This window comes from Pleurodeles waltl, chromosome 8 (genome assembly GCF_031143425.1).
Source record: "Pleurodeles waltl isolate 20211129_DDA chromosome 8, aPleWal1.hap1.20221129, whole genome shotgun sequence".
Lineage (NCBI taxonomy): Eukaryota > Metazoa > Chordata > Amphibia > Caudata > Salamandridae > Pleurodeles > Pleurodeles waltl.
The window spans coordinates 1,533,249,861-1,533,321,949 of record NC_090447.1 but is presented as its reverse complement, the minus strand read 5'-3'; the positions used below and the strand labels follow the sequence as shown (position 1 = coordinate 1,533,321,949).

At 50.4% G+C, this 72,089-nt stretch overlaps 1 long non-coding RNA gene across 1 annotated transcript; it reads right to left on the bottom strand.

Annotated features, from left to right (window-relative positions):
* Positions 1–32,422: 32,422 nt before the first annotated feature.
* On the bottom strand, positions 32,423–58,867 carry LOC138249281 (uncharacterized). The gene is made up of 2 exons (XR_011194826.1): positions 58,741–58,867; positions 32,423–32,889 (listed from the first exon to the last, which is right to left on the bottom strand). It is a non-coding gene; the product is annotated as an uncharacterized lncRNA (long non-coding RNA).
* Positions 58,868–72,089: the final 13,222 nt, after the last annotated feature.

The following is a 72,089-nucleotide window of genomic DNA, read 5'->3' as shown; positions in this document are numbered from 1 at the left end:
CCAATCTGGCCCATCCAGACAGATCAGTCAGGATTTATGCCTGGGAGGTCCACTTGTCATAATATTCAATGAGTATCAAATGCCCTGGCCTTCGTCAATCGCCTGGATCGACCAGCAGCAATTTTGCTGGCAGATGTATATAAGGCGTTTGACTCTGTAATCTGGGACTATTTATTCACATTGCTAACATGACTGAACTTTGGCCCTACATTCCTTCAATATATTCATTTGCTGTATGCGGACCTGACAGCCTCAGTCAGGATTGCTGGCCAGGTGTCCAGTCTGTTCCGATTCAGCGGGGGGGAAGCGGTAGGGGTGCCCCCTCTCCCCACTACTGTTCACCCTAATCATAGAACCCTTGGTGATTTGGATCTGAATGGGAGCAAAGCTACGAGGTTTTGAGTGGGACCTCGAATGCTCTGATAGAATTGCCCTATCTGTGGACCATCTATTATTTTTTTTTACCGATCCTGAGGAGACGGAACTGCGGCTCCTCCAGATGTGTATTTTTGGCGAGACGACAGGTCTGTATATCAACACATCCAAATCAGTAATGTTCCCTGTCAACAGCTATACCGGGCCGATGACGTGGGCCCCAGATCTACGGATAGAGAGCGAAGGCTTCAAATATCAAGGTATATACATCACACCAAGGTCAATGTCTCCCATGCACGCAATCTGGAGATGGGCTTAACGCTAGTGAGGGAGGAGACGCAAACCTGGCCACTTTTACCATTGTCTCTTACCAGTCGCTCAGCAATCTTCAAAATGGTGTCCTGACCCCGACTTCTCTACCAGTTACAGAACCATCCCCTCCCACTCCCCAGAACATGATTTGGCCATGTTGATGCCATCCTTGTTGGATTCCTATGGGGCGGCCGCACCCCACGCATTGTCCTCACCATATGTTTTCAAGCGACATATAATGGAGTCATATCAGCGGCTGATGTTACCTCCTATTACCTCGCCTTCCATTTACTCATCATTAATGAACGGTGGTGCGACCACCAAGGGGACCTGGCATATGCAGTGGAAAAGCGGGCAATGGGTTCTACCCCATTATTAAACTACATTTATGGGGGGATCGACTTGGTTACCTCCCCCCAGCCACGCGAGTGCTGATCACCATATGGAGGTCTACATTGCGCCTAATGGTATGGTGGGGGAAACTCACAACTCAGACACCATTATAGCATTGCACCATACTAAAACAGATGGTGCAGCTGAAAGGTTTTGCGAAGGGAGATCTCATTGGTAGATCCTCCCTGGGGGGTATGATGTCAGACATAGTTCTGAAATACTTTCAAGAACTCCAACAGGGATTTGACCTCTACTGCAATCAAATTCACCGGCATGCACTCACTCCTTATCTAAATGGCCTGGATTCCCTCCCGGAGTACAAACCCCTGGAGGGTAAACTCCTGGCTGAGGATGTGAGCAATCACAAGCTAGCTAAATTGCATCACACCCTACTCTTACATAGACCTCATACATTCTCAGCCCTTCCGTGCAGCTTGTAAAGCTGACCTCAGTGCCGTTGATGATGACGACTGAGGTGATACACTATGATCGCCTCGAGAGGACACCATTTTGGTGCACCTACGACTCATACAACTTAAATACCTTCATAGGTCCTACTACACCAGATACCGACTGTGACACATGGAAGTAATGGAGTCCTTGAGGTCTCTGCCCTGCTGGGCCGGGCGGACTCCTTCCTCCACACTGTATGAGAGTGCTTGGCCCTGTGTCACTTCTGGGATGGTGTGATCTCCTGCTTAGGGGAGATGCTCTCCTGGGTGATATCTAAGGCCCCCAGGACTGGCCCTTTTGCACATCATGGAAGATATTGGGGGCAATAGATACAAAAAGATACTCCTGTCCCTGGGACTTACCCTGGCGAAAAGGGATATAGCGAGTGAGGTGGGGGGTGTTGGCCCCCCCTCCCTGGCAGTGTGGTGGAGGGGTCTGGATCACTGCGTAGGCTTAGAAGTGGCAGTGGCTGCCCTCAAAAGCATAATAAGATCTGGCAAAGCTGGACTGATTACTGAGGGATCTCTCTACATGTGCCCCCACAGAACGCTCATTACTATAAGATGTGGTCAGAGGATATGGACAGGCGGATGGGAAGTAAGTCGTATGACCACAGCATGACATCTGTTCCACGTTTCAATACAGATGGTTGGGTGGTGGGTTGGGAGGGCCAAAGTCAATTCTCCTTCACACATACTTGTTTGCCAGCCTGGACTAACTGTTACCATAAAACCTAATAAAATCTGTCAAGACAAATTTGGAACAAATTATCTGTTCAAAAGTTGATCAAAAAAGGGTTCCAAAATTGACATTTCATGAATTGGTACATTTAAATTTGGAAGCAGGAAAATGTACTTGTCCTGCACATGAGAGACTTGAAAGAGTGGCGAATGCGATGTGTGTGGATGAAAAAAAAATAGGAATAGATATATACTTGAACAAACAGAAAATGAGAAGCAAAAAGGGAAATAGAGTTGGGAGCGAAGTTAAGAACAATTGAGAACAATGATTAGAGATTGGGAGAACGTGGAAATGTTCAGGTGTGAATGGATTTCAAAGCCATTGAAGAATGAAGGAATGAAAGTTATGAGTGACTTCGAGAGCGATATTGTGGAAGGAGAATTTTCCTTGAGAGAAGTGCCAGGAGGAGCATAAGTTGATATAGTATGGAGTACGGAGGATTCAACAACTTTTATGGAAACATTTCGGAAGAACCTGAGAAATAGTATACTGAATGAATTGTAACTGTGTCGATGGTGGTGTGGGAAGACTTGAGTGCATTGTTTTTAGTCGTAGTACTGAAGGATTTGTAGAAGAAATGCGAGGTGGTAATGAAGTGGCCAGATGAGGAACCGCGTCGGAGTCCACCTACTCATAAGCCATCACTTCATCAGTGACGATGGAAAAATATGCTGATGTTTTGGGGTATTTGAAGGAAAAGGTTCCAGCGAAAGAGGGTTAATTGGTGAAAAATCATGAGAGCGATACAAAATGCAGATGAGTCACTTTGTGTAAGGAAAGTGGTTTATTATATGGTGTGGTTGTGCGACCTCACCTTGCAGTAAAGGCAGAGCTCTATATGAAGTCCAGTTAGGTTTGTACATAAAGCCTTAACTCAGTCTTGAGTAGCTGGTGCTCAAAGTAGTGAGGATTTAGCAAAGGAAGAAGTTTTAAGCACAAGAAAGTACTAAAACAGCTGAATAAAAAGAAAACACAACACAATAAAACTCTGACACCAAATTATAAAAATAGGTTGAATTTTTATCTTTAAATAAACACCTCAACATCAACATCCACCATAGGGTTTTGAGATATGAATTTTTAAAGTAATGATAAATTACAGCTTTTCACTTAGCGCATAATCATAATTCAGCACAGCTTCTGGTTTAGAGTTAGCTACGACAAGTGACTTGAAACTGCTATAAGGTAATTCTTGTAGAAACAAACTCTGAGAGGGAGCCAGTCACAGGGACCAATAGGGTCCAGTTGTTCAGTTACCTTGCAGTTAAAGCAGTCTCCAGTGCACTTGTGTTATGTCATATCATGGCTCTGAGCAGGTGTGACCCTAGCCCAAACTTAGAGCCTAGCAAGACTTAATAAAGCTAATAAAACACATGCCATCTATTGAAGATCAGGTGCCCTGCTTTTAGAATCAGTAGGCCTGCCATATGGGTGCCTTAGAAATGCGAAAAAGGAGATCTTGGCTGTGCCATAATGGAATGGACTATCCAGCGAAGGAAGGCAAATTGGGGTTTGTTTCTGCTTTTTTGTTGGGTTGGCAGCCAGAGTTGAGCTCAAAACTTCAGCAGAGTGTTATGTGTTGGCAAGCAAATTCACTCGACAAAATCTTAACCTATGAAAAATATTGCAGTGATTAATGTGAGTCTAAAATGAAATTGCTGAAGGAGACATTAATGGTGGAGCAGACTTAATTCCTTCAGCAAAGAGATCAAGCTTTGGTACCTTGTAAGGAAATGCCTCCTTGGCCTGGTTACCCCCTGACTTTTTGCCTTTGGTGATGCTAAGTTATGATTTAAAAGTGTGCTGGGACCCTGCTAACCAGGCCCCAGCACCAATGTTCTTCACTAAACTGTACTTTAGTCTCCACAATTGGCATAACCCTGGCACTCTGATACGTCCCTTGTAACTGGTACCCCTGGTACCAAGGGCCCTGATGCAAGGGAAGGTCTCTAAGGGCTGCAGCATGTCTTATGCTACCCTGGGGACCCCTCACTCAGCACAGACTCACTGCTTCACAGCTTGTGTGTGCTGGTGGGGAGAAAATGTCTAACATGACACTATGCCCCTACAGTGTCTAAGCAAAACCTTAGACATTGTAAGTGCAGGGTAGCCATAAGAGTATATGGTCTTGGAGTTTGTCAAACACAAACTCCACAGTTCCATAATGGCTACACTGAAAACTGGGAAGTTTGGTATCAAACTTCTCAGGGCAATAAATGCAAACTGATGCCAGTGTACAATTTATTGTAAAATACACTCAGAGGATGCCCCCTGAAAAAATACCCGACTTCCAGTGTAGGCTGACCAGTTTCTGCCAGCCTGCCACACACCAGACATGGGGAGAGTGCCTTTGTCACTCTGTGGCCAGGAACAAAGCCTGTACTGGGTGGAGGTGCTTCTCACCTCCCCCTGCAGGAACTGTAACACCTAGCGGTGAGCCTCAAAGGCTCACCCCTTTTGTTACAGCGCCGCATCCCAGCTAGTGGAGATGCCCGCCACTCCGGCCACTGCCCCCACTTTTGGCAGCAAGGCTGGAGGAGATAATGAGAAAATCAAGAAGGAGTCACCCCCCAGTCAGGACAGCCCCTAAGGTGTCCTGAGCTGAGGTGACCCTTGCCTTGAGAAATCCTCCATCTTGAGGTTGGAGGATTCCTCCAATAGGATTAGGGATGTGCTCCCATCCCCACAGGGAGGAGGCACAAAGAGGGTGGAGTCACCCTCAAGGACAGTAGCCAGTGGCTACTGCCCTCCCAGACCTAAACACACCCCTAAATTCAGTATTTAGGGGCACCCCAGAACCTAGGAAACCAGATTCCGGCAACCTTAACAAGAAGAAGGAGTGCTGACCTGAAGCCCTGCAGAGAAAACGGAGATGACAACTGCTTTGGCCCCTGCGCCCAAGAACCAAGAAACTCGCCATGTTCAAAAACCCTCAACTTCTTTGCAACAAAGAAGCAACTTTAAAGACTTCACGTTTCCTGCCGGAAGCGTGAAACTTCCCACTCTGCACCCAAAGTCCCCGGCTCGACTTGCAGAAAACAAACACCTCAGGGAGGACTCCCCGGTGACTGCGAGCCCGTGAGTAACCAGAGACGACCCTTCTGAGCCCCCACAGCGACGCCTGCAGAGAGAATCCAGAGGCTCCCCCTGACCGCGGCTGCCTGTAACAAGGGACCAGACGCCTGGAACCAACACTTCACCTGCACCCCCCAGGACCTGAAGGAACCAAACTCCAGTGCAGGAGTGACCCCCAGGCGACCCTCTGCCTAGCCCAGGTGGTGGCTGCCCCAAGGAGCCCCCCGTGCCTGCCTGCATTGTTGAAGTGACCCCCGGGTCCCTCCTTTACTTTCTATCTAAAACCTGATGCCTGTTTGCACCCTGCACCCGGCTGCCCCTGTGCCGCTGAAGGTGTACTTTCTGTGCCTTCTTGTGTCCCCCCCGGTGCCCTACAAAACCCCCCTGGTTTGCCCCCCGAGGACGCGGGTACTTACCTGCTGGCAGACTGGAACCGGGGCACCCCTGTTTTCCATTGAAGCCTATGTGTTTTGGGCATCTCTTTGACCTCTGCACCTGACTGGCCCTGAGCTGCTGGTGTGGTAACTTTCGGGTTGCCTTGAACCCCTAACGGTGGGCTACCTATGCCCCAACATTGAGACTTGTAAGTGTTTTACTTACCTGCAAACGTAACCTTTACTTACCTCCCCCAGGAACTGTTGATTTTTGCAGTGTCCACTTTGAAACTAGCCTATTGCCATTTTTACAAAGACTGTATATGATATTGCTTTTATTCAAAGTTCCTAAAGTATCTAAGTGAAGAACCTTACATTTAAAGTATTACTTGTAAATCTTGAACCTGTGGTTCTTAAAATAAACTAAGAAAATATAATTTTCAATGTAAAAACCTATTGGCCTGGAGTAAGTCTTTGAGTGTGTGTTCCTCATTTATTGCCTGTGTGTGTACAACAAATGCTTAACACTACCCTCTGATAAGCCTACTGCTCGACCACACTACCACAAAATAGAGCATTAGAATTATCTCTTTTTGCCACTATCTTACCTCTAAGGGGAACCCTAGGACTCTGTGCACACTATTTCTTACTTTGAAATAGTATATACAGAGCCAACTTCCTACATACCTCAAAGAGGTGGTGTGCAATTTCAGGTCCTCCAACAGGTGGAGTAGGTTATCGAGGTAGAGGTTTCAATAATAATGTCAACAATTGTGTAGTGAAATCTGGAGCTTATCACTTTTGTAGTAAAGAAGGTAATTGGAAAAACAAATTACAGATTTAGGGCCTGATTTAGATCTTAGCGGGCTTACTGCCATCCTGCTGTGGCGGTGGACCCAAGTACTCTATCAAGCCTACAGAGTTACGACTGCCATATTTAGATGTATTGCGGCTGTGCTGCCGCAGTGGAGTGCTCTTCCCACCCGTCAGTCTGGCAGGATCCCGCCGACCATATTTGGATGTTACAGTCCTACAGGCGTTGAACTGGCGGTGGATTTCTGATCGAAGGGGACCATCACGGTAGCCAATGTACAGCGTACAATGGCAGTAGCAATGCACACACACCATGTGCATTGGCTTTAGATGTCCACCAGTATGACACAGCACACAACACACTATATTTACACTATTATCCTTTGCCATTCCACCACAACACGTACATGCAGAATCCATGAAATGTAATACATCCCTAAAGACAACATACACATACTATTGACACAACACTCACATACAACACAACCACAATGAATAACACAATTACACACCCATCTACACAAAAGGACCCACTGACATGCACAGCTACACACATCACAACAACATCCTCGTCAAAACAACTACACTCACCTGATTGTTGCATACAGCAACACAACACACAACCAAACGTACAAACCAACAGCAGACTCACATGCAAGTAGCACACTTTCAGACACAACCACATCGGTGGTTTCATGAAGAGGAAGACCTGTGGAAGGAGGGGACCAAGTCCAGAAGTCACAGAAGCGTCCGGTGGGGGCAGGAGCCACTACTCACCTGGTTGTGGTTGCAGGAGTTGGTCAACGGTAGGACGAAGACGGTCAGCAATGCAGCCCTGGAGTTGATGAAGAGTTCCTGGAGGATGCAGTCAACGTCCCATGCCGAATGGAAGATTGCAGTCAGTCAGTGGATTGGAAAAGCCACCAACAAGCCTTGGCAAAGGCAGACGTTGCGGTGAAGCAAATGTGGAGCTGCCGGGAACCAGCAAGGTCCAGTAGGACTCAACCCATGGGGGGAGTCCTGGGAGAACCCTCAACAAGCAGAGAGTTCACAGAAAAAAGGCAGCCCCCACAGGGGACCCACTGGAAAAGGAACCAGGAGTTACAGAGGAGTCCATACAGCACAACTGGAGAAGGGTCCCACAACGCAAGAGATGTATGTAAAGGGCTGTGCTACACGGGGCCTGATGATCCCTTGGAGGAGATGCCATCAAGCCTTAGTGGCTGCAAGAGGTGCAGTGCAAGGGTGTTCTGTCCTGCCTGGGAAGGCAAGAGCTTACCTCCACCAAAGTTGGAAAGCTGACAGAGAGGACCAAGAGAACTACTCCAGACCACCACCTGTGATGCAGGATCCACGCAGCTCAGGATAAGAGGAGATCCACGCATCCAGTCATCATTGCAGCTGGTGCCTGCTGATGAGTGACTCCTTCACTCCAAGTGAGATTCCTTTTTCCTTCTCGTGCAGGCTAGAGACTTCCCGCCCTCTGAGGATGCACTGCCGGGGAAATGTTGCAGAAGCTGGAAGGGGCTGTGGAAACAATGCTGCAAGCAAAGTCTTTGCTGTGGATGCGGATTGTCGGTTCTTGGAGGGTCCAGTCGCAGTTCCAGTGGCCAGAAGTCAAAGTAGAGGTTGCAGAGAAGTCCTGCTAGAATCTTGCAAGCCGAATCAGAGGACCCACCCAAGAAGGAGACCCTACATAGCCCTGAAAGGGGGACTGGTCACCTAGCCAGGTGACCACCTATCAGGAGGGGGTTCTGACATCACCTTCCTGACCTGGGCACTCAGATGCTCCCAGAGGCCCTTGTCCACCTTGGATTCAAGATGGCAGAATCAAGGGACCCTCTGGAGGAGCTCTGGGCACCACCCCTGGGCTGGTGATGGGCAGGGGAGTGGTCACTCCCCTTTCCATTATCCAGTTTCGTGCCAGAGCAGGGACTGGAGGTCCCTGAACTGGTGCAGACTGGTTTATGCAAGGAGGGCACCAAATGCGCCCTTCAAAGCATACTAGTGGTTTGGGGAGGCTACCCATCCCAAGCCATGCAACACCTATTTCCAAAGGGAGAGGGTGTTACCACACTCTCCCAAAGGAAATCCTTTGTTCTGACTTCCTGGGCTTGAGCTGTTCAAGCAGCAGGAGGGCAGAAACATGTCTGAGAGGTGGCAGCAGCTTGGGCTTGCCATTAAAAAAAACAGAAGGCTGGTAGGAGCAATGCTGGGGACCCTCTAAGGAGCCCCAAGAGATCATGGAATCATATGTCCAATGCTGACAACAGTATTGGGGTATGATTCCGACAAGTTTGATACCAAACATGCTAGGTTCTGGACATAGGTAGTGACCTATGTCCAGTGAATTCACAAAGTCCATGAAAATGGAACTGAGTTCGTGGGGGCACCTCTGCCCACGCACCCTGCCCTCTGCGCTAGGAGGGCCTGCCATAGGGGTGACTTACAGTGACCTGGTGCACTGCCCTGTAGTGAAAAGGGTGCATGCACCCTTTCACGCAGGCTGCAATGGCAGGCCTGCAGATACACTTTCCATGGGCTTCCCATGGGTGGCATAATACATGCTGCAGCCCATGGGGAACCCCTGGCACCCCAATGCCCTGGGTACCATATACTAGGGACTTACATGGAAGCACCAGTATGCCAAATGTGGGGTGTTTGTGGTTCAAGTAACCAAGTTAAAAGGGAGAGAGCATAGTCACTGTGATCCTGGCTAGCAGGATCCCAGTGAACACAGTCACAACATACTGACAACAGGCACAAAGTGGGGGTAACCCTGCCAGGAAAGGGTGCTTTCCTACACATGTTGTCAGCAAATGTTCTAGTAAAAGTAGGTTCAGCCATAAATGGACATGAATTCTTGATTAGCTTAATCAGTTCTGTAAATCTCTTGGGTCATGACCTGTTGTGTAAATAGAATTGTGTAATTTATTGTACACCAGACTGGGTCTATATTGAAACAAAAGATCTTAATTTTCACTTCAGGATGAAATCACAAGAAGTGATAAACGTTATATTCCCTGTTATCAAAGATGAGGATTTACTTCCACATTTAAGACACACAGTGAAAAGAGAGGCTTGGAATTTAATGGAAACACAGAAGCTGTGTTTTTATTATATGCTAATATATACTTTCTTATCAAGGAAGGGATTGAATCTGTGATTGAAAAGATGGTAGAACAAGTCATTGTAAAAGACACTTTGAGTAGTCCATGTAATTTACCTAACATGAGTTTGAAAAAGCCTAAAGGGAAACAGAGAATAGTTTTAGGTTTGGCCAAAAGTAATGAGATAGGAGTTCCGTGGTGTCCTGTGGTACCAAATCCAGCAGTGATTTTGTTGCCAGTGGATGCAGACCGGTCCACAATGATGATTTGTGTCCTGCGTGTTTCTCAATTCCTCTTCATGGGGGTAGCCAACATCTTCTCTCTTTCAAATTTATTTGGGCTGGAATCTCCCAGGGGTCTACAGAATCTCCTTAGATTTTCTCCCAAATACTTAAAAGAGATTTGGATTCCTTAATGTTAACTTGTGAGTCCGTTTTGACCTAATGCGGTGATGACTTGATGATTGCTGAAAAAACAAGAGGCCTGTAAGATGGACAGTATCGCATTGTTGAATTATTTGGCTACTTATGGACATAATGCTTCTCTCACAAGGTTATGTTATGTTAAGCTACAAATTCATGATCTGGGATATTAAATTCAGAAATGAGTGAGGTGTCCTCTCTCGTGTCAAAGGCAAAGGCCTTTAATTTAGTAGATTGGGATACACAAGGGAGAGCTACTTGCAGGCAGCTGGAGACTGTGGAGTGGCTCACAAGCTACTCGTTGGAGAAGCCTGCTCTGAGCTCATGCTTAACAACTATCATTTCTAGTACTTCTCAGCTCAGTGCTTTGAAGTGATGTATGAATGTCAAAGATTCTGCAGGTTAAAGAAATACTCTTTTTTAATTACGAAGAGACTTTATCATATTTTATGTGATGTTTTTCGTAAGATTTACATGCAAACATTTTCAAGGCTCAGATCGTGCATGGGTTCTAAGTGCCAAGCAGGGCTCTCGACTCCACTCTGACTTGGTTTGCCCCATGAATTTTGGTGGCTCCCCCACTTCTAGGCATAGCTACCATCCCTGCAGCCTGTGCAGTGCTCCAGGACCTGAGGCGAAAGCACTTCAAGTGCTGAATGTGTGGCAGACTGGTAGGAAGGCATTTCCTTTCAGTGCAACCTTTGTTTCTGTGAAGTTTTTATTTCACCTTTTACAGTTAATGGCGAATGAAGAACAGAAACGCCTAAAATAAGATGACCAGCGTGCACTAATCTCACAATCTTCCAGTGCCACACTGTAATCTACCAGACAAATCATTTGTGCTGGAACCTAGGATGGATTTCTCCCTCATTCTTTGAAAAGTAGCTTTTTCTTGATTTTCTGTCTGTGTGCAACCCTAGCCAAAAGGCAGCAGAGCACTGTACAAGGTCCAAAACAAAATGTATATCAGGACACGCATGCTAAATCATCGAGGGGCATATTTATTAACATTTCACACAGTTGTGTTGATGTTGCGCTGCATTGCATGAAAGGGGATGAACAGTACCATATTTTCAAAGATATGACACATTGAAACTGGGATTGAAAGCTCTGCCATGCAAGTTACAAACTGAACCCTCACATCATCTCTGTTCACTACATATTCACCTCTTCCTCTCTCAGATCCCTTTTCTCTCTCTGTTCTCTTCACTCACCTCCCTTGCCATTCGTCTCTGCCTCTCCCCGCTCCTCCACGTTCTTTCTCGCGGTTTCCAGTACCTCAGCCTTGAAATGCCCCTTCTAGCTTCTGTTTCTACTTTCAACCTTCTCTCTGTCACCTTCAGCATCTTTCTCTCTTCCACAAATTCAACATACATCAGGAAACGCTATATGAGCATAATGAGTTACCGAGAATTCAATAGATGAGATGTTCGTCTTATATGTATTTCTTTTATTTTCAATCCTTCATGAAACGGAGCCTTAATTGTAGGAAGGCCCCTCTTTCTTGGCATGATTATCCCCACATCTTTCCTGCTAATAGTGTGCTTAGACTGTTTTCACTGGTATCCTTCTAACCAGGAACCCAGTGATGGTGCTCTCTCCTCTAAATGTGGTTGTCTTGGTGCCCTTTACACCCCACAATTGGCATACTGGTGTACCCCTGTAAGTCCCTATTATATGATACTTAGCTACCCAGGGCAGTGGTAAACCAGGGGTCCTCCATGGGCTGCAGCATGTATTATGCCATCCATGGGAGCCCATGTAAACTGTGTCTGCAGGCCTCCCATTGCAGCCTGCGTAAAAGGGTGCATGCACCATTTCATCACAGGTCACTGCACCAGATCACTATAAGTCAACTCGATGGTAGGCTCTCTCAGCCCAGAGGGCTGGGTGCAGGTACCTGTGTATGAGGGCACCACTGCAGGAGCAGAGGTGTCCCTATGAACTCAAATTCCTTGGATTTAGAAAGTGCAAGGAAGCTATTTTTAGTTTGTATTGGCCATAGGTCATTACCTATCGGTGGCGACCCATCCTTTAGGGCGGAGGGGCCACGCCCCCCCACCTTTTGCCCCTCATGAAGAGTGTCTGTTAGGCTGAACGAAGGTCAGCCTGACAGACACTCTTCATTTTTAGCTCAGACAGCCAGGAGTGAGCCATGCATGATTTGCGCAGACTCCTGGCTGCCTGAGATGAACTTTGCTGGGCTGAGGAGGTCACAGCTCCTATGGGCGTGACCTCCTCGGCTCAGCAAAGGTGCCTCGAGGCCCTCCACTGGGTGATGAGGAAAGCGTCACCCATTGACACTCGCCCTGGGCGCTTCAGGTTTAAGCCCTGAAGCGCCCAGGGCGAGTGTCAATCAGTGACACTTCGTCACAGAGTGGGGTGGGGTCAGCTGTCTCACTGACCCCATCCCACTCTGTGACGAGGCTGGGACTGCTGCCTTCCCTCATTGGCTGACCTCAGGTCAGCCAATGAGGGAAGGCAGCAGTCCCAATCCTCCTGGGACCTGGAGGCTGAAGGTAAGTGTGTGTGTGGGTGTGTGTATGTGTGTGATGTTTTAAATTGAATGTTTGGTGTGTGCGTGCATGTTTGAGTGTAATGAGTGTTGTTAATGGATGTGCGTGCGTGCGTGAAAGAATGAGTGTGTGCGATCTTTTAAAATGAATGTTTGGTGCATGCGTGCATGTTTGAATGGTATGAATGTTGTTAATGGATGTGCGAGCGTGTGTGTGTGAAAGAATGAGTGTGTGTGATGTTTTAAAATAAATGTTTGGTGCGTGCATGCATGTTTGAATGGTATGAGTGTTGTTAATGGATGTGCGTGCATGCGTGCGTGTCTGTGTGTGAAAGAATAAGTGTGTGTGTGCCCCGCCCGCCCACCTCCCTCCTAAAGCTGCCGGCCGCCACTGCTACCTATGTCCAGCTACATAATGGTAACTCCTAAGATGGGCATGTTTGGTATCAAACATGTTGGAATCATATCCCAATACTGTTGCCAGTATGATCCCATGCACTCGGCGGGCTCCTTAAATGACCTCCCCAGGATTGCTCCTACCAATGTGTCAGGGTCTCCGAGCAGCCAACACAGACATGATTCTGCCCTCCTGCTGCTTGACCAGCTCAAGCAGGGGAAGGCTGAACAAAGGATTTCCTTTGGCAGAGGGGAGGCAACACCCTCTACCTTGGAAGTAGATGTTACAAGGCTTGGGAGGGGTAGGCTCCCCACGCCGCCAGTTTGCTTTGAAGGGCAGATTTGGTGCCCTCCTGGCATAATCCGGTTTGCACCAGTCCAGGGACCCCTGGTCCCTACTCTGGCCGAAACTGCACAAAGGAAAGGTGAGTGACCACTTCCCTGTCCATCACCACCCCAGGGGTGGTGCCCAGAGCTTCTCCAGGTGTCCACTTGATTCTGCCATCTTGAAAACAAGATGGCCAGAGGCCCCTGGGAGCATCTGACTGGTCAGGATAGGCAGATGACGTCAGTGACCCCCTCTGATAGGTGGCCACCTTGCAAAGTGACCAAGCCCGTTTCGGGCTATTTAGGGACTCCCTTGTGGGCGAGTCCCCGGATTTGGCATGCAAGACTCCACCAGGACTCCTCTGCAATGCCCTCTTCTGCTCCTAGCCACCAGAACCACTGCTCGACTCCACAGGAACTAAACAAGACTGCAACACAGAGGTGACCTTTCCTTGCAACATTGTTTCTGTGACAGCTGTCAGCAACTTGCAACATTTCCCTGGCTGTGCATCCTCTGTGGTTGGCAAAACGTCAGCTGCACCAAAGAAGCAAGAAGGAATCTCCCTTGAAGTGAAGGAGTGCAGCTGCAAGCACCTAAGGCAACAATGTCTGGCTGCTGGGATCTGCTGTCCTCTAGACGTGCGAAGATTCTCCAATGCAGGTTGTGGTTCTGTGGGGTCCTCTGGGCTGTCTCAGCCTTCTTTCCAACTTGGGAGATGGAGAGCCCTTGCCTCTTCCTCAAAGACAGAACCCCTGTGTAGGAGGCTGGCCTGGCTTATAGTGGGTGCCTGATGGTACTTACACCTTGTGCCAGGTCCAGTTATCCCTTATTAGTAGATTAGTAGTGTTCTAGCAGCTTAGGCTGATAGAGGTAGCTATAGCAGAGCAGCTTAGGCTGAACTAGGAGACACACAAAGCTCCTACTATACCACTTATATAGCACTATATCATAAGAATCACAATACTCAGAGTTACTAAAAATAAAGGTACTTTATTTTAGTGACAATGTGCCAAAAATATCTCAGAGGATAAACTCCCTTAGGAGGGAAGTAAAATACACAAAATATATACACAAACCAAAATCTGGTAAGTAAACAGTTAGAAAAGAAGGGCAAACACTGTAGAACACAATAGAAGCAATAGGCCTAGGGGCAACACAAACCATATTCTAAGAAAGTGGAATGCGAACCACTTAGGGACCCCAGGCCTATTGTAGTGTGTAGAGAGAGGGTCGTTGGGACTGTAAGAAAACACTAAGGGTGTCCAAGATACCCCACCCCAAGACCCTGAAAAGCAGGAGTAAAGTGACCCTACTTCCCCAGAAACATACTCAAGTTGTGATAGGAGATTCTGCAAAGACCACAACTGACTGCAAAGCACTGAAGACGGATTCCTGGACCAGAGCATCTGTAAAGGAAGGGGACCAAGTCCAAGAGTCACGAAAATGTCCGGGGGGGGGTGGAAGGAGCACACTAAACCCCGGATGAAGGTGCAAAATGGCTGCCTCTGGGTGGAAGAAGCTGAAGATTCTGCAACAACAGAAGATGCCAAGAACTTATCCTTTGCACAGAAGATGTCCCACAGCGTGCTGGAAGATGCAGAGTTGTTTCCACGCAAAAAGACCACAAACAAGCATTGCTAGCTGCAAAGGTTGTGATAGAAGAACAAGGGTGCTGCCTGGGCCCAGGAAGGACCAGGAGGGCACCACTTGGACGAGGAGACAGAGGAGGCACTCAGCAACACAGCGAGCCCACACAGAAGCAGGCAGCACCCGCAGAAGCACTTGAACACGGGTTCAAGAAAACTGAGCACGGTGGTCGTCTCAACACTACAAAGGAGAGTCCCACGAAGCCGGTGGTCAACTCAGCGAGTTGAGCAATGCAGGACGGAGTGCTGGGGACCTGGGCTATGCTGTGCACGAAGGATTACTTGCAAAAGTGCACAGAAGCCCTAGCAGCTGCAGTTCATGCAGTACACAGGATTACTGTCTGGCGTGGGGAGGCAAGGACTTTAAAAAAATATATAGATATTTATTGATTATTGCATAAGTACAAAACAAAGAGCAACAAGAATTGCCCCTCATTTATAGAAACAAGTTATATCAGAATACAGCCCTCCTCTGCCTTCGAAGTAGATACCGTTCAACAGGGCACAAAGTTCCACCGCAGTGTGCGTCAAGTTCTATATTATCAGCACCTGCCCAGATCATCAGCCGTCAAGATCAGTACAGTCTCCGTGTAAAGTCCTGGAGGAATGTCATAGCCAAATATCGAGGCCTAGAGTAACAACAGAAAGAGTGTAACAAAGGAAAATAGGCAAAAGGAAGGCAGAGCGCGCAAACAGAAGTGCACCAGCCAGCATCAGCTATGCACAGACCACCGCACAATCAGGGGGAAAGAGAAAGGACATCAAAACGCGAGCAAACGCACATCATTCTTCCTGCCCGTTCAAGGTCGCAAGGTAAGCACGCAAAGTAGTTCAAATATCCTTCGGTCGAGAGCCTTAAGGCAGGAGCTCCCAAAAAATCATCGGCTGATCCTGCCAAAAGGCAGAGTCCCGTAACCATTCAGACCCACGAGGAGCTCACCCCCTGCCCCAGCACATAGCAACTCTGCACTTAGCCAGCAACAGAAGCAGACCCACCAACCTTCTGTGAGGCCCACTGATCTCATTCACGCACCCAAGCAGTGCGGCCTCGGGGGAAATAGGTATCTCCGATCCAGTCACCTCTGCAATTATATGCAAAACCTCCACCCAGAAGGCATGAACCTCACCGCATTCCCATGCAAGATTCAGAAAACCAGCGTCCGGGGCACGACACCGCTCACAGCACGCATCCGCACGCAGACCCATGGAATAAAGCCCATTAGGTGTGTAATATATGCGATGCAGAAACTTAAAATGCAGCAGCCTATAATTCGGGGACAGCGCTCTCATATGCACACAGCAACTCCGCCACGTTTCCTCCGTAATAGGTTCTCCCACATCCCTCTCCCATCGGGCCCTAGAGGACGCACCAAGGTCACCCCGCTATTCCTGAATGCAATTGTATAATTTGGTAACCAGTTTGCGTGGCAACTGTGCGCGGCACAGCACCTCCAAAGCACAGCACTCCAATGGAACCTCCGGTAGGCCAGGGAACCGAGCTTGCAGCATAGCACAGACCCTGAGTACATACATCTGCTGCAATGCAGTGGTGCTCCCATCGCCGAGCACCTCCCCAGGAGGGATCAAACGACCATCCGCAAACTAATCACCCAGCTCCGTTAAGCTGGCATCCCGAAGAAATTCATGCATTCCTCCATCCCGGAACATCTGGGCATCAGCAACCGCCATAACAGGCAGCAAAGGAGCAAAAGGCATGCCAGCACCAGTATATTGCATCAACGCCTTCCACGCTCTCGCCGTACATGCCACCATGTCGACACTCCTAGGTCGAGGCCGAGACAGGCTCCCGAGCACGCGCACCAAGCCATCCAGCCACACTGCATCACTTTCAGGCGCCAAATGCGGCAGATATCGAATCGGGTGCAACCAGTAATGTGCAAAGTGCGCCTGCGCACAATTATAATATAGCTCCAAATCAGGGGCAGCAAGCCCACCCAGCTCAAACGGCTGCGTCGAATTCTCCCAGGAAATGCGAGGTTGGCTGCCCGCCCACACCAAACGGATCAGAATAGAGTGAAGACGCCGCAGGAAACTCATCGTGAGCGGAAGCGGGAGGTTGACAAACAGATACAAAAATTTTGGGAGAACCACCATCTTCACAATAGCAATACGCCCAATCAGCGAGAGCGGTAAGGCGCGGCAAGCCTCAATCTTCTCCTCCAACCACGAAATTGCTGCACCATAATTGGCCAACCAGAGAGTTTCAACATCGCAACTCAACTGGATCCCCAGATAACAGACCGGGCCTTCCGCCCATGCTATAGGATACCAAGAGGAGAACGTCGCCACCCCCGGAGATAGAGGCAGGACCACCGACCTGGACCAGTTGATCGTGATAGCCGAAAAAGTACCAAAGTGCACAATCTCATCCAAAAAAATATCTAAATTCCGACAAGGGTCCCGCACATATAGCGCAATGTTGTACGCATACATAGATACCAAAATGGGTCTCTTCCGGAACTGCAGACCTCTGTCGTTATGTCTCTGCCGTAACCCCACCGCAAGAGGCTCCATTGCCACCGCGAAAAGTAACGTGGATCTCCCAGGCACAAAACCCGACTGGTCTGGCAACACCAGTCCAGGAAGCAGCGGCTGCAGACGCACCGCGATCATTTTGGCCAGGATTTTGTTGTCAATATTAATCACAGAGAGTGGGCGATACGAGTCACAGCAAGCCGGATCCTTCCCGGGTTTAAGGATTGTCAATCAATCAATCAATCATCGTATTTATAGAGCGCGCTATGTACCCGTTAGGGTTTCGAGGCGCTGAGGTGGGGGGGGGGGTGGAGAGGCTGTTTAGCGGTCGAAGAGCCAGGTCTTGAGGAGCCTTCTGAATGTGAGGAGGTCCTGGGTCTGGCGTAGCGGAGCGGGGAGAGAGTTCCAGGTTTTGGCGGCGAGGAAAGAGAAGGATCTGCCGCCGGAGGTCTTGCGCTGGATTCGGGGTACTATGGCGAGGGCGAGGTTGGCGGATCGGAGTTGGCGTGTTGGGGTGTAGAAGTTGAGTCTGGTGTTGAGGTAGGAGGGTCCGGTGTTGTGAAGCGCCTTGTGAGCGTGGGTAAGGAGTTTAAAAGTGATCCTCTTGTCTACCGGGAGCCAGTGGAGTTCCCTCAGGTGTGGGGAGATGTGGCATCGGCGGGGTATGTCGAGGATCAGTCGGGCGGAGGCATTTTGGATCCGTTGGAGTCGTTTGATGTCTTTGGTAGGGATGCCTGTGTAGAGTGCGTTGCCGTAGTCAAGTCTGCTGCTGACGAGGGCCTGGGTCACCGTCTTTCTGGTTTCTGTTGGAATCCACTTGAAGATTCTGCGGAGCATACGAAGGGTGTTGAAGCAGGAGGAGGAGACGGCGCTGACCTGTTTGGACATGGTGAGGGCGGAGTCCAAGATGAAGCCGAGGTTTCTTGCGTGGCTGGCAGGGGTGGGCGGATTGTGACTATCAGTGCCTCCCGGAGAGAGGCAGGGAGAATCCCAGCCTCCAAAGACTCTGCATATACCTCCAAGAGGTGTGGGGCAAGAATTTCCGCATATTCCTTGTAAAATGCGGGGGTCAGACCATCAGTACCAGGAGATTTGTCGCCAGGCAAACCGCAAATCGCCGCAGTCACCTCCTCCACAAAGAATGGAACATCCAAATACGACCGGTGAGCCTCGTTGAACCACACCAGCGCAATATCAGAAAAGTAAGCCTGCGCCGCCGCCGTGTTCAGTCCAACCGGATCAGCATATAGCTGTGCAAAATATTGAGTGAAAACTTGCATGACGCCACTCGTCCCAGTCACACACTCATCCTCAGTGCCCACAATCTCAGTGACGTAGTTGCTCGCCCACGGCCTACGCAGCATATCAGCAAGCGTGCACCCGGCCCTCTCCCCCTCACCATAGCGACGGGCCCGGGCATTCCTCCCCATAAAGCAGACTTCTCTAAGGGAGGCCTCCTCATATGAAGACACCTCTCTTCGCAGCGCCGCAACCACCTTACCCGACCAACTCTCCACCAAACGCCGCTCCAGCTCCACAATCCTCCCCTCCAGATCAGCCAGTTCCCGCCGCAGGGTTCTCAACATTACATGCTGTTTCGAGAGGCATATGCCCCGAATGACCACCTTGAATGCCTCCCACAAGGTGCCACCTGCCCTCACAGAGCCACCATTTTCAGCAAAGAACAGCACAATAGCCTTGCGCACCTCCGCACGAAAGGCCGCATCCTGAAGCGCCCCGCAAGGTAACCTCCACATGAACGAATGTCCCAGCTCGCAGGGTATCTCCAGCACTAACCAAACCGTCGAGTGGTCAGACAACGTGCGGGGCAAATGATCCACAGAACTCATCCAAACCTCCATGTCTCTAGTGCCCAACCTTCGATCAATACGGGACCAGCTGCAGTGGGCGTAATTCACGCATGTGCCCTCTCTATCATCACCGTGCCGCTGCCTACACAGATCCACTAAAGCACCCCCCTGCATCACCGCCACCAATGCCTTTGCTGCTTCAACATGCTGCACCCTAGCCGCACTCTTGCGGTCCATCCTCGAATCCAGGACCACATTAAAGTTGTCACCCCAGATTACTGCCCCAGCTCCCAACGACTCCACCAAACGCCACAACTCTCGGAAGAACTCCGGGTTGTCCACATTAGGACCGTAAACAGCGAGGAGCAAGCAGGCTCTGTCCGACAACTTGCCACTCAACAAAACATACCTGCCGTTCGGGTCAGCAACCACCCTGCGATTGCACCACTGTAAACCTTTGCGCAGCAAAATCGCCACTCCACGAGCATAACTCGAATAAACGGAACAGTGAGACTCGCCGACCCAGCCGGCCTTCAACCTGTCCAGCGTTGACACCACCAAGTGGGTTTCCTGCAACATACAAATGCCTATTTCATGTCGCTTAATATACGCTGCCACCAGGCGCGCCTTCCGTTTATCATTTAGCCCACGCACATGCCAGGTCAAACAACGAACCGTTGTCACACTTTTCGATCCCATCTCTCCTCCCACATTCATACTGTACACCACCGTGAAGCACAGCCCCGCCTGCCAGGCACTTGAAAGAGGACAGCAAAGATAGCATAGAAGACAGAGAACATGCAACACAACTGATCCCACCCCACCCCCCTCCCACACAGACCCCCCAATCGGGTCATAGCAGAAACCCACCCTCCCAAGCCCCAAAACCACCCCATTAGAGCATAAACACAATAATCAGGACTCATCCCAGGGGCGATAGCCGGCCTACCAACTCCCCACCCAGCAAGAACAAGGGGAGAGGGGCACAGGGGCCTAACAGCAGATTAAACAACAGAGCGATCCTAAGGATGGAAGCGAACCATCATAGTTCGACAGCTTCAGCAAGCGCCTCCAGCTCCGGCAACGCGTTGACTAGTCATTGTCACTCAAGGCAGCTCTCTCAGATCTGGAGCCGTCCGGGCCCGCAGCCTCTGGCCGCTTAGGCAGACGTCTAGCAAACTTGGCAGCTTGTTTTGGGTCCGTAAAGTACAGTACCTTTCCTTCATGCCACACCCTCAGCTTAGCAGGGTACAGCAGAGCGAATCTGACGCCCGCCTGGTTCAACAAGCACTTAATCGGCAAGAAGGCACGTCGCGGGCCCGCACGCCTGGAGTATAATCAGGAAAGAAGTTGAGTTAAGAGTTTTTAAACATCACCGGCTTCCTCTCCCTTGCCAAGCTTAAAACGGTGTCCCGATCTCGATAGTTCAGTAGGCGTGCTATTATTGGTCGCGGAGGAGTACCTGGCGGGGGCCGAGGTCCCAGGGACCTGTGGGCCCTTTCGACCACCAGCATTCAGGAGAGCTCGCCTGTTAACAGGTCACACAGCATGCTCTCCACAAAATCCTCCATGCGGCCCATATCGGTGGCCTCCGGCAACCCAACAATGCGAATATTGTTACGTTGCGACCGCGCCTCTAAGTCCTCGTTCTTATTCTGGATCACCTCCAGGATACGCTCCATTTGCGCAATCTGATCCCTATACCCCCGGCGGGCGTCCTCCATCTCCGTTGTCGGCTTCTCCAGGACCTCAAATCTGGAATCGTGATCGTTAACCCGAGCTTTAATACGGTCCAGCCGTTCAGTCACATGGTCCAGCTTCGCGTCAATACCAGCCAGGCTGTTCTTGAGCTCTAAGAACATGGACCTCACTGACGCCTCCGGGGAGGAAAGGACTTACATCAGCCAAATTTCAACAGATGGACCACTGGACTATCGGGGTCACTTGGATCCAGCTCCAGTGTTCCAGGGATCATGCTCGTCGTGATGAGAGGGGACCCAGAGGACCAGTGAAGCAGACGTTTGGTGCCTGCGGAAGCAGGGGGAAGATTTCGTCGACCCACGGGAGATTTCTTCCTGGCTTCCAGTGCAGGGTGAAGGCAGACAGCCTCCAGAGCATGCACCACCAGGAAAGAGTCGAGAAAGCCGGCCGGATGAGGCGCTACAATGACGCTGGTAATCTTCTTGCTACTTTGTTGCAGTTTTGCAGGCGTCCTGGAGCAGTCAGCAGTCAATCCTTGGCAGAAGTCGAAGAGGGAGGTGCAGAGGAACTCTGGTGAGCTCTTGCATTCATTATCTGAGGAAAAGCCCAGAGTAGAGACCCTAAATAGCCCTCAGAGAAGGATTGGCCACCTAGTTAGGTAAGCACATATCAGGAGGGGTCTCTGACGTCACCTGCTGGCACTGGCCAACCAGAGGTCTCCACTGTGCCCTCACACCTCTGGATTCAAGATGGCAGAGGTCTGGGACACACTGGAGGAGCTCTGGGTACCACCCCAGGGGTGGTGATGGACAGGGGAGTGGTCACTCCCCTTTTCTTTGTCCAGTTTCGTGCCAGAGCAGGGCTGGGGGGTTCCTGAACTGGTGTAGACTGGTTTATGCAAGGAGGGCACCATCTGTGCCCTTCAAAGCATTCCAGAGGCCAGGAGAGGCTACTCCTCTCAGGCCCTTATCACCTATTTCCAAAGGGAGAGGGTGTAGTCCTGCCTTCCTGGAACTGGGCTGTCCAGACCCCAGGATGGCAGAAGCCTGTCTGTGGGTTGGCAGCAGCGGTAGCTGAAGTGACAATCCCAGAGAGCTGGTTTGGCAGTACCCGGGGTCCATGCTGGAGCCCCGTGGATGCATGGGATTGGCACCCCAATACCAGATTTGGCATGGGGGGACAATTCCATGATCTTAGACAAGTTACATGGCCATATTCGGAGTTACCATTGTGAATCTACATATAGGTATTGACCAATATGTAGTGCACGTGTGTAATGGTGTCCCCGCACTCACAAAATCCAGGGAAATCGCCATGAACTATGTGGGGGCACCTTGGCTAGTGCCAGGGTGCCCTCACACTTAGTAACTTTGCACCTAACCTTCACTAAATGAAGGTTAGACATATAGGTGACTTATAAGTTACTTAAGTGCAGTGTAAAATGGCTGTGAAATAACATGGACGTTATTTCACTCAGGCTGCAGTCACAGTCCTGTGTAAGAATTGTCTGAGCTCCCTATGGGTGGCAAAAGAAATGCTGCAGACCATAGGGATCTCCTGGAACCCCAATACCCGGGTACCTAGGTACCATATACTAGGGAATTATAAGGGTGTTCCAGTGTGCCAATTAGAATTGGTAAAAATAGTCACTAGCCTGCAGTGACTATTTTAAAGGCAGAGAGAGCATAAGCACTGAGGTTCTGATTAGCAGTGACACAGTTAGGCACTACACAGGGAACACACATTCAGGCCACAACTATGAACACTGGGGTCCTGGCTAGCAGGATCCCAGGGAGAAAGGCAAAAACAAACTGACTCACAAGTAAAAATGGGGGTAACATGCCAGGCAAGATGGTACTTTCCTACATCCTGTGCACTGTGACTCTTGCACCAGCCAAGGCTTGCCGACTCCTGCTCAGAGGGATCTTCAAGGTCCAAGTAGCCCAGGCTCCCAGCACTCTATCTCTGCAAGGACAGTCTCCTCTCTGCTGCTCCAGCGACAAAGGACTCCTCTTCCGGTGTGCTGCCTGGGCCAATGGGGGCTCCTATTGCTCCTCCTGACTCTCCTATCTTCTGAGGGTCAGCCCAGACTCCCCTCCAAGGGTCGAGTGACCAGGACCTTGCTGGTCCTCTTCAGCTCTGCAAATCACCAACAGCTCCAGTTGCATTTGCTTGTGCTTGTTAGTGGTCCTTCTGATCATTGGCCCATCTGCAATCTGGCAACCATGGAGGGACAACTCCTAGGTGACTTCAGAGACTCCTCTGCAGCTCCTGGACTCCGCAGCTGGACTTCATCCACCACCGTCACCCGGATCTTGAGCCACAAAACAGTGGGCATTTCCGCAAGTCCAGCCTCGACACTCCTGCATGAACTGGTCTCTGTCTCTTTCTTTGCAGGTCCTCTTCTTCCAGAATCCATCATTGGGTTCCACCGGCCTGGTCCTGCTTTTGCAATATTCCATTTCCGAATCCCCATGTTAGCCAACGGGACAACCAGGTAACTTACTTCAGCTCTCCTTGTCGGTGGGGGTCTTCTAGATACTTACATTTTGGGGTTCTACTCTCTCCCAGCCCTTGGCTAGCTACTCCATATCCTCTGGTGGGGGACCTATTCTCACATTCCACTTTTTTAGTATATGGTTTTACCCCTCTATAGGGCCCTTGCTATTTTGTGCTCTTTCCTAAAACTTACCTATGTATATTTTGTGTGTACTAACCTTCAGAATGGGGTCTGCCTGTAGTAATCTAGTCTGGTGTTCCTGTAATAAAGTACCTTTATTTTTGCATCACTGTATGGTCCCTGTATGGTCCCTTTCATGTGTGATAAGTTACTGTGTGACTACTGTGGCATTGAAGTGCTTCACACTCCTCCTAGATAAGTCTTGGCTGCTCACCACAGCTACCACTAGAGAGCCCTGGCTAACTAGACACTATCTAATAGGGTTGCCTGGACCCAGTATGAGGTGTAGCACCATAGGTGTCCACCACACACTGGGCCAGTCTCCTACAATAATGTAGAATCCAAAATGTTTTATTGCCCTTCAGACATCTTAGCCAAGCCCAGCCAACGCATTTCATCCTGAGAAAGACTTCATCAGGGTTCATTAAGAACTTCCTTAGCCATGCTGTGCCATACTGTGGCAGCTATACTTTGCAGAATCCATTTGGGAGGGATAATGTCCAGGACTATTGTGATGTTCTAGTCCACTACAAATGCTGGAAAACTACACAAGAACTTGATAAGTTTCATGATGGAGAAAGGAACATATTTTTAAATACATATAGGATGAACATTTGATCTATTGAGCCCTCAGTAAACTCCTTATGTTCACAAAGCGTTCCCTGTTGTGTGTTGTATTTATCTAAGTTTGGTGAGTCTCGGGCAGTGGAATCATAAAGAGGTTGAGCGTTCGTTTTTGTAGAGAAGCACTAACATCAGTGCGACCACCTGGGGCCAACACTGCTCTCTTCTTTTGGGAATCTTTCTGTAGCTGTTCTTCACTCCTTTCTCTGCCCCATCTTCCTCTGAGATCCTCTTTTCTCTCTCAGCTGGCAGCTCCTTGCTTGCTTTCCTCTTCTCTCACTGTTTTTTCTTATTGTTCTAACTTCTGTCTCTCCCTATCCATTTATAGCTCTCTCTCTTTGTTTCACCATCCTTTCTCTCTTTGTTTCACACTTTCTAGTAGTGCTCCTACCTGTGACCTAAAAGTCTATGTTCAGCAACACACAGCCCTGCTTCTGGCACAATCGTTCACAGTCCTGAGGTAGAATTGTGAAAACTGCTCTGTATGTCGACTGTCAAAATCTGCTGGGAGGAAGCATCTTTGCTGTTTTTTTTAATCTTTAAATACATCCAGCAATGTGTGAATGTTTGCTCAACACTCCAATGTATAATATAAAGAACATAAACCTGTTTAAGTTTGTACCGGTGCCAGCTGTCCATTTTGTAATCATGCAACGTCCTCAGATGTGTCCATAACAATGACCTTTTATCCTGAAATGTTGTCCTGAATTTTGACTCTTTGGGCCTCATTCTGACCCCGGCGGGGGCTGAACAGGCTGGCGGTGCCCCGCAGGGCATTCTGACCGCGGCGGTTTGGTCTCCCGCCGGTTTTCCGCTGCCCATAAGAATCCTCCATGGCGGCGCAGCTCGCTGCGCCGCCATGGGGATTCTGACAGCCCATACCGCCATCCTGTTCCTGGCGGTTCGCCCGCCAGGAACAGGATGGCTGTATGGGTTGTCGTGGGGCCCCCGTAAGAGGGCCCCACAAAGAATTTCAGTGTCTGCCTAGCAGACACTGAAATTCGCGACGGGTGCAACTGCACCCGTCGCACCTTCCCACTCCGCCGGCTCGATTCCGAGCCGGCATCCTCGTGGGCAGGTTGTTTTCCACTGGGCTGGCGGGCGGCCTTTTGGCGGCCGCCCGCCAGCCCAGTGGAAAACCCAGAATAACCGCTGCCGTCTTTCGACCGCGGAACGGTATTCTGGCAGCTCCCGCCGGCCGCGCGGTGACCGCGGCCGGCGGGAGTCGGAATGACCCCCTTTGTCTTGAATGTTTACTGTCACTATCCAGAACTTGCCTTCTAACCAGGTGGCCACCCTGACAAGGCATGACTGAAATGGATCTAAGGTGATGGCCTCGAGCTACACCCTAGTGTGTAGGCTGCACGTAAAAACCTGTGAAGCTAGGACTGTGATGACCCAGGCCTGGTGAGGAGCACTTGTGAGTAAGCACAGCAGGAGTGCAGAAGACAGGGGCACCAGGGAGCCCTCTCATCTAGCTGGAACTACAGGGAAGGAAGGGAAATGCCTGACAGAAGGCCTTGAGGGCACATCCTGATACACAGCGAGCCCGGGCCTGGAGATGTGTTTTGAGGACATGGATAACTAACAAATCAAACAAGGTGCTCTGCGCTGATACCTTCTGCCCTGGTGGTGGGAGACTGTTAGAAGACATGGAGAAAGGAATGAGTCAAACAGAGTGCTGTATGCAACATTCCCCCCGGACCCACAGGTAAACGGCTGACGGTGAATACTCACCGTGTGCCCTAACCTCCAGGCTTGGAGACGAGGAGCTCGTCCTCCCAGATTGACAGAGGACACCCTCAGATTAAAGGCACACCGGAGGCAGCACAATCAACAATGGATATCTGGAGAAGTGTGATCTTGATATAATGCATGACCTGTATTTATCTGGTAGATTGATATATTGACCCCAGAATGAAAGGATGTCCTGGTACTAATGAGTGGTTTAGACACACAATCTCTGCTGTTATAGACATACTAACATGTTATTGATGACCGCCTGCAGCACAATCGCCGAAAACATGCAAGGCATACTTTGCAACAGAACTCACAGAAGCCTGCTTGGACTTAACCTGCTGGTGGCACATACGTGGCATCTTCAGTATATCTAATATATATATGTGTGTATGTGTGTGTGTGTCCAACCTAAATCAACTGCAGTACATGACACAGCTGACCCCCATCCCCATGTCTGCCACCAACGATTCAGACAATTATCCTTTGCCAATGAGATACCAGGTGGCACAGCTAAATCCGGAGGGATAGCTGAAGCCACTCCAGCTTTGATCATGAAGGAGGTATCAACCATGAGCACCAAGGTCACCTTGTTTGACACCATGACGGGCCTGGCCCTAGATGTTAAGTCCCTCAAAACTGATTTTCAGGCCTTGCCCTCCATTTAGATACCTGTGACAAGTGCTTTGATGAATGGACAGACTGTTTAGCCTCCAGCCAGACTGGAACACAGAACTCAGAAGGCTGCAAAGAAAAATGACAGATTTTGAAGATTGTACACAACAAGATAATATCTGACTCTCTCGTGTATCTGAAGTAACGAAGGGGAAGGTATGATTGATTTTTTGCTGTCTCTTTTACTGAACTTCCTACACCTCAAGTTCCGAAGTGCCCTAAAATATCAATGGGTGCACAGACTGCAGACCTGCTCCTCTGGGCAAACAAACAAACAAACCCAGAGCCCTCATCGCATGCCTATGAAGGCATCAGTACACTGAACTTACAATGAGAAAGAATGGCAGCTCATTCAAACAGGAGGGCCAAGTGGCACGTATCACATCTGCATTTTTTCATGATACAGCAATCAAACAAAAGACATTTATTGCAATGCATTGCTTTGTTCAACTAAGGTCGGGAAAACAGTCACTGGTTGTTTGATCTACCTACATACTCAATGGCTGTAAAACCACTTTTTTTGGCAAGCTGATCTGGCTTTTCATAGAATGCACTAGGCTAAACTGGTCATAGGAGTTTATTTGAACTTGGAGCCAACTTGAACTTGGAGCCTGACCTGATCATTGACTGGAAGAGGCCTATCAAGAGCCATTTGACCTCTTAGGGTACCATGGACTTGTGGATATATGGAGAGTTGACCAAACCACGGCTAAAGATTATACCTTCCTAACATTGGTACACAACACATTGTTCAGAATTGATTTTTTCTAGCTCATCATGACCTTCTGAGCTGCCAGTTTCACGCCAAACTTTTACCGGAGGTAGAGCTCACTGCAACCCTGTAGCACTAGACCTGTCCTTGTTTCACAGGACACCTCCATCCAGCCTAAGGAAAATGCAGGCTTCTAAGTAGTGTTTAATAGTGTAAAAATGGGTTTTAAGCACTCATGTAAGGACATGTGGGATAGAAAATAAACATTTGATCGCTTCTCAACAGATGGCCTGGGAAGTAGGGAAGGTGACTTGGATAGACCTCCTCAGGAGGGACTTGGCAATAATCAAAAAGACACAAACACAGAGAAGAGAAGTCTGGAATGGAAAATGTAAATAGCACAATAAACTGTACATGTCAGCAGTAGAGAAAGCCCTTGTGAAATTCAAGGGGCGTCCCTATGAATGTGGTGAGAAAGCTGCCTGAATGCTAGCCTTCCATTTACGGCACAGAGGCACAACTATCTGACCCTGCAATATGATCCTCCGAATGACACCTCATGACACATCTGTAGGAAATTGCAGCAGAATCTGCCTCTTTCTATGAGTCCCTTTATGCCACCAGCATACTGAGAGTACTTTTTTAGACACTATTGATATTTCATCTCTGTTAGACAATAGGAGGAGCCTGCTTAATGGCAAGATTGCCTTTGAGGAAATCAGGAAAGCCATATCAGCACTGCCAACCTGTAAATCTCCAGTGGGAGGTGGCTTCTGTGGAGAATTTTACAGAAAATGGAAATCACAAGTGGCCCAAATGCTCCATCAGGCCTTTAAGGGAGATGAAGACTCAGGAATGCAGGGTCCCATTTCCAATAAGGGGATGATAACAGTCATCCCCAAAGACGGGAAAGACCCGTTTGAAGGTGGGAGTTATAGGCTCATATCTCTTTTGAATGTAGACCTTAAAAATTGGCAAAAGTGTTGGCCAATAGACTCCGGAAGGTGATTCCCCTCTTAGATTCATGCCTCCCAAGTGGGTTTTGTACCAGGCCGATCCTCGAGGAACTGTATAAACACCTCAGTACATCTATTGTGATATAGTATACACATGCCAGAGGACGCAGTAGCCCATTCGTTAGAAGCAGAAAAGGCATTTGACCTGGTTGAGTGGTCATATCTCTTTTGGGTGCAACATAGGTTTGGGCCGGGGCAAGACTTCACCCGAAAAGGCCCAATATTTATACAAAGCCGGCAGCTCAAATTAACTGTGGAGGACATTTATCCCATTCAATTCAGAAACAGACTGGTACACGGCTGGCCTGCCCCATGTCACCCGTTCTTTTCATACTTGCTCTATCCTCATGTCAATTGCCATCAGATTCACTCTGCAAATTCAAGATTTCCATTCAAGGGCTGGACCCACTAACTATATGCAGATGACATCCTGATGATGGTACAACACCCCCAGACCTGTCTCCCATCCTTGTTGGGTACCTTTTCTGATTTTTCAGACTACAAGGTTAAGGGGAGAGAATGTGAGGTGATGGTATGTCAGACATAACAACAAGTGCTAGTATAGAAGGCGCTACCATGAGATGGACCCAAGGGTAATGAATAACCTGCCCAATTTATCCAAAAACAGGCCTGGCACATATGGCAGAGAACAACACAATGCCTCTATAGGCTAAGAATGTATTGATTCCTACGGTTCTTATTATTGGTATAATTACCTCTTATTGGTTCTTAATTCTCAGCTCTTTACAGTTCCCGATAAGGATCGTGGTCGCCTGGCACTGGTGCCCTCCCCATCCAGTCCAGAACAATGCTGGCCAGACGGTGCAGTCTACCTCTTCCTGGTGCAACACACTACACCGTCTGCAAGTAGAGAATTGTGTCATGATCTGAAACCAGGAGAATGCGTCCTCATTAAACATCACGTGAGAAACTCCTGCCTGTTGGCAAGGTACAGAAGATCCTATCAGGCGATTCTGGTGATGAATAGGGCAGTGAAGTGTGGAGGTTTGCTCTATTGGAACCGTACATCTCACATCCGGAGAGTGTCTGCTGCTGATGAAGAAACCGTGAGACAAAGCATTTATACACAAAATCAAAATCAAGTTCATTACCTGGATCCAGAGAATAGGCAAAATCAAGATCCAGGGAATGAAACTTATGGAACTTCAGCAAAAAATGAAGAAGATCAAAGCTTGATTCAAGCTGATCTGCCTAGAAACGTGTGAGAGAAAAGCAGAGCGGTGCAAAGCAGATGTGAGCAAAGAGGTGCAAAATCAACTAGAGCAGTAAAAGAAACTGCTGATGACGAATCTGAGCTGAACTAGAGAATCATCATCGGAGAAGTTTGCAACAGGTGGTGAAACACGAACAAGAACAGAGAGAGTGACAGACAAGAAGTACATAGCGCCTGAATGGGGTTATATGACGATAATCGAACTGGATGAAGGAGGCATTCATTTGAAAGGTCCTAGATTTTTGTTTGAAGATACTAGCGAGCCACTATAAAGTGAAATGGCAAATGAACCATCAAATGATCAATGCTGAATACGTTTCCTGACCAAGAAGTAATCTGTTGCTCAAAATTAAAGACTGACATTTTCCTCTTAAGAATTTTTGTTTAGACACAATTGATTTTCGAAAAGAACAAACTATTTTTGAATGTTGCAAGTTTGCTTTGAGGATCTAATTCGTTTTTGAAAGACTAGTTTGAAAGAACTGAATAAAATGTTTTCAAGAAAGTAGAGGATTTATCTATGGCTTTCCAAATAATTTTAATAATTCATATTTCAGTTACACTGATAGGCGTATTGGTGTATAAATATGCTCCTTGTGGGGATCTACCAAACACTACTGGTAGCTCAAAATTTCTGATTACTAATAAACATTGTAGGTTAGAACATAGAAATAGTCATGATAAAAACATTGAAGAAAACGTGCACATACATAGGTTCACGGATTAGTGGGAGAGGCAAAGATATACTAATAAAGATTATTGTTTCAATAGCAATAGCCGGTAGTGGTAGTGAGTGTTGTCCTAATATTCAAGTTTAATCAATTAGCTCCTATGAGTTTTAGATCTAATTGCAGGAACGCGAAGAGGCAGACGATGGGAGGATTGACAAAGGAAGAGATTGCTCTTGATGAGTAGAGGAGAATCTATGACAAATTGATAGTTACAAATGGAAAAGCTTTCAAGAATGATGCCAGAGATGTAATAGCATGATGATGTGATGATTTAAGAATGATGTCAGAGTTGTAATAGCATGGTAATGTGATGATTCAAGAAGGATGCCAGAGATGCAATAGCATGGTAATGTGATGATTCAAGAATGATGCCAGAGTTGTACTAGTGTGATGGTATGATGATTCAAGAATGATGTCAGAGTTGTATTAGTGTGATGGTGTGATGTTTCTAGAATGATGTCAGAGTTGTAATAGTGCAATAGTGTGATGATTTAAGAATGATGTCAGAGTTGTAATAGTGCAATAGTGTGATGATTTAAGAATGATGTCAGAGTTGATATGTACGATCTGACCTGCGAGTTCTGATGTTTTTGAACATTGTTAGTTGATTGTGATACTATCAACCAGTGTTTCCTGCTAAACCAAGCTGTAAAATGTAATGTGGTGAAAACACTTGGGATAATACGCACAGGTATTGGAAATGTATGGATAATCAAATGATGTCCAGCCTTTGTACCGCACAAACCAATGTAAAAATAATACAAATTTAAAAAAATAAATATATTGAAGCAGTTCATTGTTTCTTTTGTATTTTTGCATTAATAAAATGTACAGCTTCTTCCATGCAACAATTTATGTATTGAACAGCCAATGAGAACAATGTACAAGTACATCTTATTTTGAAATTAATGATGTGATTGGTGGGTACAAGTCACATTTTTCGTGCTGCCTCTCTATGTAAAATCATCCTATGAATCTGTGTGTTTTCTTAGTGCAGAACATTGTAAAAGATGTGATTTTTTGGGAAAGAGACAGCCTTTACTGACTTTCCTGTGAGACTTTAAATGTCATCTTATTCTGCATGTTGCTTGGAGAGGGCGCGATGCTTGTGGTCCTTTCTGTATTTAGGCTTATTTACTATTTACCGTTATTAATATGACTGACTTCCAGATGTACTGTTCTCATTTAAGTTCTTAAAGGCACACTGCATCATTTAAATTATTAAGATTTACATTTTATGCTAATTCCCTTGACTATAATAACTTTTTGTTTTGTAATGAAACTATTGTTTAAATCCATATGCAAATACTGAGAGCTGGAAAAGCCTTGTTGTGCAGGTTTTCTCAGTGCTTTGACTGAAAGTTCAAGTTCAGGATTCTCCCTTCCCTGCCAATCGAGCCTCCACAATTAACGAAGAGTGTAGCGTCGACAAAAGCACGTCCGGCGTGGGGTCAGCTGGAGACAGACAGGGTTTTGACTTCTCTAGAGTGCTTCTCTCACAGTCATCATGTCTCTGTAAGTACTTGAACCTCCACAAACCGGCCTTTCATCCTTCAAAGGTTACCCTTAAGGCTTGAGCAGATGAAAGGCTGAGATGTCACCGATGACTGGGGAGGGAACTATGTGTTGACTTGTAGGAAAATATTTTCCCTGTGGAAGGAAAGTACTAGAAAGTGACCCCCTTGTATTGTTGGTTTGCCCCCAAATACTGTGGAACATGAAAGTGCCTTGCAGAGAGGTGGGGAGAAAGCGCTGTCATAGCTCATCGATAACAGATTACTGTGTGCGTGATAATGTCGTGGGTTAGTTATGATAATTAGAAGTGTTGAAGGTTGTACTCCTGGGTTAGCAGGTGAACCATGGATATGTAAATATATACATATAGGAGCTGTTTACATTGAAGTCAGGAGCGCTGGAAAGCTGGATATGGCCCTGTGGTTGGTGAAAGGGCACAGTGTGGTGGTTTGACACAACAGCACAATACTACTGACAAAGGACCGCACCATCCCACCCAGAGCCTGACGGCGGAGTACATGAAGACAGGAGGCGGTCACTTCTCTCTGATCTTTATTGCATTTGGTAAGCAGCAAGGACTGAGCTCCTTCACAGTGTGGCATGGGATGTCATATCCATCTTCTCGGCTAGGGTTCTCTGCACCGTGGGCAGCCGTCCGCGGGCCGTACTATGTTCTTACAGTCAGGCGGGATCTCAGGGCATGGGATGAAGGCACAGTCAAGCTCCAGGTTGCACTTACAGGCGCAGCGCCTACGGCAGTAGTCTGTGTAGATGATCTCCCCTAGAGGGATCAGCCCGTTCTTCAACTGGCCACATCCTGGGTACCGGTTCCATTCGCAGGGGCAACCGACATACTCCTTGCAGCACTGCTGATTCGCTTCTTGGCACCTGAATGCCTGAAGAGCGCAGCTCTCCTCTGAGCACTCTTGTGAGGTGACCTCAGGGACCAGGACGGTGGCCAACCAGAGGCAGAGACAGGGCACCACCAGCGCTTGAACCAGTTTCTGAAAAAAGAAGACGAGGCATCGTTAGCAGAGATGTCCTGGGAATAATGAAGCACGTCTAGTGTGACTATGCGCACTGCCGACAGATGCTGAATATGGAAAATCTACAGGGCAACCAAGAGGCGGCCACATACGACATACACGTAATACATCTCATGGTCTCATACAGAATGTCTTCATCATAACATTTCTAATTGAATGATTATGTATGTCTGGTGTGTAAGCATGTTAGAACCCATCAGGGCTAAAACTGCAAAAGGGTGAACCCACCTGGAGGAAACCTTCTACCATGCCAAACCTCAAACACTGCCAAAACATCTCCACGCAACATCGCCCAATTATCTTGGAATCAATAAACGTTACCTTCAAGATCATCAAGCAACAAAACACCTAGGAGAAGATTTACTAACATTTTGCACCAGAGTTGCATCACAAAAGTGACACAAACCTGCATAAAATGTTTATTTGGGATTTACTTTCCAGCACAAAACTTGTTTTGCACTAGAAAGACGCTTGAAAGCAACGGGAAGCAATCCTTTGGGCTGTTCTGCGGTATTTTACTTCAAAGAGGCATCCATGGGTGGTACACTGGCATTCCCAGGCCCATAGTTTGTGATGCAAATCTCTATCTACAAACAACGGAATTCGCACCACAAAATGATGCCTCTTGAAGCAGGCCTTAAAAAGGAGAAATGTTTTTTATTTTTCCAAACTTTTCCAACTTGGCTTGTGTGTTGTACAGCACACATCCTAGGAAGAAAATGATTAGGTCTGTCTGCATATAGAATTTTATACTGGACGGGCACCCTTCCAGGACAAAACCCATGCTAGGCATGACTCAGACACCTTGGACTATGGTGTAAAGGTGTGTGCGTGGCACTAGACAGCCAGATAGTGTGCCAGGAAGAGACCGGGATAGTGCCATCTCTCTCTCTCTCTATATATATATATATATATATATAGTGCTGTCCTGATCTATTTACTGACAGCTCACTCAACGCAGTGCAGTAACCAAAGACATGTGTGTGAGGGTGTTGAAATGAAATGAAGGTGCTAAGGAGGAAAGAGATGGGGTGTGAGATATGCAGAGGGAGGATTTCAGAAAGATGTGAGGAGGAAAATGGTGTTAAGTGTCTAAGAGAGTGAGAGACCGCAGAGGAAAGTGGAGTGAAGGGGAGAAGGGGAGGGACTGAGACACTGTGAAGACCCCTCCCCCTTCACAGACCTCGTTAACTCACTGCCTCATAGCCTCAGGATTGAACGGTTTCAATTCTAGCTATTTAAAAGACAATTGCTGTTGCTCAGTTATCTGATACTGCCAACAAGCATTGTCAAAGACAACAGGTCTGCTTGTTTAGTTACATGTCCGATACTGTGTGATATGTCTGATACAATAATAGGAAGCTCTCACAGAGAGGCACCAAACTACTGGTCAGGTAGCACACTGTGGGAATAGCTGGGTTTTAATTTACATCACATCCTTAATTACATGAGCCACGCCTCTTGCAAAAGATTCCTAGCTGTGCTTCTTAGGCCACGCCCCTTTTGTGACCGCCCACTTTTTTCAACCCTCTCAAGGCACTGCGCAAGAGCGCCTAAAAGCCCGGCCTAGCTAAGATAAACTCACCTGGAAGTTCTGAAAGAATTTCCTACTTGTGGGACAGAATCCCACTGATCACGGTTATTTGAATTAGAGTTGCCATTGTTTGTGCATCTAAGGTGAACTAAAGTTGCATAAAAAGACTTTAACGCCTATAAATGTGTAACACCATCTGGTTGTCTTCTAAAACGCTGTAATGCCCTCGTGTCAAGTTGGCGCTTTGTATAACTGCAGACAAACCAGTGTGCCCCAGGGGCCGGCGGTGCTAGCTCTCAAATTACAGCCCACGTGGAAGATGCTTTTAAAACTCCTACAACTGGGCTGGTTTCAGGGTGTGGGCGGGGGCGGGTCAGCCCAGGAGTTTAACCCTTTCCGTGGCTTCTTGATTCGTTTGTACAAGGACTAGGCGGGCCGGCGGCTGTTGTCAAGGGGAGACGGAGCACTGTTGCTGTGAGTTTGTCCTGTGTGCTTCCGCCGCGTGTGGGTGGGATTAAAGAGTGCGGCGACTAATGATCTGTTGGAGACACTTCCTGTCAATCACACCACGCTGCTCCCACTTCCTTAACTACCTGCAGCAAGTACCACAAGCAGCACCCCCTACACAATACCAGGACAGCAGCATAACTGCAACGACACTACGACAACTATGGGTGCAGCAGCACAGCTGCAACGCAAACACTAGCACACTACATGAACAACAACACCACGCGCACAGCTATACACCTACAATAGTACCGTACAGTCCTCCGCTGCCCTTGGCTAGGTTTGCGTTATATCAATGCCATATACATGCGTAAACACCACACTACCACTAAAGGCTGAAATAAAATATTACATGTTACAACTGCAAACCTATAATACAACAGCTCAACACCTGTCACACTAGAACAATAGAACCACAAAACTGTGATGCTCAGGCTGTCACCCTACAGTTGCCATAGCAACAATGCATCACTATGGATACATCTACAGCCCTACAACGCTAAAACAGATTTGGAGGACAGAGGTCGGACAGAGTACTTTACTCCCACCATACTAAGGGGCCTCTGCCCGCCAAATTGATGTGCACCAGTGCAGCAGATGTCTCTTAACAGTGGCAGGAACCGCTGTCATGGCGATTCGTGTCATTGTGGTAAACGTTTGATGGACAGTACCGTCAGCACGATGGTACCTTCTGTCAAACTTTTAACATATTTTTGTATTTTCAAAAATAAAATCCCAAAACGGGATTTTGTTTTTCAAAATACAAAAACTAGTGACCCTCAGACCATGTGAGTTGTCGCTTATGGTGTGGAGGTCATTGTACAGTTTTCACTGCCCCTTCTTGGTCTTATACTAAGGTGATGGCAAGTGAAAACTCAACATCGGTCCAGTTACTCTAAATAGGGCGGGCGGACAAACGGACAAACGGCCAAACCTCTGACGTCCCTTACTTCATCGGCCATCAGAGGAGTGTGTCAGCGCCGAGGCAGAGTAATCACCATCACCAACCACACCAACACGGTAACTACAACACTGCAAGTGCCAAATACCACATCACCACACCACAGGTGCAACAATAAGAAACCATAATTTACAACTCTACAACACTGCAGTAACAGCTGTAACACTGGAACATCCCAACTAAAACACTACCACTCTGGAATTACAAACCCACAACCACATCACTACCTCAGCAGTAGAATTATACTGCTATCACACTATCAACACAACTCTACGAAACTATCAGCTACAACACTACCCGTGAAAGATCACAACTACTAGCTACAATCTCAACACTGCAAACACAGCACCACAATGCTTCAACACTACAAAGGGGCAGGTACACCAGTGGCGACCAAGGCTTCAGACGCCGCACTAACCAACGGAAGAGGTGAGACAGTGGGCAGAAAGTAAAACACAAAGGGGGTTATTACAACTTTGGAGGAGGTGTTAATCCATCCCAAAAGTGACGGTAAAGTGACGGATATACCACCAGCCGTATTACAAGTTCCATAGGATATAATGGACTCGTAATACGGCTGGTGGTATATCCGTCACTTTACTCTCACTTTTGGGATGGATTAACACCTCCTCCAAAGATGTAATAACCCCCCAAATGTGTTGATAAGATCTATTGATCGGTCATGAAGGAAGTCATAGGTGTGAGATGAGATCAACTAAGTGTAGAGTCTAATGTGGTGACCATCACGAGGCAGCTTTTGGGGGGTGCGGTCACTTATTGCTACTGTCTGAGATCAGAAAGAAACGCTCCCCCACCAGGACCCCTGCACCACACCAACAGACCGTGGGACTTGATGGTGTGGCAAACAGAGGGCGGATTTGAAAGATTGCTGATTAATGGAGTAAGCATCGGGGATGAGAGAAGAGGTGCTGAAGGTGAACTGATAATGGAGAAAATTGGATAATATAAGATTCATAAGGGGAAGAGTGTAGGGGATGCTGATCAAACAAGTGTGTGCAAACTCTGATCTGGAACCCTTAGGGCTCTGTCCACGGTTCATGCATCAGTAACCCACCGGGTTATTTGCCTCAACAAGAGGCAGGGGCCTCCACACCAAAGAGGGTGCTTCTGTGAGCTGCCTCTGTGCGCTGCTGCTCTGCCAAACAATTAGTAAGAGATGTGCTGACATCGGAGCCAGCTCCCCAAGGACACCCTAAAGCCGGGGGAAGGATTCAGATAGATATTTCACTGCTCTGTGAACATAGCTGCCTTGTGATGTGGTGGATTAGTGGTCAGGGAGGTAGAGTCCACAGACGTGCGCTGCTTTCATTCGCTGAAATCACCCCCAATCCCTTCAGGCTGTTCAGCTGTGGTTGAAGAATATAAGGTTCATCTAAGTCTCTGCCTCAGTCTCTGTTTAACCCTCTTCCTTGTGTATCTCTGACTCTTGGATCACGGCATTCTTCCTCTTTTGAGGTTTGGGGGACATTGGTGATCGAAGACATTGAGGGTTGGAGGTCATTAAGGACTTGATATTAGAGTTTGGAGGACATTGGGGGTCAGAAGACGTTAGTATTGGAGGTCTTTGGGGACTTGACGATGTTAGGGTTTGGATTACAATGGGGTGCAGAGAACATTGAAGGATACTGAGATCTGTGAGATGAAGGGTGTTGAAAGACATCACTGCTTAGCAGGTATATTGGACATTGGGGGTTACAGGATTTTGAGGTTTTGGACTATGGTGGGTGGGGGAAGACTTTGGATGCTGGGGGTAGTTGGGGTTTGAAGACATTGGTGAGTAGGGGTCATTGAGCCAAATTGAAGTTGCGTTCTACTCCGTTCCCATCATTCGATCTCTACTCAAAACACTACTGAACACTCAAGAGCACAAGTTTACCACAACCAATCCACAAGACAAAAGAAAGCACATTTATACTAATTTGCTAATTATTTAACTCTAATCTTGGGTTCCGGAGTACCATGCTCCTCCACGCAAAGCACTTCAATGCCTCATCTGGGGTAGTAAGTGCTATATAAATACAAATTCCAATTACTGTCACAAGTTGAGCACCAATCCTGATTCTGGCACAAACATGTGTTTGTTTCCAAATCAGGATTGGTGCTGGGGTACAATTTGCACACTTAAGCAATTTTAACTGCAAGAACTTCACAGTGGTAACCCTGGAATAGATCTTGCAGGAAAATAGCACATATTTTGTGTTGGCGGACTGGAGAATGGAATCAGCAATTCCATTGGTCATTTGAGTTATCCAGGTCAAGAGACAAAAAGGAAAACATTCTGGTAATGTGGTTCCTTGTAATTTTTCCCTCTTTGGAAGTTTCTGAACTTGCCAGAACATGTAACGGTAAGAGTTGTTTGACCTCGTGTATTCTTTATCTTTCACCCAACAGGTCCAATTACCCACCCACGCTAAGGGACATAGGGGGTCATTCCAACCCTGGCGGTTGGTGTTAAAGCGGCGGCCAACCCGCCAACAGGCAGGCGGTAAAAAAAAATGGAATTCTGACCCTGGCAGAAACCGCCAACAGAGACCGCCACTTTAACACTCCGACCGCCACGGCGGGACAAACAAACAGCGCGGCGGTCACCGCCAACAGACAGGCGGGAGACAATGTACCGCCCACCCTATCACAACCCACCAATCCGCCACCTTTTCCAGGGCGGTAGCCCCGCCGATAAAAACACGGCAGAAACAGCCATTAAGAACGGAAAACGCTCACCTCTACACACTCCACGAGGAATCTGGACCGCATGGAACCCGAACTACACATCCTACCAGCTATTGTCTTCCTGCTCCTCTACCAGGAGCACGAATGCCGGCGCAGAAGACAACGGTGAGTACTGCACCTACGACACAGGGGAGGGGGGAGCCAAAAAATTACGGGGACACACATACGCGACACACCCACCCTCACCCTCACCCACAACTACATACACATCAATGCAGAGCAACAACTCAGAGTGACACCCCCAAACCCCCCGGAAGACAAAATAAAATGATCATGAAATTTGAAGTATATTGTACGGCTAAGTAAAAAAATATATCAAACATCTATAACTATATATACATATGTAAATTGTCCTGTCCAAATTGGGTATCAGCCAATGTTCGTGGGCCAATGGGCCTAAACACATGGGCAAAGCCCACACAGGATACCCGACTCCAATGGAGAGAACACTGCAGGGGCATCAGGTAGCAAAACTACAGGCACCTCAGGGGGAAGGGAAGGGGGGGCACCTCAGCCAGATGAGTCCACGACGCCAGATCCACGAGGGGCCTCCATGGCCACTGTTCAATCCTGGGGAGTGCAAAGCCACAGTCTCACAAGTCCAGACAGTGGGTGGGCTGCCCACTGTGCCATCCTGGGGAGTGCAAAGCCACAGTCTCACAAGTCCAGACAGTGGGTGGATTGTCCACTGTGCCATCCTGGGGAGCGCAAAGCCACAGTCTCACAAGTCCAGACAATCGGTGGATTGCCCACTGTGCCATCCTGGGGAGTGCAAAGCCACAGTCTCACAAGTCCAGACAGTGGGTGGATTGCCCACTGTGCCATCCTGGGGAGTGCAAAGCCACAGTCTCTCAAGTCTCTACAGTGGGTGGATTGCCCACTGTGCCATCCTGGGGAGTGCAAAGCCACAGTCTCACAAGTCCAGACAGTGGGTGGATTGCCCACTGTGCCATCCTGGGGAGTGCAAAGCCACAGTCTCTCAAGTCTCTACAGTGGGTGGATTGCCCACTGTGCCATCCTGGGGAGTGCAAAGCCACAGTCTCTCAACTCTCTACAGTGGGTGGATTGCCCACTGTGCCATCCTGGGGAGTGCAAAGCCACAGTCTCACAAGTCCAGACAGTGGGTGGATTGCCCATTGCCATATCCTGGGGAGTGCAAAGCCACAGTCTCACAAGTCCAGACAGTGGGTTGATTGTCCACTGTGCCATCCTGGGGAGTGCAAAGCCACAGTCTCTCAAGTCCCTACAGTGGGTGGATTGCCCACTGTGCCATCCTGGAGAGTGCAAAGCCACAGTCTCTCAAGTCTCTACAGTGGGTGGATTGCCCACTGTGCCATCCTGGGAATTACAAAGCCACAGTCTCACAAGTCCAGACAGTGGGTGGATTGCCCACTGTGCCATCCTGGGGAGTGCAAGCCACAGTCTCTCAAGTATCTACAGTGGGTGGATTGCCCACTGTGCCATCCTGGGGAGTGCACAGCCACAGTCTCACAAGTGGATTACAGACTCCACTGGTTCTGGAGGAGGCATGGTGCCCAGAGTGCTTCGTGCAGCCCTGCCCGACACAGATGCGGGCATGCCCCTTCTGCCAATGGGCCAGCGGTCCTTGAGACGGCGGTGCCCAGCGGAGCGGTGCAGAGACGGTGGTGCCCAGCGGAGCGGTGCTTGAGATGAAGGGCCCAGCGGAGCGGTGCTTGAGATGAAGGGCCCAGCGGAGCGGTGCAGAGACGGCGGTGCCCAGCGGAGCGGTGCGTGAGATGAAGGGCCCAGCGGAGCGGTGCTTGAGATGAAGGGCCCAGCGGAGCGGTGCTTGAGTTGAAGTGCCCAGCGGAGCGGTGCAGAGACGGCGGTGCCCAGCGGAGCGGTGCTTGAGATGAAGGGCCCAGCGGAGCGGTGCTTGAGATGAAGGGCCCAGCGGAGCGGTGCAGAGACGGCGGTGCCTAGCGGAGCAGTGCTTGAGATGAAGGGCCCAGCGGAGCAGTGCTTGAGATGAAGGGCCCAGCGGAGCGGTGCTTGAGATGAAGGGTCCAGCGGAGCGGTGCTTGAGATGAAGGGCCCAGCGGAGCGGTGCTTGAGTTGAAGTGCCCAGCGGAGCGGTGCAGAGACGGCGGTGCCCAGCGGAGCGGTGCTTGAGATGAAGGGCCCAGCGGAGCGGTGCTTGAGATGAAGGGCCCAGCGGAGTGGTGCTTGACTTGAAGGGCCCTGTTCAGCGGTTCTTGAGACGGCGGTGCCCTGTTCAGCGGTTCTTGACTTGAAGGGCCCTGTTCAGCGGTTCTTGACTTGAAGGGCCCTGTTCAGCGGTGCTTGACTTGAAGGGCCCTGTTCAGCGGTTCTTGACTTGAAGGGCTCTGTTCAGCGGTTCTTGACTTGAAGGGCCCTGTTCAGTGCTGCTTGACTTGAAGGGCCCTGTTCAGCGGTTCTTGACTTCAAGGGCCCTGTTCAGTGGTGCTTGGCTTGAAGGGCCCTGTTCAGCGGTGCTTGACATGTGTGTCCAGGTCACCAGATCCGGCCATGACATGGATTTCACTCGCCACCTGACATGTGGCTTCCGGGCCCTTCGTGCACATCTGTCTTGTCGCTTGCGGGGCCCTCCTGTGCTGCCGTCCAGGGCCCGTGGGTATCCTCCTGCACACCTGGAATGGGGCTGGTGGGGCCCTCCTGGGCAGCTCGCCTGCTGCCGGACTTGTCGGGCGTGCTGCCCTTCCCACCCTTCCCTGCTCGTCTGTGGCCCTTTCCTCCCTTTGGCGGTGTGCCAGGTGGCACCCCACTTCCTGACGGTGCCAGGGTAGTGCTTTTGTAGCCTGCTGTCTTTGGCCTCTCGCGCCGGGCACTGGCTTTCTTGGCTTTTTTTTCAGGGGGTGGGCTGGCCGTCTTTTTACTCCTAGCCGAACTAGCTGGCCTTGAAGGTGGTGGACTCCAAAATCCTTGGACTATTGTCTTTGTAGGTCCAGGTTATGTGGAGGCTGAGGTGCTGATTGGAGTCTTATGAGATGGAGGGGGTGGGTCAGTTGTTGGAAAGAGGTCAAGGTTGGAAATGAAAATCAATTTAGAAAGACAGGGACGGGTACTTGTAGTGGGTATGGGAGTGGAGGAAGAGGATGTGGTTGTAGGAGAGTAAAGTCTGGTGTCTTTGGGTGCAGGTGCTTGTGCTGGAGGCTGTCGTGAGGTGGATGGCTGTTGGGTGGGTGGCTGCCTGCGTTTGTGTGGTTTGGAAGAGGGGGTGACAGACACACTGGGAGAGGACACAGTGGATGTGTAAATGGTAGTGGGGGTGGTGACTGCACGTGTGCGGAGTGTTCTGGTGGGTGTGCTGGTGATGGACTTAGTGGCTGAAGATGTTGTGCATGCAAGTGTGAGTGGAGACGTCACAGGGAGGGAGGAGGGAGACGAGGAGGAGGGGGACACAGAGGAGGCAGTGGCTATTGGCATGTCTGCATGTGGATGTTGCTTGGGTGCATGCTTGTGTGATGGGGGGGTGCTTATGTCTGGATGAGCTTCCCTTGGGTGTTGGGGTGTGTGCAGGCTGGTCTGTAGGTGTGTCTGGGATAGGCAGAGGTACAGGGGAGTGGGACTGGGTTGAGGAAGTTGGAGGAGGGAGGCAGGAGACAGGGACAATGGCTGCCGTCAGTGCTGAGGCCAGAGCATTGAACGTTCGCTGATGGGCAGCCTGACCCGAATGAATGCCCTCCAGGTATGCATTACTCCGGTGCACCTCCCTTTCTACACCCTGGATGGCATTTAAAAGGGTAGACTGCCCAACAATGAGCGTCCTCAGGAGGTCAATGACCTCCTCACTGAGGGCAGCAGGGGTAACTGGGGCAGGGCCTGAGGTGCCTGGGGCGAAGGAGATGCCCACCTTCCTGGGTGAGCGGGCACGGGGCGAAAGCTGAGGGGCTGCTGGGAGGGCGGAGCTGGTGCGCTGGGTGGCGGATGTACCTGTTGTTGCGGTGGGCATGGATGTTGCCACCACCACAAGGGAGCTCCCTTCCGAGGACGTGTCTGTGTCGCTGGTGTCACCACGTGTCCCCGCTGTGGAGCTCCCCTCGCCCTCCGTCTCACTGGTGAATTCCGAGTCAGTTGCATGGCCCTCCATGGCTTTGTGAGATGCAGCTCCCTCGTGCTCCGATGCCACTTCTCCTCCGCCTGATAATGCTAATGCACACATGAACAGGAAGACCACCAAAAAAGGGGGGGGGGAGAAACAAAGACATGATGTTGAGTGCATGCATTGGCGACACGTTGGCGGAGAGGACAGACACAGAAGCCCCCTGCACTACACCGCGCACTTGGAGTACACTACTCAATCAGTGGGACATGGCCTACAAGCCTATGGAAGGCAACTCCACACATAGGTGACACAGGGCCATGAATAGCTGTACTAGGCAACCTACAGAGGTGGGGGGCGGGGGCACAGGGCCATGCCTAACGGAGGGGCCTAGCCTACAGAAATCGCCCTGGCCTAGGGATACCCACAGCCCTCCTCCCCCACCCAGACACCTCCAATGTGCGCAAAATCAGCAGAATGTGCTTGTACTCACCCCCTTGTGTCTGCTGTGATGTCCTCACGCGCCCATCCAAATCGGGGTAGGCCACCGCCAGGATCCGGGACATCAGGGGGGTCAAAGTACGACTGGCACCCCTCCTACGTTGGGAGGCCATCCCCAGCAGAGCCTCCGCAGTCTTCCTGCTCCCGCGGCGGATGTCCTCCCACCTCTTCCGGCAGTGGGTGCCCCGTCTGTTGTAGACCCCCAGGGTCCGGACGTCCTTGGCGATGGCACGCCAAATGTCGATTTTCTGATGGGCGCTGACCTATGTGACATGTACAGGGGGAGAAAAAAAATACTCATCACCTTCTGCATGCTCGATGTGAGTGGCCCCCCATCCCCACCCTTGCCATGTGGCACATGCTCTCATCTGTCGTTTGATGCATGCCTCATTCGCTCCTCTCCCCACCATCTTTCATTCACCCCACTCAACCCAGGCATTGGCCACAAAGCATGGTCCCAGTGTACTTACCTGTTGGTCTGGAGGACCGTAGAGTAGCGCATACTGGGGGAGGACCCCATCCACGAGTTTCTCCAATTCTTCAGAAGTAAAGGCAGGGGCCCTTTCCCCAGTCGCAGCAGCCATTGTCTCTTCCAGACCGAGGTCACAGCAGCACTTGCAGTATAGGTCCTCTCCTGTGGATGGTAAGGTATTGAGTGATAAAGCAGATAGAAAATGGCTGTCACGCCCGCGGCGTATCGCGACCGCCGGCGCACATCGTCATTGGCTCCTGAAACCCATAGGGTTCAATGTTAACCAATGCGGCTTTGCGCCGCGGTCTTCGACCGCCTACCGCCACGGTGTGCCACGCCAGTGCATTGACCTCACATCCCACTGTCGCACTTCACAGGTCAGGCAGCCGCCATTTCAAGGGCCCCCATATCTTAATTTCTACTGCGTCACACATACCTAGGCCTTGCATCAACACTCATACAAGCCATTCAATGCATTGAGAATCGTGTACTGTGCAAGCTGTGGGAACGTACCTGTGGGTTGATTGACTCTGTGCTCCATGTTGTCCTTCCTAGGCACCGTCCGCTGGGACTTGCGAGGAGATGGAGGAATCTTCCTGTGTACAGACCGCTGGTGGACCTGTCGACAATGGAAGAAAGACATGTCATACTGACATACAGGCTTGACAGAGCCACTATACAGGAACTGTGTGCCCAGCTGGAGCCAGACCTGATGTCACCCATCCGCCAACCCACAGGGATCCCCCCTCTAGTGCAGGTTCTGTCAGTACTCCATTTTTTGGCAAGTGGGTCATTTCAAACAACAGTGGCCATTTCATCAGGGATGTCTCAGCCTATGTTTTCCAAGGTGTTGTCCAGAGTGTTGTCTGCCCTGCTGAAATACATGCGGGGCTACATTGTTTTCCCTGAGGTGGGCGATTTGGCTACAGTGAAGGGTGATTTCTATGCGCTTGGACATATTCCCAACATCATTGGTGCAATTGATGGGACACATGTTGCTTTGGTCCCCCCAGCACGAGTGAACAGGTGTACAGGAACAGAAAAAGTTATCATTCCATGAATGTCCAGGTGGTCTGTTTGGCTGACCAGTACATCTCCCATGTAAATGCCAAGTTCCCTGGGTCAGTGCATGACGCGTACATCATGCGAAATAGCAGCATCCCTTACGTGATGGAACTACTTCAGAGACACCATGTGTGGCTAATTGGTGACTCTGGTTACCCCAACCTGTCATGGCTACTCACCCCAGTGAAGAATCCCAGGACAAGGGCAGAGGAACGGTACAATGAGGCCCATGGGCGTACTAGGAGGGTGATCGAGCGGACCTTCGGCCTCCTGAAGGCCAGGTTTAGGTGCCTCCATATGACAGGTGGATCCCTAATGTACTCACCAAAGAAGGTGTGCCATATCATCGTGGCCTGCTGTATGCTTCACAACCTGGCTTTGCGATGCCAGGTGCCTTTCCTGCAGGAGGATGGTCCAGATGGTGGTGTTGTGGCAGCTGTGGAGCCTGCGGAGAGTGAAGAGGAGGAAGACGAAGAGGACGACACAGACAACAGGGACACAGTGATACAGCAGTATTTTCAATGACACACAGGTAAGAATCAACACCTGCATTTTACATTTACTTAAAGTCTCCTGCCTCTCTACTGTCTGAGTTTCCCCCCAGTGTATGTTAACTGAGTTGTGACTTTCCCTTCCAATTTCAGAGATGTGGGCCCCACTCCGTAACCTCTGCTTTGTTTCACCATGGACTACAGCTGTCTGACAGTGGTATGTTGTCATCACAATGTAACTGGACATTTTGGCACGGTTCTGTGTAATACATTTGTTCAAAAATACAGGCAGACTCCAGATTATTTTTGTGCAATAAGTGTGTTTATTAAAGTGCTCAATTTTGGGTAATGCTTGCAATTCGGTGATGGGTGATGGTGGAGGAATGTCCATGGCAGAGTCCAGATTTTCAGTCTCACAGGTGCATTGTCCATATGCCTGTGGAAGGTGGAGCAGGGGCAGTTTAAGGTTGGACAGGGTGACAATGTGGGACAGTGGGATGACAATCAGGGGCTATCCTTTCCTGGTGCGGGGTCTTGGCATCTTACTCTGTCTTCTTCCTAGATCTCAGGCCCCGCTTGCGGGGTGGTTCTCCTTCTGCAGGGGGTGGGGTTCTGGTGGCCTGTTGTTCTTGTGTCGGGGCCTCCTGTCCACTAGCGCCGGCGGAGGTGGTAGCCTTTTCTTGGTCCATGCTAGTGACAGGGGCCCTTTGTGGTGCTACATGGTCCCGCAATGTGCTGACAATCTGATTGAGCGCCACAACGATAGTGCCCATTGCGGAACTGATGTTTCTGAGTTCTTCCCTGAACCCCATAAACTGTTCCTCCTGCAGTACCTGGATCTCCTGGAACCTGGCCAGGACCGTCGCCATCGTCTCCTGGGAGTGGTGGCATGCTCCCATGATGGAGGATAGGGCCTTGTGGAGAGTGGGTTCCCTGAGCCTGTCCCCCCCCTGTCGCAAAGTAGCCCTCCCAGTTCCCCTGTTTCCCTGGGCCTCTGTCCCCTGGACCGTGTGCCCACTACCACTGCCCCCAGGTCCCTGTTGTTGTTGGGGTGGTGGGTTAACCTGGGTGCCCTGTAGTGGTGGACACACCGCTGCTTGACGTGTCCTGGAGACAGAGGCATGGGCCCGCTGGGTGGGTGCTGTGCTGGTGTTCCCAGAGGGCGGTAGGTCTGCTGTGGCCTGTGGCTGTCTGAGGGCAACCGACTGTCCTGAGGTCCCCGATGGGCCGGGCTGGTCATCTGGGTCCAGGGAGACAGAGCTGCTGTCATCACTGTGGGCCTCTTCTAGGGGTGGAATGGACATTTCTGGCCCCTCCTGGGCGGTGTCGAGGCGTTCGGGTCCTGCAGGGGTATAAGAGTATGGTTATTGCTTCTGTGTGTGCCATAGCGTGCAATGGGTGGGTGCCCTTGTACCCCAGTGCTGGCATTCCCTCGTGGGGGCTGTTGTGATGGTGGTTTGGGCGGGGATGGGTATGTGCAGTGGGCATGCTTAGGTGATGGGTGTCCATGGTTTGAGGTCGCATGCAGGGCTTGGTGTTGGGATGGGTGGGTTGTGATGGTGAGACATTACCAAGGAGGATGTGTGATGGGGGTGGGGGTATGATTTGGCATGCTGGTGGGTGGGGGGGATGAAGTAGTTGAGATTAGACTTACCAGAGTCCATTCCTCTGCCTACTCCTGCGAGGCCCTCAGGATGCAGGATCGCCAAGACCTGTTCCTCCCATGTTGTAAATTCTGGGGGTTGAGGTGGGGGTCCGCCGCCAGTCTTCTGCACCGCGATGTTGTGTCTGGATACCATGGAACGCACCTTCCCCCGTAGGTCGTTCCACCGCTTCCTGATGTCGTCCCGATTTCGTGGATGCTGACCCACAGCGTTGACCCTGTCCACTGTTCTTTGCCATAGCTCCATCTTCCTGGCAATGGTGGTGTTCTGCACCTGTGTTCCGAAGAGCTGGGGCTCTACCCGAACTATTTCCTCCACCATGACCCTGAGTTCAGCGTATGAAAACCTGGGGTGTCTTTGGGGTGCCATGGGGTGGTGTGGATGAGGTGTGGGGTGGTGTTTGTGGTGATGAGTGTGGTCAGTGTGGTGGTGTGTGGTGTTTTGTGCGTGGATGTTGTGTGAGTGATGGTGTTATGTGCCTGTGAATGCTCTGTACTAGCTGGTGGTGTCTCTCTCTGGCCTTAGTCAATAAATGGTGGTCGTAGGGGTTTGTGGGTGATGTGGGTGTGTGTTTTATATTGTGTTGGGTGTGTGGGAGTGGTGTTTGTATGTGTATCAGGTGTGTGTATTTCAAAATGTCCAATGTGGCAGTGTTTTGGAGCTGTGTGTATATTTTGACCGCGCCGGTGTGTACCGCCAATGGAAGACCGCGGTTGAAAGACCGCCGCGTGGATTCGTGGGTCGGAATGGAATGGGTGTATTTCTGTTGGCGTGACGGTGGAGGTTAGGTCATCGCCAGTTTTTCGCTGGCCGTTGGTGTGGCGGACTTTTGTGGATGTCGGGTTTTTGGCGGTTTGCCTGTTGTGGGTCAGAATGACCGTGGCGGTTTCCCGCGCCCGCGGCGGTGTTATGGCGGTCTTCTGACCGGCGGTAAGCGCCTTTTACTGCCGAGGTCAGAATGACCCCCATATTCTGGATTTGGTATGGTCCAATGCTCAATTTGCAAATAAAAAGGTGCCGGTGCCCAAACCCCTCCTCTTAAACATGCGGCTGCTGCACTTAAATGTGCGAACACAGAATACTGAGGCAGCGTAATCCTGAAACCATCTCGGCCTCTTCAACCCCTTTACAGCCACTCTCTGCCCCTTCAGCTCACTCTTGCAGCTTTCTGCTGTCTCCCATTGTGAAACCTTTCCATTTTTCTCTTCCTCTGTCCTTCCCATATGGGTCTTTTGCTCGCAGCAAATGTTTGAGGCAGAAAAATAAGCGCCGGCCCTCAAAAATAAGTGCTGGTGCTCAGCACCGGAAACAACAAGCACAAATTAAGCACTGGTATGTTCACAAAACACACCTACCAAGGTGTTGATTTCCCTTGCACATGGACAGATCACTCCCTCATCAAACTTGAAGCATTTCTGAGTACCGGTACTGCAGTGAGTAATGCTTTCCCGAGCTACTTCAGTAACTGGAGCAGGGTGACTCTCCAGGAAATGGCTGACACCCTCTGGAAACCTGCCCAGGCCCCAACCCCTTTGTGTTTTTAGCTTGGGTGCTGCACACCCGTGATGTACATGTCCCAGAACATACCCGAAGGATGCGGCCTCCTTGTAAACACGCTCTGCGGGTCCAGGATGGACGGAAAGCAGCAAAGCACAGGCTACGCCAACTGAAGGGAAGGCATCAGAGCTGGAGGACTTCAGCAAGGAGAACCTTCTAGTGAGGGTCTGAGGAGTATGAAAGTTTGTTCCTCACCAGCAAATCTTATTTTCATTCTGACCGCATTAAATTAGCAGCAAATAAACAAAAGGAAATTTGTAAGATATTAAAAGTCACTTCTCCCAAACCAGTAACCTGGGAGACAGAACCCTCCTAAATACTGTGCCACACTCAGCACTTTCTTTAGTGAGAAAATTAAACCGGTTAAGGATGGCATTCCGACTGCTTCCCTGCCTCAACAACCCGAGGAGAACGTGGACTGCGGAGCCCTCAGTTCTCACACTTTCAGCGCCGGCTTTAGGGCAGTGCGACCAGTGCAGTCGCACCGGGCGCCGAGCTTAGGGGGCGCTCAGTCTGAAATATCTGATGGCTTTAATATCACCTCCTTCAGAGCTGTGTGTGGCTAGAATAAACATGTCAAGATAATTCTGTCGATTAATGCACCTGCGAGAAAGATCAGGTTTTTTTCTAATAGTATTTTTGACTCATTATGGAGTAGCGCAGAGTTAATGTGCCTGCTGCAAAACAGGTGTGACATAGATGACAGAATTGTATTTTACGAATCTAGCTCAGTGGGTTATTGCTTTTGTCACATAGATACTTTGGTTATTTGCAGTTCATAACTTACAAACCTTCTAATATAACACAGTGAGCAATGAACTGGCATCAAGGCGCTGTGTGCAAACTGCACAGCATAGGTTTAGACTTTATGCTTTCTTTACTCAGACTTTTGTTATCCTAAGGTTGCTAAGAAAGGATTATTTTGTTAGAAAAAAATTCTTATTAATAAAGGCGGCGCCATCCTCTGTGTTGTGCTTCAAATGCTGAGTTTGTGCTTCTCCAGACCAAGCGCTCCTAAAACATACCGCCTACTAGTATGGGTGACATGGGACTCCTACACCTTGTAGCGCTTTGTCTTATGTAACATTTCCTATAGACTCATGCACACGCTTGTATGATTGTCTCTGTATGATGTGTTGCATGATGTGAAGCGCTCCGATACCCTACATTGGTATCAGTAGCACTATAAAATAAATTAAATACACCTGATAGAGGGGATACGGGAACATGAGGGGCACCCCTGAAGGATGGTAGTGAGGGGATCCATGGAGACACACATCGCTGGGGGGCGCCAACACACATTGTTGCATGCGGCGCTACAAGCGCTACAGTCGCCCTCACTCTTTGGTTCAGTTTCCCCGGCTCCATGAGGCTCTCCCTTCTCTCATGCATGAGGTGTAACTTGCCTCCCCTCTGCATCCCTGGCCCCTCCTACCACGCAAGCTCTGCCTGTCGGAACAGCCAACCCTTTGTTAGACCTTTAGAATACATCACTCTCGCAGGGGGTGGTCCCTGACAGCCTTAAAGCTGCAGCGACGCTTCCCTTGCTGAAGAAGTCGGGCCGTGATCCCAAGATGCTGAAAGGTTTCACCCCACCTCACGTGTCCCCTCTGCAGCTTCTATTTCAGAAAGCTTTTGCTACTCAGGACTAAGCAGGTTCCTATAGTCATCTAACTTTCTCCATCCATTGCAGCTGGTTCCCGCCCACCCCGCAGAAGCAGTGATGCTTTGTGTCCTCGATGACCCACGATGGCAGATGGATTTGAGATCCGTCCGCGATGGTTCTGCTAGATTTATCAGCCGCCTTCGATACTGTGGACCCCGTCCTTCTGCTGCATGGTCCGAAGGATGTCCAGCTTATCAGGCCCGGCTCTGGGATGCTCGGCCCTTTGTCTCTTCTAAGACCCAGGTCATCTGGGGGGGTCCCCCAGGGCCCAGCATTAGCTCCTTTGCTGTTTAATGTTTCATTGATCTCAGTCCTGGCTACTTGTGGGTTTAGATGCAGTAACTGCGCTGCTGACTGTCCGTTGATCTTCGGCATCAAGGTTCTGCTCAATCCCTCCAGGAAGTTCAATCTACCCTGGAGTTCATTTGGAACTTGAGCTAAACATTGATAAAACAGCGCTGGTTCTTCTCACTCACAAGATGGGTCTCTGGGCAGCTCCCACTGGCCCTCTGAGCTCAGCCCCCTAAGTCTCTGCGCCCTTGGCCAAGGCCCAGGCATCCTGGCAGGAAGTCACCAGTCCGTGGCCCTCCCCTTCAAGGCAGTCACAGCAAGTGGATTAGTCTCTTAAACCCTTTAGGAAGGTCACTTCTCTTCTGTCTCCCGAGGCATTGAAAGGTGTTGTTGTGGTAATTGTGTCCTGCTTGGACTATGCAAACCTCAAAACGCAGCAGCGAGGATAATCTGTAAATTGTATAGACGAGCAGATACCTCTCCTGCCTCAATGAAGTTTCACTGGCTTCCCGTCACACAAAATTCTTAATAAAACAGCCTGTATTATTTAGCCGAATTAAGAGATATGTGCTCAGATCCTCTCTCGCCATTCAGTTGAGGATCCCTCGGTTCAAGTGACAGAGGAGGGGGGGGGGGGGGGCGGGAGCTTCTCTGTCCTGGCCCCATCTCATGGAACCCTCCTCCTTCCCGGTCAGGCTGGACCCCAACTTTCTGCGGCTCAGGAAACCTTCGGAGGCCTGGCTGTTTACACAAGCTCATGATTAGCCGGACCCCTCTGTCCTTTCCTTCCTGGTTGTCGCAGCGCCAAGAAACCCTCGGGTGTTTGTGCACTCTATAAGTTCTCCTAACATAACATAATATGAAAACACACTATTTCTTTCTATTACCTTCAACAGATTGCCGCAGAGACGTGCACTTTTGACCAAAAGAAACAATATTTCCTCCAGTAATTCCAAACAATCCCAAAGTAGGTTTACAATATTGTTGAAGTGGCTGGTGGTCATATTAATACTCCTGAAAAACCCACCTTTCAACATGTATTTTACTTTAGATATTTGTGAATATTTGCTCCCGAGGACCGGGTGCACCAGGAATGTCTAACTAACAAAGGCCCAACCTTGCCAGATTGGGACACAGACGTGTACCACCATGAGCTTTTCACCCCCAGCAGATCTGTTCCCTGAAGTCTGTTGTAAATCATATCTGACACCAAGGAGCCCCCGCCGCAAGGATACAGCCTTGGACTTTATCCCACTGTGGAATTCTTAGGTTGCACATCAAAGAGCTTTAAAACCAATAGTGCAAAGCGATAGGCCGGTTGTGATGGGAAATCCTCAAATGATAAAATGGCGGGTCCAGTTATTCCACACTTATGGCCTCATTATGCGATGTGGCCTTTGTTCCACTACCAGAACTCTTGTGTTCACTCAGGGGTCATAGGAAGCATTTAGGGCCTCTGGGAGTCCATTGTGAATAAAGCCTCCAGGCTGGAATTACAAACATTTCTTGCTCTGTGATGGTGAATGATGTCCCTGGGATAGACCCAGTGCTTCAGACGACCACATACACTCACAGATGCTCCATTTTGGGTGCCTGGACCCCAGTCCATCCTTTTAGAGATTTATAAGCCTTAATTCACACTTTGGTACCTGGAACAACCACTACCACCGAGACCGAGGAAACACATTCCCAACACCAGAAGGGAGAGGTTTGCGGCACTCACCCTCCCTGCCAGTGGGCTGTGCTTTTGTCCCTGAGGTGATTTCTGTCACATGGCAACAGCCATCTCAGGAAAATACTCAGTGACGGATATACCACCATGGCACTGATTAAAGTATGGTGGATTTACACGTGAAGATACCGGGGGTCCTATTACACATAGGGCGCACTGTCTCTGTTTGCGTCACGGTGCACCTTAAAACAAGTGCGCAGGGCGCAAACAGAGAAAGTGCCCTCTGTTACACTGAATGCCGCCGCTCAGTGTTTCACTGTGCTGCAACCCACCTGCACTAGTAAGGGGGATTAGAGCTCCCCTTGTAGTCTGGGGCAGGGAGTGACTGCACCCGCCTGCAAGGGAATGTCTGGGGGGGTCCAGGGTCTCCCGTTTCCCCCTCCAGAGGGCTGCCATCAGTGGGTGCATTGACAGTGCACCACCTTTTAGGTGCACCTCCTGACACTTTCTTTGTCTCTGCATGTGCATCTATAACAGGGAGCGGGCGCAGAGGCAAAGGGATTCCCTCATTTGCATGGAGCCACGCCCCCACACAAATGAGGGAACACCCTCTTGAGTTAGCACTTGCCCTATATGTGCGCCAGTGCTATTTGTATTACAAGGAGGGCCGCACATGCGTCTGCGGCCATTTCTGTAATACCAAAGTGCCCCAGGGGCGCGCAAAGTGGGCACACGTGCTTGTTGCGCGCCCCTAAGGCGCTTTGTATAATACGGCCCCAGCTGGGCAGAATTTATGATTCTGGGAGGTATTTATGCACCTAAATCCACCTATTGTGAGTTAATTCCCATGAAATGGTCTGGACCCAGTGCTTAATTTGTGAAAGGAAGGGTGCCGGTGCATGAAGCGCTGTTCAGACGACATCAGCCCGTCAGCGCGCCACATACCAAGGCTGGTGTCTTTAATCCACTCCCAGGCACTCCTTGCCCCTTTGTCTCACTGATTCCTCCCTTTGTGTCGGTTTGCTGCCTGTCTCGTCTTCTGTCATTTCCATCTGTGTGTCTGTCCCTCTCTGGCTCTCTGCAAATACCTGATGCGACAAATGAGTGCTGGTCCCGAAAACTGTCACCCACCGACAACCAGCGGCACAAATTAAGGACTAGATATAACTGTACAAAGCTGTTTTACTGGCTGGAACTCTCTGTGGAAGGGTCACTTCCGTGGGGTCAGTGGTCACACTTAGCACTTCCTCTGACGTGTGCTGAGCAGGTGGTGGGTGTAAGTGGAAGGCCGGTGAAGGGGGGGAGGTACTGGTAGGTAGACCCGGCTGTAATTACATTTACACCGGTGTAATCTCACATAATCTTCAGAAGTTTGAGTTACAGTTGTCATGTGAAATGCCAGGGATTACACCATTACCACACGTGGCACATTTGAGACTTTGTTCCGTAGAAATCCTACAGTGAAACAAAGATAGAACGAGACAGAACAGAATCGCGCAGCTGTTTGTGTTACCTGTGTTTGTACTATTTTTAAGTGTGAAATGCATCTCCACAGCAAACATTGTTGTGAAGACACATTTTGACCTTTAAAATCAAAAGGATGCGGCTGACGTTTTGCCGAATAACGCTTCATTTGCGCACTTTTTGGGGCATTTGTGTCATTTTTTGGGCACTGTGTGTAATTTACGCAAAGGAGATTACGCAAATTTCGCCCAGGCGAAGGGGGAAAGGTCGCCTGGCGGATCCGAGCAGTCCATGCTTAAGGGGAGGATTCTTGGGGGTCGGGGAGGCTCCGAGTGCACCCCAAGCCAAAAGTGATTTTGAGCCCAGTTTTCCTGCGCTGAGAAGATCCGGGTGTGGGAGCTTATAATTGGGCGGGGTGGAGTCTCCCACCCTGAGATCTCCCCAGTCCCCCCAACATGTAATCTGCCGCGGGGCTGGATGCAGGGTGGGGCAGTTGTCATGTGCTCCGGACACTCGGCGAGGCTTCGCCCAGCCTGCAAGGACATGCAGGGCTTTCAATGGAGCCCAACCGGGGCACGAGTCAATCAATCAATCAATCAATCAATCATAACACTTGTATAGCGCACTACTCACCCGGGAGGGTCTCAAGGCGCTAGGGGAAGGGATCCGCTACAGCTCGAACAGCCAGGTCTTGAGTTGTCTCCTGAAGGCGAGATGGTCCTGGGTCAGCCGGAGGTGGATGGGGAGGGAGTTCCATGTCTTGGCCGCCAGGTAGGAGAAGGACCTTCCTCCGGCGGTGGATCTTCGGATGCGTGGTACGGCGGCGAGGGCGAGGCTTGTTGAACGTAGCTGGCGGGTGGGTGTGTAGAAGGTCAGGCGGTCGTTGAGGTACTTCGGGCCCAGGTCGTGGAGAGACTTGTGTGCGTGGGTGAGGAGCCTGAATGTGATTCTCTTGCTGACGGGAAGCCAGTGCAAGTCCCTCAGGTGGCCGGAGATGTGGCTGCGTCGGGGGATGTCCAGGATGAGTCGGGCGGAGGCGTTCTGGATACGTTGGAGTCTTTTTTGTAGCTTGGCTGTGGTTCCGGCATAGAGGGTGTTACCGTAGTCCAGTCGGCTAGTGACGAGTGCATGGGTGACCGTCTTCCTGGTTTCGGTCGGGATCCATCGGAAGATCTTGCGGAGCATGCGAAGGGTGTTGAAGCATGAGGAGGATACGGCGTTGACTTGTCTGGTCATTGAGAGGGAGGAGTCCAGGATGAAGCCCAGGTTGCGTGCATGGTCAGTAGGCTTGGGAGTGGTGCCCAGTGCGGGGGGCCACCAGGAGTCGTCCCAGGCGGAGGGCGATGGTCCCAGGATGAGGACTTCCATCTTGTCTGTGTTCAGTTTCAGGCGGCTGTTCTTCATCCACTCGGCGACGTCTTTCATCCCTTCGTGTAGGCTGGTTCTGGTGGTGGTGGGGTCTCTCGTGAGGGAGAGGATCAGTTGGGTGTCGTCGGCGTAGGAGAAGATGTTCAGGTTGTGTTGGCGTGCGATGGCTGCCAGAGGTTTCATGTAGACGTTGAAGAGGGTGGGGCTGAGTGATGATCCTTGCGGGACGCCGCAGATGACTTCGGTGGCCTCGGATTGAAACGGGGGGAGGCGGACTCTCTGTGTTCTTCCGGCGAGGAACAATGTGATCCACTCCAGTGCCTTATCTTGGATACCGATGTTGCTGAGGCGTTGGGCTAGGGTGCGGTGGCAGACAGTGTCGAATGCTGCGGAGAGGTCCAGGAGGATGAGGGCCGCTGTTTCCCCGTTGTCGAGCAGGGTTCTGATGTCGTCGGTGGCTGCGATGAGGGCGGTCTCTGTGCTGTGGTTGGCTCGGAAGCCGGACTGAGAGGTGTCAAGCGATCCGTTCGTCTCGAGGAAGGCAGCAAGCTGTCTGTTGACGGTCTTCTCGATGACTTTGGCAGGAAAAGGGAGGAGCGAGATGGGGCGGAAGTTCTTGAGGTCGGTGGGGTCCGCTGTTGGTTTCTTCAGTAGGGCGCTGAGCCCGGCATGCTTCCAGCTCTCCGGGAAGGTGGCGGTGTTGAAGGAGGTGTTGATGATGTTCCTTAGTTGGGGTGCGATGGTGGAGTTGGCCTTGTTGAAGATGTGGTGGGGGCAGGGGTCGGTCGGAGATCCGGAGTGGATGCTGTTCATCGTGCAGGCTGTTTCTTCGGTGGTCACCGTGGTCCAGGTGCGGAGGGTGGCGGTGGGGGGCGTAGGTTTTATGGTTGGGTGCGTGGGTGGTGGGCTGAAGCTGTTGTGAATGTCGATGATCTTGTGGTGGAAGAACGAGGCCAGGGAGTCGCAGAGATCTTGTGAAGGGGTTATGTCGTTGTTGCCGGTGCTGGGGTTGGAGAACTCCTTGACGATGCTGAAGAGTTCCTTGCTGTCGTGTGCGTTGTTGTCCAGTCTTTCCTTCAGTGATGTCTTCTTGGTGGTGCGGATAAGCTGGTGGTGCTTGCGGGTGGCTTGTTTGAGGGCGGTCATGTTGTCTGTGGTCTGGTCGTGGATCCAGGCCTTCTTGAGGGAGCGGCAGTTCTTCTTGGAGTCCTTGAGTTCGTCGGTGAACCAGGAGGCCTTCTTGCTTCGGGGTCTGCTGGGAGGGTTCTTCAATGGTGCAAGGTCGTCAGCGCAGGCGGTCAGCCACTGCGTGAAGTTGCGGGCTGCTTCGTTGGGGTCCTTAGTGTTGTCGGGAGGGTTCTGGCTGAGGGAGGCGGTGAGCTGCTCGGCGGTGATCTTGCTCCAGCTTCGGCGGGGAACCTGTTGTGGGTGGTGGTGGGTCGTGGTTCTTCTGAAGCTGAAGTGGACGCAGCTGTGGTCGGTCCAGTGAAGTCCGGTGGTGTGGCTGAAGGTGACGTGCTCGCTGGATGAGAAGACGGGATCAAGCGTGTGGCCGGCGTAGTGGGTGGGGGTGTTGACCAGTTGCATGAGTCCAAGGTTGGCGAGGTTGTCCAGCAGGGCGGCGGTGTTGCGGTCCTTGTGGTTCTCCAGGTGGAAGTTGAGGTCCCCAAGGAGGATGTAGTCAGCGGAGGGGAGGGCGTGCGGGCTGATGAAGTCTGCAATGTCTTCGCTGAATTGTGTGCGCGGTCCCGGGGGTCTGTAGATGAGGGTGCCTCTGAGGGTCGTCTTGGGGTCAGTGTGTATCTGAAAGTGGAGGTGTTCGGCGGCGCTGAAGGTGTCATCGGAGTTGGTCGTGATGCGGATGGTGTTCTTGTGTACGATGGCGATGCCTCCTCCAATCTGGTTGATCTTGTAGCCGTCTGGGATGGCGACGGCTATGTCGGGTGCAGAGGAGGCGTTCATCCATGTTTCTGTGAGGAAGGCGACGTCTGGTGAGGTTGTGTCGAGTAGGTTCCAGAGTTCGATGGCGTGTCTGTGAACGGAGCGGGTGTTGAGCAGGATACACTTGAGGTGGTTGTTGTTGGTGCTCGGCTTGGTGGGTGTGGTGCAGGTCCGGTGGCAGGTGAACTTGCAGGCTTGGCAGGTGAAGGGTCCAAGGGTGTGTCTCGGGTTGGCTAGGTGGCAGGCTCTTTTCCGGTCGGGTTTGAGTGCGATGAGGGTGGCGGCGTCGTAGGTCCGGAGGGTGGGCTGGCGTCTGCGGGGGCCAGGGGTCCTGGCGCTGGGCGCGGGCCAGGCGCGGACGGGCGCAGACGGGCTTACCTTTGGCGCACCTTCGGCGCTCCGTCGGTGCTCCCGCTGCGCGGTCGCTCTGGGGGCGTCATAAGTAAGGAGCCGGGAGGGAGGAGCAGCTGGGTGGCGGGAGCGGGGCGGCGAATGGGCTCACAGGGGGGCGGGCCGCAGGAAGGCAGCGGCGGGAAAACAAGCAGCGGGAAATTCCCAGCGGGAAATTCCCAGGAGCAGCGGGCAGCGAGCGAAGGGATCTGCAGGCAGGAGGCGGCAAGGCAGGCAGGAGCGGCAGCAGTGAGTGGGGCGACCAAGCCCTGTCGAGGGTAGATGGCGTCCACCCACTTTTTTCACAGGGTGGACGCCTTACCCTGCCAAGAGAGTATATGCTTAACTTGTCCCGGTGTCATTTTAACAAACATTCAGCAGCAGCTGCTCATGGTCAGCTTTCCTTACGAGCAGGCAGGTGCAGACGGGGAGGAGGCTTCTCAGAGTGCAACTGGACGCATAACAAAGGCCTAGTCAAGGGGCCATCAGGCCTCCTTTTGTTGGAGTATCCTGGCTGGGAGCTATCAGGAGCCTCACACCTAAATGCAAGGAGGGGGAACAAAGGCGCACAGCTTCTCTCTTCACAAGTACTTAAGACAGGCTGCGTTTGACTTTCTTCAGTCCCTGTATATAAGACACATGCATGCACTGTAAGAGTGTCAGATGTGTTGGTCTGTCCCAGTATTTATACACATAACAGTTTAAATGCCACTATTTCTGTATTTCTTTTATAGCACTTAGCGCTACTCATCCAAATGTCGGGTGTCAGAGCACTTTACATCACAGATGATTTACCAGGCACAAGATCTCTGCAGCTGGTGTTTTAACCCCATGAGACATTTTAAAATGCAGACTTTGCAACCAATTAAGCAGAACACACTTCCTGACTTGTGTTTTCCTGCTGCCAATTTCTTTGTGGCATCCCCAACGCAAAATCTCATTTGTTAAAAATTGTAATTTTCTCAAATGTACTCATGCTAGACATCCCAAACAGATGAATGACGTCTTAAGATCTGAAGTCACTTTTTGTGATGCCACTTCCTGTGAGGTCATGGGCTGCGAAGCTCCTTCCTGTGATGTCATGTGTGATGTCACACGACGTGATGTCACTCGCCATAATGCCACGCACTGTGATGTCACGCACCATGCTGTCACATGCATGCTGCCTAACTTGGTTGGTCCCTCACTTCTTTTTTAGGGCTTGTGCACTGCATGTAAGAGAGATAACATAGGTGAGCAGTGACCAACCTCCCACCCCCGAGGGTTACAACTTTTGTATCTACATCATGTGGCACAAACCCCTCTATTCTACTCCAGCACCGACGGGACTTCAGCTGGAGTTTACCATTCTAAAGGGGCTCCTGCCACATCACAGACAGCCAAGATTCAAAACACTGTCCTGCAAGATAAATACAGGTCTCTGCAGCAGGCACATTAACTCAATGAGCTAGAAAGCAGGGTACACTTACCCCCATGGTGAGTGGGTTTGCAGGTGCTTGTGTCTGTGCTGAAATGTGTGCTCCTCAGCAGACTAGTTCAGTGCTTACTGTACTTCTCAGTAGCGGCACACCAGGTTACATGTGCTGCACGTCCCTAGAGGCCACGCCCACCACCCTGACTTGTCGGTCAAGACAGAAGCAGCAGAACCAGTTCTTCTGGTGGCTCAAGCCACACAAAGCAGGGGGCGAGGTGAGAATTCCCCAAAGGCCAAAGAAAGGCCTGGGCCCAACTTCAAGTTACAGCATGGCAGGGGAGGGCCCATGATACTGGTGTCATATTACAGTGGCCTGTCGGGAACTGGGGAAGAAAATAAGTCTCTTGTGCCGGTTTACTGAGGCCCTAAATAATTGGCCAGCGGGTGACCGTGAGGCATCGGCCCAATGCCCGACTGGCTGCCTACCCTGCTGGCCAACAGCACTAAGCGATGAATAAATTGTGAAGGTTTCTGCCTCTCTTCATGCAGCTGTCCTTGTTTCAATCAACCAATCATTTGTAAAGCGCGCTAGTCACCCGCTAGGGTCTCAAGGCCCTGGGGGGTGGAGAGGGGAGAAGTGCTACTGCTCGAACAGCCAGGTCTTGAAGCGTTTCCTGAAGGTCAGCAAGTCCTGGTTCTGTTGTAGGTGGACGGGGAGGGAGTTCCAGGTCTTGGTGGCGAGGTAGGAGAAAGGTCTGCAGCCGGCTGTAGATTGGTGGATGCGAGGGACGGTGGTGAGAGCGAGGTTGGTGGAGCGGAGTTGACGGTTTGGAGTGTGGAAGGTGAGTTGCTCGTTGAGGTAGGCAGGGCCAGCATTGTGGAGTGCTTTGTGAGCCTGGAAGAGGAGTTTAAAGGTGATCCTCTTGTTGACGGGGAGCCAGTGTAGGTCTCTCAGGTGGGTTGAGATGTGGTTGCGGCGTGGGATGTTGAGGATGAGGCGTGCTGTATACTGCAGTTTTTTCTGCAGCTTGGTCGTGGTTCTTGCATAGAGTGCGTTGCCGTAGTCCAGTCTGCTGCTGACCAGGGCGTGGGTGATCATCCTTTTTGTTTCCATGGAGATCCATCTGAAGATGTTGCGGAGCATGCGGAGGGTGTTGAAGCAGGAAGATGAGATGGCATTGACTTGCTGGGTCATGGTGAGCGCTGAGTCTAGGATGAAACCTAAGTTGCGTGCATGGTTTGTGGGCGTTGGTGCAGTTCCAAGGGTGGCTGGCCACCAGGAGTTGTCCCATGCGGAGCAGTTGGATCCGAGGATGAGGATCTCCATCTTGTCTGAGATCAGTTTTAGGCTGCTCCTCTCCATCCAGTTGGCGATGGCCTTTATTCCGCCGTGGAGGTTGGTTTTTGCAGTGGCAGAGTCCTTGGTGAGTGAGAGGGTCAGCTGGGTGTCGTCAGCGTAGGAGATGATGTTGAGGTTGTGGGATCGGGCGATGTTGGTGAGCAGTACCATGCAGATGTTAAAAAGGGTTGGGCTGAGCGAAGATCCTTGGGGAACGCCGCAGATAGTTTTGGTTGCTTCAGAGAGGAAGGGAGGAAGGTGGACTCTCTGGGTTCTGCCGGAGAGGAATGATGTGATCCAGTCCAGGGCTTAGTGGCAGATCCCTGCGTCATGGAGGCGTGTGCGGAGCGTGTGGTGACAGACGTTGTCGAAAGCAGCCGAGAGGTCTAGGAAGATGAGGGCCGCAGTTTCGCCTTTGTCCAGTATGGTCTTTATGTCATTGGTTTCAGCGATGAGGGCGGTCTCGGTCCTGTGGTTCCTCCGGAATCCGAATGGAGAGGTGTCCAGCATATTGTTGTCTTCCAGAAGTGGGTCAGTAGTGGGTACCAAGGGGTACTTACACTCTGTACCAGGTCCAGTTATCCCTTATTAGTGTAGAAGAGGTGTTTCTAGCAGCTTAGGCTGATAGAAGGTAGCTATAGCAGAGCAGCTTAGGCTGAACTAGGAGACATGCAAAGCTCCTACTATACCACGGGTGTCATATGCACAATATCATAAGAAAACACAATACACAGATATACTAAAAATAAAGGTACTTTATTTTTATGACAATATGCAAAAAGTATCTCAGTGAGTACCCTCAGTATGAGGATGCCAAATATACACAAGACATATGTACACAATACCAAAAATATGCAGTAATAGCAAAAGGAAGTAATACAAGCAATGTAAAGTTACAGTAGATTGCAATAGGAGCACATAGGTATAGGGGCAACACAAACCATATACTCCAAAAGTGGAATGCGAACCACGAATGGACCCCAAACCTATGTGAGCTTGTAGAGGGTCCCTGGGACTGTAAGAAAACAGCGAGGGTTATTAAAATAGCCCACCCCAAGACCCTGAAAAGTAGGTGTAAAGTGCACCTATAACCCCCAGAGAGCACAGAAGTCGTGATAAGGGGTTTCTGCAAGGAAGACCAACACCAGAAAAGCAACAACAGTGGATTTCCGGACATGAGTACCTGTGAAACAAGGGGACCAAGTCCAAGAGTCGCAACAATGTTGAGAGTGGGCAGATGCCCAGGAAATGCCAGCTGAGGGTGCGAAGAAGCTGCCACCGGATGGTAGAAGCTGTGGATTCTGCAAGAACGAAGTGGGCTAGAAACTTCCCCTTTGGAGGATAGATGGCCCACGTCATGAAGAAGGTTGCAGAGGTGTTCCCACGCAGAAAGACCACAAACAAGCCTTGCTAGCTGCAAGGGTCGCGGTTAGGGTTTTTGGATGCTGCTGTGGCCCAGGAGAGACCAGGATGTCGCCACTTGGATGAGGAGACAGAAGGGGCGCCCAGCAAGTCAGGGAGCCCTCACAGAAGCAGGCAGCACCCGCAGAAGTACTGGAACAGGCACTTGGAAGAGGAGTGAACCGGAGTCCACCTGAAGACACAAAAGGGAGCCCCACGACGCCGGAGGACAACTCAGAAGGTTGTGCACTGCAGGTTAGAGTGTCGGGGACCCAGGCTTGTCTGTGCACAAAGGAAATCCTAGAAGAGTGCACAGGAGCCGGAGCAGCTGCAAATCACGCGGTACCCAGCAATGCAGTCTAGCGTGGGGAGGCAAGGACTTACCTCCACCAAACTTGGACTGAAGAGTCACTGGACTGTAGGAGTCACTTGGACAGAGTTGCTGAGTTCCAGGGACCACGCTCGTTGTGCTGAGAGGGGACCCAGAGGACCGGTGATGCAGTCTTTTGTTGCCTGCGGTTGCAGGGGGAGGATTCCGTCGTCCCACAGGTGATTTCTTCAGAGCTCCTTGTGCAGAGAGGAGGCAGGCTACCCCCAGAGCATGCACCACCAGGAAACAGTCGAGAAGGCGGCAGGAGAAGCGATACAAGGTTGCAGTAGTCGTCTTTGCTACTTTGTTGCGGTTTTGCAGGCGTCCTGAGCAGTCAGCAGTCGATCCTTTGGCAGAAGGTGAAGAGAGAGATGCAGAGGAACTCTGGCGAGCTCTTGCATTTGGTATCTGAAGAATTCCCCAAAGCAGAGACCCTAAATAGCCAGAAAAAAAGATTTGGCTACCTAGGAAGGAGGATAGGCTAGTAACACAGGTAAGAGCCTATCAGAAGGAATCTCTGATGTCACCTGCTGCCACTCGCCACTCAGAGCAGTCCAGTGTGCCAGCAAAACCTCTGTTTCCAAGATGGCAGAGGTCTGGAGCACACTGGAGGAGCTCTGGGCACCTCCCCTGGGAGGTGCAGGTCAGGGGAGTGGTCACTCCCCTTTCCTTTGTCCAGTTTCGCGCCAGAGCAGGGCTGGGGGATCCCTGAACCGGTGTAGACTGGCTTATGCAGAGATGGGCACCATCTGTGCCCATGAAAGCATTTCCAGAGGCCGGGGGAGGCTACTCCTCCCCAGCCCTGACACCTTTTTCCAAAGGGAGAGGGTGTAACACCCTCTCTCTGAGGACGTCCTTTGTTCTGCCTTCCTGGGCCAGGCCTGGCTGGACCCCAGGAGAGCAGAGACCTGTCTGAGGGGTTGGCAGCAGCAGCAGCTGCAGTGAGTCCCCGGGAAAGGCAGTTTGGCAGTACCCGGGTCTGTGCTAGAGACTCGGGGGATCATGGAATTGGGGTGACAATTCCATGATCTTGGACATGTTACATGGCCATTTTCGGATTTACCATTGTGACGCCATACATAGGTAGTGACCTATGTATAGTGCACGCGTGAAATGGTGTCCCCGCACTCACAAAGTCCGGGGAATTTGCCCTGAACGATGTGGGGGCACCTTGGCTAGTGCCAGGGTGCCCACACACTAAGTAACTTTGCACCCAACCTTCACCAGGTGAAGGTTAGACATATAGGTGACTTATAAGTTACTTAAGTGCAGTGGTAAATGGCTGTGAAATAACGTGGACGTTATTTCACTCAGGCTGCAGTGGCAGGCCTGTGTAAGAGTTGTCAGAGCTCCCTATGGGTGTCAAAAGAAATGCTGCAGCCCATATGGATCTCCTGGAACCCCAATACCCTGGGTACCTCAGTACCATATACTAGGGAATTATAAGGGTGTTCCAGTATGCCAATGTGAATTGGTGAAATTGGTCACTAGCCTGTTAGTGACAATTTAGAAAGCAGAGAGAGCATAACCACTGAGGTTCTGGTTAGCAGAGCCTCAGTGAGACAGTTAGTCATCACACAGGGAACACAGACAGGGCACACTTATGAGCACTGGGGCCCTGGCTGGCAGGGTCCCAGTGACACATACACTAAAACAACATATATACAGTGAAATATGGGGGTAACATGCCAGGCAAGATGGTACTTTCCTACAGCTGTTGACGATCTTCTCAATGATCTTCTCAATGACCTTTGCCGGGAAGGGGAGGAGAGAGATGGGTCGGTAGTTCTTGAGATCTTCGGGGTCCACTTTGTGTTTCTTTAGCAGGGCATTGACTTCGACGTGCTTCCAACTCTCCAGGAAGGTGGCGGTCTCGAAGAAGCTGTTGATGATCATGCGGAGTTGGGTGGTGATGATGGGGCTTGCTTTGTTGAAGATGTGGTGGGGGCAGGGGTCAGAGGGTGATCCGGAGTGGATGGTGCTCATGGTTTTGATTGTGTCCTCATCGTTGATGTGGATACAGGAGAGGTTGGTGTGGCTGGGTGCATTGGGGTTTGAGGTGGCTGTGGTGGTATTGGGGGTCGAGGTGTTAAAGCTGTCGCGGATGTCCGTGATCTTGCGGTGGAAGAAGCTTTCAGAGACTCATCAGGGGTAGTAAGCTCTATATAAATGCAATTTATGTGTGTGAGGCAAAAATGTTAATGTAGTTGACAGTCGTGTTCTCTTGTTCCCCTCCCAGAGTCTGTTTTCTAATGAGACATCGCCTTGTTGTTGAAAAGCTTTCTGTTCGTGTGGGACTCGCGCTTTGAAGGCCTTGTGAACCCAAAGGCAGAGCAGAGCTCTGTCACACAAACTAACAGCCTGATTTAGATCCTGGCGGATGGAATACTCTGTCACTAACGTGACGGATATCCCGTCCTCGATATTATGATCTCCAAAGAATATAATGGAATCGTAATACGACGGACGGGATATCCATCAGGTCAGTGACGGAGTATTCCCCACCGGCAAGACCTAAATCAGGATCCGAGTCAGTCAGGCAAGGCTCGATCTGACCATCTGATGAACACAGGTTTGTCTTGCAAAGTCTCATTTCTTTCCAGGGGGCGGGACTGTTAATACTTTGGCAGGCCATTAACTTTAAAGCATGTGAAACTGCTGCACTGTTAATGCCCCGTTACTTACTGGTAATCTGCATTACTCTGAGTCATGTCTTCCTCACCACAATACTGTAGTGACACAGTGAGCAGCAGCTCTCCCACAGAACCCCTTCAGCAAAACCAGCATTCTAGCCTTTCCCATTCCTCCCTAATATGGCCGACCTCCTTTACCCGTTGCCTAACCATGAAAGGAGGCTCGACCTGCCCACTTCCTGTTCATCTCCGAAGCCCCGCAACACACGAAGCTAAAAAAAGAACAGTGGAAGAGAGGGATGGTAAACCACCCGTAGCAAGGAACACATGATTCTGAGTAATGAAGATTTGTGGTAAACAACCAGGGCATTACCTTCTCGTCAGTCTTCCTTGCCACAATGGTAATAAAGTGAGCCGATACCCAAGCCAGACTCGGCTTCATAGGTACCAAGAAACCACCAGAAACAACATAATATGTGGAAGCAAACACATTTATTACAGAAAACACACAAACCCAAGAAGTGCAAACCATGAGAAGCAAACTCAAGGATACAACAATCAACAGCCTGTGTCCAACACAGCTGAGGCAAAATCCACACCACTTGGGCCCCCCAACACTATCCGATAGTGGTCCATAAACATGTGAGTAGAAGCTCAAATGGCAGCATTGCAGATGTTCTCAATGGACACCCCCTTAAAGGACGCCCAGGAAACAGACACATTCCGAATAAACTGGCCCTGGATCTGGGACCCCACTTCAGAACTCTGAGCCTCATAAGCGAGTAGGATAGCCTCTTTCATCCATCTGCTCAACGTAGAGTTTGAAGGTTTCAGGCCATTCAGCACTTGACCAAAGGTCAAAAACAAACGATCTGATTTCTGGAAGCTCGCCGTTCTCTCCAGATACACTTAGACCGCATGTTTCACATGCATCTGATGCAAGCATTCCTCCCCTTCTGACTGGGTCTCAGAACAAAAAGCCAAAAGAACCACCTCATGGGACCTATTGACTAAGGAAGGAACCTTCGGCCGAAACTTGGTATCAGAGCATAACACAACCCTATCGGGAAATATCTTTCAGAAAAGATGAAGATCGAAGAAAAGAACCCAGCTCCCCAATCCTTCTAGCCAACACAATTGCTACCAGAAAAATCACCTTCAGAGTCAATAACTTGATGTCCACCTCCTGTAAAAGTGTGGACGGAGATGCCTGGGCAGATCCCAAGTCACAGCAGGACACACTAGCCTATGACGTTAGAGAACAAAACTACATAAGAGTCTATACATGAAAGGATCCAAAATATTCAAATGTGGACTCTAAAAAGCTTTCAAAGCCGTCCACGGTGCCCACAGCGTGGATGGAGCCAGCCCCAGAGAAAAACCATCAGACAGGAAATCCAAAACCTTCATTGGCTCAACTGACTCAGAGTTCAAACCTTTGTCAAGACACCATCTGGAAAAAGAACCCCAAGGTCACAAGTAAGACCACAAAGTGGCTGGGCGGTGGGAATTTTGAATCAAGAACACCACCTCAGCGGAACAGCACCGGGTCAACAAACACAACCTCGAAACTTAAAGGAGCAACCTCTGCAACACATCCGCTGGAACAAGAGGCCCCTTCAACGGATAAGCTTGATCTGGAATCGGACAATGACCCCCCCACTGCCAAAACCTTCAACAGTGGGTACCAAGGGCACCAAACACACTCTGGCACCACCACTATCACACCAGTGATGTCCTGCTTGATTTTTGGTCAATATCCTGTCAATCAGAATCAGGGGAAAATCGTACATTCCCCTGTCCACAGGAATGGCGTGGCATCTGTGTTCCACGCCTCAGCACAGGGAGTAATCATGCAGAAACCTGGAAGGAGAGCATTGTCCTCGTCTGCCAACAAATCCAGTTTTGGATAACCTCACCTCTTCCACAGCAGGTGGAACACACCCCGGGTCAGAGACATCGTATTCAGCGGAGGGAAAACCCTGCTCAAGGAGTCCGCCTCCCAATTCTCCTTCCGCAGGAGATAAATCACCCTCAGGCACAACACATTCTCCTCCACCCATGCCATGATCTCCTACGTCTGCAGCCACAGGGACTGCACACTGCAACCCCATTGGTGATTTAAGTATCCCATCACCACCTGATTGTCGGTTCGAACCAGAACATACTGGCCCCCGAGGTGAGACACAAATTCCAGACAGGCCAACTGAACAGCTTTCAGTTCCCTGTAATTAGAGGAACAACCAGCCTGAAGTGGGTCCCACTTCTCCTGGACTGACAAAGAACCCCAGGTGCCCCTCCAGTTTCCTGGCATCCATTGTGACCACCCTGGATGGAATTACATGAAAAGGAAGTCCCACAGTCAGAATGTTGCAGTCCACCCACCATGCCAAGGCTAGCCTGATCAGTGGAGACACCGCCACTGGCAGATCGAACCTGTTGAAGAAAGGGGACCAATGTGCCAGTAGATGGTTGACAAGAGGATACATATGTAAACGTGCCTAGGGAAGGAGATTGATGGTCACCGCCATCAAACCCTGCATCCTCATCCACACGGACACTGGGGCAGACTACAGATGGAGCAGGCCCTCCACCTATGACCTTAGAGTCTCTGTCCTCACTTGTGAAAGAAAGACAAGTCCTGCAACCATGTCCAAGCAGCCTCCAATAAACACCAGATCCTGCGTGGGGACTAGACAATACTTCTTGAAGATGAGCAGAAATCCGTGGACCTCCGGAATCCTGCACAGTTCCTGGACATGACTTGCCGCCTTGGAAAAAGAAGAGGCAGAAATCAGTCAGTCATTAAGATACGGAAAACCGTGAATCCTAGCTACATGAATCACTCTGACCAAAGGGAAAAAAATCTTAGTGAACACCCTGGGAGATAAGGATAACCCAAAAGGGTGTACCTGAAATAGGTAATAGTCTGGGGCAACGCAGAACCGGAGAAACCTCTGGGACTAGGGATGGACCGGGATTTGGAGATAAACATCCAAAAGATCTAGGGACGCTACCACCTCCCCCTTGTCCAGAAAGGGAAGCATTTCCTGCAAAGACAACATCCTGAATTTAACATGTGAAATAAAAGAATTAACCCTTTTAAATCTAACACAGGTCAGAAGCCTCTGAAACCTTCCTTACCATGAACAGAATTGAATAAACTCCGTCACCCATCTGTTGAGGCGGTACTCATCTTATAGCTCCTTTTGAAAGCAGCTCTTGCACCCCAGACAGGAGGGCCTCTCTCTTCACGGGGATGGGTGGAAGGGGGTATTAACAAAAAATTTAGTGGGTAGAGTATTGAAAACCACAGAGTAGCCTTCTTTTATGGTCCCCAAGACCCAAAGATCAGTGACTGACTGCTGCCAGGCTCCCAGTAACCGAGACAACCTTCTGCCCACTGGAATCGAGTTGTTGGAGCTGCAGTGATAGTTAGGTCTTAGATTGGTGATGGGCTCCACCCTCAGGGAGCTAAGACCGGGACTTATCAGAGGAAGATACACCCCGGCTGCGTTGCCTCCCTCGAAACGGCTGATAGCCCCTGGATGATGTTGACTGACCAAAGCCGATCTCGTGAGGCCCAATTTTTAAGGTCCTCCACTTATTTCTTTACCATCTCTTCCAATGGCATGCCGAACAACTGTTTCGACGAAAAAATAATCATCAGCAAAGCCTTCTGTGCAGCCTCAATCTTCCATTTCCCCAGCCAAATCTGTCAGCCCCCGATCCATGAGCTCTGCCAAGTTCTGAAAATCCTTCATCAGAGTGTAAGAGAGGTAAACAGATGCTCTATTGGTAACGTTTGCAGCGGCATAGGACCTCTTCACTGCCGAGTCCACCCGCTTGTCAACTGGATTGGAGTGAGGCATCCTCTGAGATAACAGTGCCTTGAGACGACAGCTCTGCCATCAAGGAACCCACCTTCACTGCCAGGGAAAATCCTTAACAAAGTTATGGATTGTATACCTCTTAGACAAATAACGGAGAAAATACTTTTTGTCAATGTCCTGCCATTCCATTTCCATCAGGGAAGCATGCAGTGCGAGGGAATCTGGCTCTGTACGTTGATATTTCCTAAAACAATCCTCTGACTCCTCTGCCATCTGAGGCAAGGCCACCGCCAGTTATCTTTCATATGTTGCAGGACTTCCTTCTGTTATTGCACATATCTTCCTTTGAGGCCCTCCTACTCATCTTCACCAGAAGGAGGGTCAACGCGCGGTCGCTTGGCCCATTGTGGCTGCCTGCTGGTTCCTCTCCTGAAAGGCAGCAGCCACAGCAGAGTGAATCAGGATAGAGCAGCTGCCTGTGGTTGACTAGGACCGCTAGTAACCTCCATCATAGTACTACAGAAAACACACTGGCCAATACATCTGGCAAAGCGGCTTAAATAATCACCAGGCAGCAAGGACGCCAAACCCAGGTCGTCCTCGTTGCCTAGCACTCTAAAATAACTGTGCATACTGTGTGCACGCTGGTCGTCTTCTTGGCAATTCCCACAATTCCCCGTGTGACTCCCTGACCTGGTTCTGGCCAGGAGTCCACTTGGCTCCACCAGCCTGCCTCCGTGCCCCTGACCCAGCCGACTGCCACCTGGACTGAAGTTCGAGGCCCTCCACCACCTGAAGACACCCACCTGTGCCTCATCCCTGGTGCCTAGTGGTAGACAGATCTTGCTGTTTTAAAAGCATTTTTCAGTGTTCTTTCGTTTTCGTTTTGTTTAAAAAGCATTTTTTCGCTGTCTGCATTGCATATTTCTGTCCCCATTGTGTATTTCTGCATTGTGTTTCTGCCCTGGTGCCCCTTCTGTAATCCGTTTGCTGAGGTCGCCCATTTTTTCAGCCGGCTCTCGCCGGTCCCATTTTCCCTGCCGCTGCGTCTCCTGCGGCCCTGCCCCCCTCGCGCACCCATTGGCCCTTCCCTCCCACCTCCCAGCTGCTCCACCCTCCTACCTTCCCATCTTAATGGTGGCCACTGTGCGGCCGTGCCGCTGGCGCGCCAGAGGCAAGCCCGTCTGCGCCCGTCCACGCCTGACCCGTGCCCAGAGCCAGTCCCCCTGGCCCTCGCTGCCTCGACCCCCGTAGGCAGCATTACTCCTCGACAAAACTACACGCCCTCAACCCAGGACAGCACCCCGCCTGCGCCCAAGCCAACCCAAAGCACACACATGGACCTTTCACATGTCATGCATGCTGTTTCTCTTGCACCCCCACAAACACCAACAACACCAACACGCCCCACACCAACTCTAACACACCACACACCAACTATAACACACCCCACAACAACACTAACACGTCCCACAACTACACTAACACGCTCCACAACACTAACACGCTCCTCAACAACACTAACACGCCCCTCAACAACACTAACATGCTCCACAACAACACTAACACACTCCACAACAACACCAACACGCACCACAACAACAATAGCCCCCGCAACCACCTTAACTGCATACTCCTAAACACCCGCTCCGTACACAAGCACGCCATCGAGCTCTGGGACCTGATCACAACACACTCCCCTGACATCGCCTTCCTCACAGTAACTTGGATGAACCCCTCATCTGAACCCGACATAGCCATAACCATCGCAGAAGGCTACAAAATCTCCCGTAGAGACCGTATAAACAAACCGGGAGGAGGCATTGCCATCATACATAAAAGCACCATCAAGATCACCACCAACACCCACGACACCCTAGACAGCGCAGAACACCTACACTTCTTAATTCACATTAACGCCAACACCACCCTTAGAGGAACCCTCATTTACAGACCACCAAGACCCTGCCCCCCTTTGTGTGATACCATCGCTGACACCATCAGCCCCCACGCCCTCACCTCCACAGACTACATCCTCCTTGGTGACATTAAATTTCACCTGGAGAACCCCCACGACCACAACTCCACAACCCTGCTAGACAACCTCACGAACCTAGGACTCAAACAACTGGTCACATCACCCACTCACTCAGCAGGACACACGCTAGGTGCAACTTTCTCCTCCAGCAACCACATAACATTCACACACACCACCGAACTCAACTGGACCGACCACCACTGCGTCCACTTCTCCTTCATGAAGCCCCCCACCCACTATTGACAACACACCACACGCTACCGTATGTGGGACAAGATCCCCACAGAACACCTGAATGCCAAGCTCACACAAACTCCCCCCCTCCCAATGACCCCAACATCGCTGCCCACAACCTCACACAATGGATTACAAACTGCGCAGACTCACTCGCCCCTCTGAAAAGAAACAACACCATCCGCAACATCAAGACCGCCCCCTGGTTCACCACTGAACACCAAGCGTGAATGCCGCAAAAACCGAAAAAGCTTGGCGCCAAGAACCCTCCATGATCAACTTCTCCACCCTCAAAACCACCATACGCAACCATCACCAACTCATCCTAACCACCAAAAGGGCTTACTACTAAGAACACATAGATAGTAACTCACATAACAGCAAGGAAATCTTTACCACCATCAAAGAGCTCACCAAACCCAAATCCTGCAACACTGACCCCACTCACACACAAAACCTTTTCAACTCCCTCTCCAACCACTTTCACCTAAAAATTCTAGACATGCACAATAGCTTCACACCACCTGCACCCACCATCACCACCACCGACACAACCAACAACACCACACACCCTGCACACCTGGGCCCCTACCAATGATGAAGAAACCGAAAAAAACAGGAACTCCATCCACTCAGGCTCCCCCACAGACCCCTGCCCCCACCACATCTTCAACAAGGCTAGCCCAATCATCGCTCCCCAGCTCCGCGCCGTAATCAACAGCTCCTTCGACGCCGCCACCTTCCCAGACTCCTGGAAGCACGCCAAAGTAACCGCACTCCTCAAAAAACCCAAAGCAGGCCCGGATGACCTCACAAACTACCACCCCATTTCTCTTCTCCCCTTCCCCGCCAAGGTCGCTGAGAAGCTAGTGAACCCACGCCTGTCACACTTCCTAGAGGAAAACGACGCACTCGACGCCTCCCAGTCTGGATTCCGGAAGAACCACAGCACTGAGACCGCCCTCATCGCCTGCACTGACTACATCAGAACCAGAGTTGGCAAGGGCGAGACCGTCACACTCATCCTCCTGGACCTCTCCGCAGCCTTTGACACTGTTTTCCACCAAACCCTCCGAACACGCCTTTTCGACGCAGGAATCCTACACAAGACCCTGGACTGGCTCGCCTCCTTCCTCGCCAAAAGAACCCAGAATGTTCACCTCCCTTCCAGTCCCCAGCAACCAAGATCATCTGCGGGGTCCCCCAAGGGTCCTCCCTCAGCCCTACCCTCTTCAAAATTTACATGGCCCTGCTTGCCAACATCCTCCGCCCTCACGGAATCACCATCATATCTTACGCAGACGACACCCAGCTCGTCATCTCCCTCACCAGGAACCCCACCACCACCAAGACACACCTCCACGACGGACTCCTCGACACCGCCAAATGGATGACCGCAAGCCACCTCAAACTCAACTCCATTAAAACAGAAATCATCATCTTCAGCCCCAACAGGACAGTATGGGACGACTCCTGGTGGCACACCGCCCTGGGACCACCACCAACACCCTCCACCCGCGCACGCAATCTCGGCATCATCTTAGACTCATCTCTCT